Consider the following 69,741-nt stretch of genomic DNA (forward strand, 5'->3'; position numbering starts at 1 on the left):
GGAAAGGCGCCTGGCACGGCCGCAGAGAAAGGCAGAGGCAGAGCGAGGGTGGAATCAGGACCCTGCCGCCTGTTCCCCCACTGTTCCTGACGCACAGACAGCCTGGGGGGCTCGTCTGCCTTTTGTTTTTCTAGCACCGTAAATGAAGTGAGTTTCACTTCGCTCCTCCTTTGGGGGAGACAGCGGCAAGAGGGAAATGAAGGGAAATGGGTTTGGGCTGTTGGAGGTCCCCCCCTTCCGACTCCTGAGGGTGAACTGATTACCATTTTTTTAGATTTTAATTTTACTTGTTCTCCTTAGCTGTACCTGACAGTAGAATGCATTTGTACATTTGATAATTCAGACATAAATGGAGGATCATCTCTTTTTTTCTGATTACACGTGTTGCAGGATCGCACGGGTCATGCAGTGACGCGTGTACATGAGGTCATAATTTAATGTGCCTCATTGGAGCTTCTGCCGTATGGACGATCCAGGCACCTGTGCTGGGCCTACAGGCAGGGGAGAGGAGGGAAGAGGGGGCCTCTGGGCCGCCATGGGTGGGACACCTGAGCTTCACACTGAGGGCAGTTGACAGGGGAGAGGAAGCAGCCGGGTTGGCTGGGAGGACCAGGCACGGCAGCCATTGCCTGCACTTCCCCAGCCACCTGGGGCTAACTGGAGCTGGAGGAGGAATGGGGGCATTTGCCACTCACAGTGGGGCGTGACCAGCAGGCTGCGCCCGCTCTGAGTGTGGGAAGAGGGGCCCCAGCCCGCCCGCCGGGCTTGTGTGCTGCCGCTGCTCGCTGAGGTCCCCTTCCTCTCGCCTCGCAGACCCCACCCACTGTGGTCCCAGGAAGGACCGCCGGCCCTCCCCTCCTGAGCACAGAGGGCCACCCTCTGTCCTGCACAAACCCCGGGCTATTCTTTCCATATGGAGACTCTCCTAGAGCAAACAGAGCAGCAGCCCCACGTCCTGTTGGAAACACGGGGGTGTCGACCAGCCTGCCAGGTAGGCAGGGCTCTTCCCAGGCCCCGGGCAAGAGCGTCTGCTTAAGAAGCTTATGGAGTGCAGTGGTCTGGGAGGTGGCCCCAAAGCAGATCCCACCCCAGCGCCCGAACGTGGGAATGCTGCCTTCTGTGACCACGGACTGGAGATCACCTAGTTCGAAGACGCGACCAAGTCAAGGACCGGAGCACTGCTGTGGCTTGGATAAGTGTCCCCAAAGGCCATGTGCTAGAGGCTTGGTCCCCAGCCCTGGTGTCCTAGGAGCTGGTGGAACCTGCGGGAGGGGGACCCAGTGAGGGAAGGTGGGTCACTGGGGTGTACCCTGGAAGGGGATGTTGGGACTCAGCCCCTTCCTCTCTCTGCTTCCTGGTCACCAGGAAGGGAGCCCCTCCTGCCATGTGTCCCCCCATGGTGCTTTGCCTCAGCACAGACCCAAAGGCAATGGGCAGCTGACCACAGACCAACTCTCCAAGTCCGTGAGCCCCTGGACCTTCCCTCCTCGAAGCTCCTGTGTCCCGGGCATTTCCTCACAGGATTGGAAACTGACTAACAAGGAACTCATCCTGGATTATGCAGCTGGGCCCCAATGCCATCAGGCACAGCTTTAAAAGAGGTGGACAGAGGGGCATTGGGACAGAGTGCACAGGAGAGGACGTGAAGCTGCAGGGACCGGGAGGAGTGCGCGGCCTGAGGAGCAGGCTTCCGCTGTTGAGGCCCCGCTCTGGGGCCTGGGGCACAGCACAGCTCCACAGAGACCGGCAGGAAGGAGAGGTGGAGGGGCTGTGCTTGGGGCAGAGGGAACCTTCCGGCAGGGGGAGGACAGTGACAAGCGCTCCGCGTGGAGCCGGGCTGTTGCAGGAGCCCAGCCAGCCCGAGTCTCCTGAGCCTCGCTGGGGCCTTGGGCTTCGTCCTCAGGGCTCAGGCACCCTGAGGCTTCAGAAGTGAGGGGTGTGCTTCACACGGCGAGCCCGAAAGCCGTCATCCTGGCTGCCTGGCTGCCTGTGAAGAGGAGACTCTGGGCCCAGGGACAGGTTGGGGGTGCCGCTGCAGGATCCAGGACCCTGTAGAGCTGTCCCCGTCGCAAGGGTGGGCGTGGAAGGCTGTGAGCTCAGAGATAACGTGAGGGCAGAGAACCAGGGAACTGGGTGATGGTGGATGGGGGCGGGGGGAGAACTGAAATGGCTCTGAGTTTGGGGTCAGACTCACTGAGATGTGGGAGGTCAGCAAAGGACAATCTGAGTAGGACAGAGACAGGTTCTCCATTTGGACAGTGGACCTTGAGATCTTGGTGGCAATTTGAAGTGGAGCAAGCAGGGCGTGTGAGTCCAGAGCCCTGGAGTAGACATGGATCACCACCAGGGGCCATTTAAAGTCAGGGGGCACTCTCAGGGGGACTGGGGACGTTCCGTCCCACGGCCTGGGCTCAGAAATCAGAGACAGCACAGGAGCTGGGCAGGAGTGGGTCCTGCAGTAGGAAGTGACCTGGGGAAGGTGGGAAGCGCAGGAGAGAAGTTCCCAGGAGCAAGGGGGGGCCTTCCCTGCTCAAGCTGGGGTGCGAGGAGGCCAGGTGCGACTCTCCCATGGACGTCCTGGGCGACTTTGAGAAGGCTGGTGTTTAGCAATGAGGGTGGACTTGACCGTGTGCCAGCCAGGTTGCTGCTGCTGAGAATCAGAAACAATTCCTGGAATCCATTTAACCCACAGCTTGGCATGTCCTCCGTGGCCCCCGTCACATCCACCACGCTTCCTGAGAGCAAGTGATGATTAGGTCACGCTTGAGATGCTAGCCTTGAGGCCTGTCCAAAGTACCAGCATACACGACATGCAAGGAACATCTTCCCCCAGTGTACAAGTCCCCAGCTGCAAATTCCATCAGTAAATTCTCCGGGTGACACGGGAGCTACATGATTAACTTGCTATTCCCGCTGGGCTCCAAGCAGAGGCTATTTAAGAACTTTGATAACCTGAGGTCACCGTTTTCCAATCTTAGAGTCTCGGGTGGTGGAGGGGCCTGGACCCCATTTTCTGTGTTGCAAACTCCAGGCCACATCTGCAAGCTCCAGAGTTCCAAAGTCCCCTTGTAGGGCATGCCTGAGGTCAGTACAGTCCCAAGGTAGACCCAGCCGGCTCAGAGGCTCCTCCACCTTCATGGATATAGTTATTAAATTTATATACATTGTGTTACTATCATTGTGTGCATATTAATTCAGAGATTTTAAATTATATCCATGTGTAGTCACTAACTTCCAAGCCAAAGCTGCCTCTCTCTCTCCCGAGGGAAGACTCTGAACTTGGAAACGTCCCCAAACACCCACCGAAGGGATACCCGCAAGTAGAGCTGGATGTGAACAGTGAGTTCTGACGCCTTCCTGTTTACTGCAGAGGGGTGAACTTTCCAAAGCATGAAGGCTGGTCCTGCCAGAGGTGCTGCTGACTAGTCCTGAGTGGGTGCCTGGGCGGCGGCTGGTCCCGCCCCTCGGCCTTTGCTGCTCCGGAGTTGTCCTGGGTCCAGGGCCTCACGCACACAGCTGGCTCCAGCCAGGCAGGGCAGAACCCTCACTGCGCCTAGCAGGATGTTGGCCTGGTGGGCCTTGTCCAGGAAACAGATCCCCCGACCCTGCCCACGGGCAGTGAGCCCTGCTGTCCCGCGAGGCCCTGCAGGCTCTGCCTTGGCCAGCACACCCCGCCCAGGCCTCTTCTGCACAGCTCCACCATGTGGAGGTCCTGGGGTCCTCGCTGAGGCCTCCCTCGGACACACGCCCCGTCCCTGCCACGTTCCCCCTTGTCCTGGTGGCAGGGTGACAGGCATCCCCTCGCCCGCGGCACTCCTTGTGTCCAGCTTTGTTCAGAGGCTCCCAGGCAAGAGGCCCTTGGCAAACCACCCTTAGATGACTCACCTCTTGAAACGAAATTTGCTAGGGCTGCAGATCTGGCCAGCTGTCAGAGGCGGGTGCCCTGGGAGACCAAGCGGGCTTCTTGGCGGGACGGGTCAGGGCTCAGGTTCTCCTCCAGCCTCTGTGGCCGTGTTGGGTCACGACGCCTGTCATCGCGCAGCCCTCTCTCTGCGGTTGGTGTGCCTGGCTCTCTGCTGGGCCCTGCCATGAGCCCCCCGGGGAAGCTTAGTCCTGGCGTCCTAGGAGGGGTCCCGCTGGGCGCAGTTCTTCCCCTTCAAACACAAGATGGCCAAAAACCCATGGGAGACCGACCAGGCTGACGAGCTCAAACCCAATCCAGCAGAGAGGCGGTGTCCGTGGGGGGATGGAGTGTCCACCATGGGATGGGCCTGGGTGGGGCCCAGCTCCTCCCAGGGACGGGAAGTGGGCCCTCTCCAGAGCGTTCCCTCACCAGGCCTAGGCTGGGAAAGCCACCCTTGGTGGCCCATCAAAGGTAGGGCCTTTGTCCCTAAGAAACCCCAGCCTTGGGGAATTAAGGTCAAGACTGAAGTGCGTCCCTGTGCTGTGGGGACTTAGCCTCTGAACACCTGGTGCTCCTAGGAGGCTGTGCTCATCCAGGGGCGGGGGCTCAGGGTGCACCCACCCCACGGGGAAGGTCAGGCTGCCACCAAGGCCTCCTCTCTTCTGGGCAGGGTTCCAATAGGAGCCCAAGACACAAGAAAGCCCCCAGGAGGAACCCAGGAGGGGACCCCCAACCTCGTGCTCACCCAGGGCTGCTCAGCTCTCACGGAGACACTCGGATGGCCCGGTGTGATGGCGGGGACGGGGCTGCTCCCACAAACACCTGCCAACCCTCTCCTGCAGCTGGTCACATCCAGAGAGGACTGCCCCGGTTGGGCATTGCCCCCAGGCGTGCTTCATCAGCCACCAGCTAACCAGGCAGCGGCAGGACACAGGGGAACGTAAGGGACACAAAATGGTAGATCAGACAAAATGGGAAGGTGGGCAGGGTGAGGGACCCCACAGGGCAGCTGAATCCAGAGAGCACGGGGAGCCCCAGGGTCAGTCCTTTCCATTCAGTGGCCAGGTCAGAGTGAGGCCGCAGGGTCCTCAGGCAGCACGGGGATGGAATGCTGGAGATTGAACAGGGACACTGGCCCTGGGGACACACCTGCCCCCTGATGGCCTGTCCTCCTGCCTTTCTCTCCTTTCCTCTTCCTATTTTAGAAACAGTGGGAGCCCCATGGCTGCCTTGTGGATGGAGGAAAGAGACCATCTGGGCCACAGCAAGGGTGGAGAGAAGCCCGGATGTTGTCTGTCTGTCCTCTCAGTGTGGTTGGGTCGAGTGGGGTGGTCCCTGTGAAAGATCCTTATCCACCAACCCAGTCTCTGAGGAGCCTGGGACTCACCCACCCAGGACAGCAGGCACTAAGCACCTAGCACCCAGCACCCCGCCCCTGGGAGTTCTTGACTGATGTCAGGCTGTTGCAGGGGGAGGGGGGGCCTGTTGTGGTTGAAGTGAGGAGGTGCCCAGGGCCACACAGCAGGGCAAAGAGAAAGCTTCCCGGGCAGGAGGGTCTTGGAGGGCAGAGCCCCTCCCCCCTGCAGAGCAGAGGGAAGGCTCGGAGTTCGGGACCCTGGCTGCTGGGGCCTCAGCGATGGACCCTGTGCCAGGCCAGGCCTAGAAGCAAGCCCACGCTCACCCGCCAGGGAGCAGGCGCACTCTCCGCCCCTCCCACCCCACCTGGGGCAGCTCTGTCGGGGGAGGGGAGCAGGCGGGGGCGGGGCTGGCACCCGTCTCAGGCTCTGCGCACCCCGCTGCGCCTCTGCCGCATGGCACAGGGGGCTCGTTGCAGCTGGCACTGCTCCTGGGCACCGGGCAGTGAGTGGCGAGCACGTGCCCTGCACATGCTGAGTGTCACTGCAGGCTCTCCGGGGCCACCCCAGGCCAGCCCTTCCTGCACCATGACCGCGATCACCCCGTCTCAGCCAGAGACAGTGGGGCCTCTGGCTGCCACCTGGTTGTGTCCCTTTGTGGCTCCCACTCTACAGGTGGGGAAGCAGAGGCTCAGAGAAGTCAAACCCCTGGCCAGGACCCACATTGTGTCCCAAGAGAAGCCCAGCGCAGACGGCTATCTGACTGGCCCTGGTCTCACCTGCCCCTCCATCCCAGGTCACCTCAGCCAAGCCGAGCACCTCACACCCAGAGCCCGACATGGTGGTCCTCCCTCCTTCTGAGGGGCCTCCTGCCGAGGACCCAGTGTTCCTTGGTGTCCAAGCCCCCCTCTGGCTCCAGCCCCACCTGCTGCTGTCCCACTGTCCTGTCCTGGACTCAGGTCACACAGCCTCTCTCCAGGGCACTCTGCCCCCTTCGGAAGGCCTGCCGCCTGGCCAGCCCCAAGCACCCTCAGACCTGGGGCTGTCCACGCAGCCCTGCAGGGACATCTCCTTGGCCCCCTGGGTGGAGCCTGGCAGAGCCAGGGAGATACGGGGAAGAAAAGCCCACCAGCCAGGGCAGGCTCTGGGCCACCCCTGGACCCTTGCTGGGGCTTGGATCTAAGCTGTGGATTGGGGAGGGCCATGGCTGCAGGAGCGAGTCGGACACCTGAGTGGAAGCTCAGCAGCTGCCAGGCGCCAGCGCGGCGGCTCCTGCTCATGACCTCGTGGCCTGCAGCTACTGGGCGACAGGCCCCTCACTAGGGATAGGGAGGTAGGTACTCACTGGACACTAGCTAAACGCCAGGTACTGGATATTTACTCTGAAAGGCTCAGGATCCAAATATAATACCTTGTATGTAAGAAGAAGCCGTTCAGATACCTAGTATTTAATGAGTTAAATACAATGTATAACCATATTTAAATAGTAGGCACCAAAAACCTAGTACTTGACAAATAAATACAGGGCCTGCAGAAACGCGACTCCTGACACGAATTCTGATGCTAATCCGCTGCCCAAGCGCCCATTCCCTGGGGTGGGTCTTCTCCGTGTTTTGTGGCTCATCCTCCAGCCCCTAAGCTGTCCCAGGTGTGACTGGTCTCGCAGGCACCACCGGGCCTAGGAGGAGGAGGACGCTGGCTGCACCACCCTGGCCCGTGCGTGCGGGCGCAGCGGGTTCTCCTGCAGACTCCAGCGTGAAGCTGGGCTTTCCTCCAGGAGCACGAACCTGGAGAACGCCTGGGGTCTGCAGGAGGGGCCGGCCCCGGGGTGCAGCCGGCAGAGGAGGGCCAGCCGTCTTCCCACACTCCTGGGCCAGCTTGCACCGGAGCCTCCCGTGTGGTGGCATCTGCACAGGGGACTGATCCTGCCCACTCTGAGCACCCCGAGAGAGGCGCAGAGCCCGTCCTGGGGCAGAGCCCACATTCAAGGACGGGGACGCCGGGGCAGGCCCTGTGCGGAGGGAGGGCTGCCTCCCCTCGCTGGACGAAGGGCAGATTCGTGAGTCAGGACAACCAGCCCAGCAGCTTGGGAGGCTGGACTTTGCATCGCTGGCGACAGGGGGGCTCCAGCCCACGGTGCCATGCCCTCTCAGAGAGCCTCCGCCCACGAAGCGCCTTGTCCCGCACCCAGACCCTCCCGCCCCACTCACGGTGGCTTGATGACAGCAGTGGACCTCACTCGTGAGTCAGAGGCTTTTGAATAACTTTTTGTGATGACAATTTGGGCTGTAAAATAAGATAGCATCAAATAGAGAAGCCCGTGTGAGGTCGCCCGCGGATTTTGAGATGTGAAGGATGACAGGTGATGTTTTCAAATCAAATTTCAAGAACCGTGTCCCAGTCATTCAACGTAACCATAAATCTCAGTTCAAAGGAAGGACTGTCCTACCAGGACCTAAATTTGGAATCTGAAACCAAATCACTCTATAATTTAAGTTCAAATCTTCCTGTGGCCTCGCCTCAGCCTGGTCCTCTGAGGCTGGGATGCTGACCCCATGGCCGGCCTGGCTCGCTCAGCCTGTGGCGTGTGACCTTGACATCCACGGTCTCTGGGTGAGACTTATCACTTGTGTCAAGATGGCAGGAGGTCCAGGCCCCTGCTCCAGGCAGTGGGGAGCCCTAGGTTAGCAATGGCCGCTGCAGGCCGGGTTTTAACACAGGCCTCCCACGCCCCAGGGATCTGGGGACCAGCCTGTCCCCGGACACACACCCAGCGCCCACGCTCCCAGAACTCGAGTGGCCCCTGTGCCTCACTCCTCTCTGCAGCCACTGGTGCTGCCCGGCCGCCGAGGCACCCGGGGAGCGAGGACAGCCTCTGGAGCCAGCAGGACGAGGTTCCCCAGCCGCAACCTGGAACTCTTAACAACTCAGCAACGTTTTATAAACTCCAACAAGCTCCGGGTGGCAGAAGGGAGCAGAGGCCCACAGGAAGAGGGGCCCGAGCCCTGGGGACGGGTAGCAGCACTCAGACTCAGCCCTGAATGCCTGCCCAGGCATTGGTGCCGAGGTGTGGGCGCTGGGACTCGGAGGGTCATGAGCCCCTGTCTCCTCCAACTGCCAGGGCAGGTCGGCTCTGGGGTTGGGAAAGGGCCTAGGTTCTGCCCCTGCCCGGGTCTGGGCCCCTGGAGGAACCAGGCACAGGGGCCGGCCTGAGGAGCAGGGCGAGCAGATGGCTAGGAGGGGCGCGTGTGTCTGACTCCCATGTCACCGTTTCCACTAGAGGGCTCAGGCTCCCAGGAGCACCCCAGCTCTGCAGGAGGGCCAGGTGACCTGGCCAGCACGGCTCTGCCGAGCAAGGGGCCTGCCCAGAGCAGCCTCGGGGGCCCGCGGAGGCCTGGGCCTGTTTCCAGAGGGACGTGGGCCTCCCCAGAGGCCTCCCTTAGGAGGCCCCACGGCATCACTGGACTTCCTTTGGAGCCTCCTGCCCATCATCACCCTCTTCAGCTGCCTGAGGCTGCTCGCGATGCCCGAGCTGCCAGGAGCTGTGTGCCCGGCCCCCTCGGGAGGGGCGATGCTGAGCGCAGGGGGATGGAGGGCTAATCCACTTGGGATTAGTTCCTGGAAGCAGGTGTCCTTCTGCTTCCTGGCAGTGCCGGGTTTCCAGGAAGTGGGGAAGTGCTGCTGGACAGGCCCCAGTGGCCCTGGAACAGCGACCCCCCCCAACTCTGTTTTTAGAGAAAAAAGCTCAGACTCATTTACTGGGTTCTTCTGGGACAGCTGGGGGCGGGGCAGGCTCTGCTGCGTTCTCTGCCGAGATCCTGGGCACACTGTGGTCAGCTGCTGGACAGAGCCAGGTGGAGGAACAGGTGGGACCTAGGCTGGCCCACCCACCAGACAGACCGTGTGCGTGGATTCTGGAACAGAGGGGTGGGGTGCCAGGAGGCTGGATCCAGAGGAGGCATAAGGGCCTCAGGGACCAGAAACCTGCTCAGTCCTTCAGCAGACCTGTGTTGGGCTGCGGCCACGGACCACAGACCACGTGCAGACTCTGGTCTAGCAGCAAGGACAATGGGAACCTGCCTCAGGAGCTCGCGTGCCAGGGGCAGAGCAGCCAGGCAGGAAGTAGAACCAAGTCAACATAGCGCATGTCAGAGGGAATAAGCACAGTGGGAAGCCGCCACGGGGAGAGACGGACAGACGGTGGAGGGGGCACAGGGCTGAGGTCTCCCTTCCATCCAGGGAGGAGCGGGAGCTGCAGAGGACGTGGGCCACAGGGCGGTCTGGGTGACAGGGTACTGGGCATAAGAATCAGTCCATGCAAAGGCCCTGTGGTGAGAGGCTGAGTGTTCAACAAACATCCAGAGGGTCGGGGCTAGGGGAGAAGTGGAGTTTGGGGTGCCAGAGCTGCCCCATGGGGCCATGGTGAGACTGGAGGGTGGAACCACGAGCTGTCATGAAAACCCACTTGCGGGGCAGCTCCCTGGTCCAGCAGACGAGGGAGGGGTGCAGGCCCTGCCAGCGGGAGGTCACAGCTCAGGACTGGTGGTCTGCACAGGACCCTCAGCATGGCCGTGCTGCAGAGGCAAGCCCAGCGCCAACCAGAGAGCTTTCCCGGGCGAGAGCAGAGTCAGAGCATCGAGGGGGTTCGCTCCAAGCCTCCTGGCGCCCACGGGCAGCAGGGCCATGGACCTTGGTCAGCCGTTACACAGGAGCATTCCCAGGGCTGCAGCCCAGATGGCTCCTCCAGCGCATGGCCATGCCGTATGGAGGAGGCCCGGGTGAGCCTGCCCCCCACGTGACTCCACACTGAGGTGTGGGTGCGGCCTGGGGACAGGCTCCGGCTGCGCCCTGCTCCGTCCTCGGTGAAGCTCTAGTGTCCCTGCTGGGGCCACGCTGGCGAGCCTCAGGACTTCAAGGGAAATGCATCTGTCCTTGTCCCCAGGGCACTTCTTGGTCCCGCAGCTCCGTTCTGACCACTAGGTCCAGTCTGGGGCTCAACTAGTGATGCTCTTCTGGGCTCAGCTAAGCTGCCGAGGTCGGGGCAGGAAGGTGAGCCCAGCCGGGACCTGGTGTTGGACGTTTCTGAGAAGCAGAACTCAGCCTGAAGCTGCACCGCTTCCGTCCCGCCTGTCTTGCTGGCCCGCGCAGCCTGTCCAGTTGCCTGTTGGTCACTGGAGGATAAGGAAAGGAGGGGAGGAAAGGCCAGATCATTGCTGGTTCTCCTTTCCAGCCGCAGGGTCAGGAGCCCCCTGACTGGTGTTGACCTGGTGGACATGGCTGGTGTCCTCCTGGCAGGTTTGGGCTCTGAGCTGGTGCCACACACCCTGTTCATTTTCCCCAGCCCAGTTCCTCCCCAGGGCAACACGGACCCCTCTCTCCTGGGTGGACATCCTGAGCTGGCCCGAAAGAGGGTGCAGACAGCCAAGGTCCCCCTGGAACGTCTAGAACACACAAAGCCAATCCACACAGTTTGGTGTCTGCACAAAGTGGCCGGCGTGCCCTCAGGGTCCTGGAGGTGACGGCCAGCGGAACCTGAGGCCTGAGGGGCACCTCCAGCCACTGCACCCGGCAGGACAGGAGTGGGCCCGGGGGCTGCAGCCAGGGTCCTGCTGATGGCCTTGGCCCTCTTGACGGGGCAGTGGACAGACCACCTCTGCACGTGCTGCCTCTCTCCCCCCATTGCTCACTTCCTGGAGGTGCCCAGACTCTTGCTGGCCTCAGGGAAGAGCTGGGCTTCCTGGATGGCCCCCCACTGAGGAGCAGGTGGAGGGGACAGACTGGAGGGCAGAGGCCCTTCTCCTGTCCCCAGAGCCCCTGTGGCCAGGTGACTGGACTCAGGGGCAGCAGTCCTTCTAGGTCAACATTGGAGCCTTCACTCTGTGATTTTAGAAAACCTTATGTGGTGTTCATGCCCAAATGGGAAAGTCTATCTCAGGTTTTCCCCAGAAAAAGAAATTCCTGATTGTAATGTCTTTAAACGGCTCGCAGACGCACCTCCACCATGGCCCAGCGTCTCAGCCCGGCCAGCCCCACTCCTGTCTGCCAGCGTCCCCTGTGGCCAGGGTCTCCCCGGCCTTCCCACGGGAGATGGAGGAAGGACATGATGCCCCTGGCCGCAGGCTGCAGAGGCAGAGGCGGGAGGTCGAGGAGCCCGGGGGCCCAAGGCCAGGCGCTCTGCAGACCCTGCTGGGAAGCTGGGCCCGGGAGCCTCCCTGCAGGGGTCTCCTGGCCGCTGTTCCTGCGGGGCGGGCCCTTCCCGGTCACCCCCATGACGTCCTCCTTCCCACCACCCCCGGGCGCCTCCTCCCAGGACCCCTGAAAGTCTGGGAGCTCGTCCTTCTTCCCCTGAAACGACGGGGTGTCTCCAGCTCACGCTTCTTCAACAGCAATAGATCGCATTTCCAGTTCGTCTCCATCATCCACCTTCACGCAGGTTTCCAAAGACGGGTTCGGAAGGGCCGGGGAGGCCCGAGGGCCCAGCGGAGGGAGAGTTGGTGGAAGCACGGTGTTCACCTTCTTCATACCCCGCGTGCGTTTCCTGTTTTCCCTCAGAACGAGAGGTCAGAGCCCTCGAGAGTGAGCAGATTGTTGACTTCCGAGTCTGAAAACCCCAGAATATCTCCCATTAAGGCCCCTGTTCCATTCCCTTTGTTCTGCCTGGGCGGATGAAGCCCACTGTGTTCCGAAACAGGATTTCAAATTAGATTCTTTGAATGGACGTGGCAGTTGTTGATTCAGAGGACACGAGGGCCCTGAGCAAGGGGAGACCTAGGAGAACATCCAGAGTCCTCCCTGTGAGCCACGGGGGCCAGGCTGGATCCAGGGGTGCAGATGGGCGTCTCCTACGAGGGCCCCGGGGACCCGATGCCCCCCGTGCTCAGGCCACTCACGGCAGGCTGGCCATTAGAGCAGCGTTTGCCTCTGCTGAGCCCGGGCGGGCAGGAAGCAGCTTTCAGGGACTCTTGTGGGGGTGCAGAGAGAGTTCCTCCTCATTCCTGGAAATAACTTGGGAGTTGCAGCCACGTATTAGCACAGAGCCCCATTAGCGAGTGCAGGGCTTCCAGGGCTTCTCAGAGGTGTTGACAGTTAGGATTTCCAGTGCAGACTGGCTCGCACCATGTGTCAACTTGGCTGGGCCACGTGCTCAGATACTGTCCAACATTATTCTGAAGGTGGCTGTGAGGCTGTGTTTGTATCAACATTAATGTAGGCGAATGAGAGAGTGAGGCAGGGGTCTTCCATCATGTGGGTGGGCCTCATCCAATCAGCTGAAGGTTAAAGAGATGACCATCAATACCTGGTAGGATATAAGGCTATGCAAATAGTCCCTGCTGTATTGTTCCGAGAATAACGATAAGAGAGAAAGGTTTGCACACGTGCAGTGCAAATACAATTTTCTTTCCAGTATTTTCAGTCTGAGTTTGGCTGAGTCCGTGAGGGGGAGTCTGTGGATATGAGGGGCCGACTGTATATTAATTAGTGATTTTAAAACACAGTAAAAATTGGAAGAAGAGTAAGCGATTGATAATCACAGATTAGGGACAGAGATTCTATCTGGGGATGGGGCGTCGTCCAAGCAGAGAGCAGCGTCAGGCAGGCTGGTTACTTTCCCGACCTGGCTGTAGGTGGCAGAGATGGGATCGCAGGGTCCCAGGTCAAGCTTCTGAAAATCCTCTGCGTACTTGCTGAGTCAGTTGAACAGAGCTGGACCCCACGGTTCAGCAGAGCTACTAGTGAAGCCAGATGCCAGCCGCCTTCTGACAGCTGCGGGGAAAAGGGGCCCAGAGGAGAATGTTTGCACACGGCACACTTGCCACGCACCCCTGGCCACAGGAGAGCACAGAGGGTTTGTGACCATGGCATCCCAGGGATAGAGGACACTGCAGCTGCTGGGGCGCCCTGTCTCAGCAGGAGTCCCGGGGTCCCGGGAGGTGGGGCCCGGGCAGCCTGTCCCATCAGGCACGGTGCGCGGTTTCTTCCTCTGCTGTGGGAGCTCCGCCCTGCAGGTGTCGCTGGGGAGGTCACTGGCGTTGGAGCCCTTGGGCCACAGTAGACAGCAGCTCTGAAGATCCTAGGGGGCTGGTGTGGGCCTGGGCAGGGAGCCCGACCCACCCGGGGACCCTGCAAATGGCCAGCCCTCGTCAGATCCCAGACCCGAGGCTCGTGGACGCCGGGAGCCGGGCGCACCCTTGAGGACGGACCTGGGAGTGGCCTGGACACTGTGAACTCTCATCCTAGTTTCCTCCAAGAGCAGCACAGCCTGTGGGCAAGTCGGCTCTACGCTGGGCAAAGGGCGCGCTCGGATCACAGGTCTAGAGAGGATGGGTCCGGCCCCAGTGCCTCCGGCTCAGGGGAGAGGAGGACCCTGGGGATCAGGGGACAGACTACACCACCTCCCGCTCTGGGGTGCCCAGGGAACCTCGTGCCCACCTGGTTCCCAAGTGCTTCTCTAATCAGAAGGAATGCACCAGAAGAGGGCAGACGCTGCATGGTCCCACCATCCTTGAGGTGAGAGCAGCAGAGGTCAGAAGTGTCCCTTCAGCTGGAGAAGGCCTCAGACACTCCCACCCCCGGTGCTGCCCTGCAGGCCCCAGGCCATCTCCCCAGACCTGGTTGGCTCTCCCAGTTGTCCACATCTGGTCACCTGAGACAAGCTTGTTATGAACGAATTCTTTTGAATAAAACAATTTTCAAATAGAAAATGTCATAAAGAAAATCTTAGGTACAGAAAATTCTGGGGGAATAAAAGAAAAAAACCAACAACCCAGTTTGAAGGCATGTGAGTCCAAACAGGGAAGTAGGGACGTGAGGGGCCAGGTCCCAGGGGAAGGCCCTGCTCGGGAAGGATGGCCATGCAGATTCGGAGAGAGGGGCAGGGGGCCCTGCGGCTGTGCAGAGCTTCGGCAGTCCTGGGGCCGGTGGGCGGAGGGGGCTGTGGGCTGGTGGGAGGAGGCATCGCCGCAGCCAAAGGCCGGAAGACACCCAGGACCCAGGAAAGGCTGGGATTGAGGAATAGAGCAGTCTGAGTGGCCAGCCTGCCTGACCCCAGCAGGGAGACCGAAAACCAGAGGACGGAACCTCCCGTGCAGCAGCGCTTTCACAGACGGGCTGAGGCCGTCCCCGCCCAGCTCCAGAGAGCAGAGCAGCGGAGCTGGGGCCGGATCAGCGCCGCCGTCGGGGAAGGGTTGCTGCCGGGTCCTGAGCAGGAGTCCAGGAGCCAGAAGACCAGGGAGGAAACCCAGGCGGGGATGTTGGGTAGCTCTGGGGAGGTAAACCGGAGCTCAGGACCCCTCCGTAGGACCCAGCTGTCCACGTCCTGTGCCTTTTAAAGATGCAAGAATGAAGAGAAAAGCACACGTAAGAAAGAAACCCACAGCGACTCACAGGTGATGAAGTTCAGACGCAGACTTTAAGGTAACTGATTAACACATTCAGGACATTTAAGAACAAGATACGGGATTTTGGCAGAGAACTGGAACCCATAAAAGTAAATAAAAAAATCTTCTAGAACTTATAAATGAACATCCACAGATGGAGCACTTAAAAAGACAGGCAAACGCAGTGAAAGCCAGCCACAGTCTCAGAGCACGCTCGTGGTCAAGGAGAATCCTCAGACTGATGCTCACCCCGTCCACCACCAAGGGAAGGAAATCCAATCACCTGTGGAGACGGCTCCAGACTGACCGCAGAGGGCAAGGTCAGCACCTCAGGGCTGAGCAGGGGGAAGCCGCAGCCCTCCCTGGTGGGGGAGAGCGCACGGCCACCCAGGAGCAGCGACCGCCCCGTGACGTTGGACAGGCCAGCCCTGAGCCCCTGGTGGGCTGCATGTGTGACTCATGGTGACCAGGGCAGGGACTGCAGCGCGGGGGCACGGTAGTCAGCGCAGTTCTGCGCGGCCCCCTGTGGACCGCTGCGCGGGAGCCCCTGGACAGGCCTTCTCCAGGCTGAGTGTCCACAGCACCTGGGGGCACACCCCACGTGTCCTCTGTGGTCTACACCAGCCACCTGCTCTGCAACGTCAGGACTCAGGACAGCGGCCGCCCTGGGCAAGAGGACAGCGGGGCTGGGGCACTGGAGGCCCAGGGCGGTAATGACGTGCTCTGGCCTGGCCGTGTCCTCGTGGAGTGACCGCGTCCGTGAACCAGCATGCCGTAGAGAGTGAACAAGACAGTGAACCCCTGAGTCTAGAAAGGACCCTGCTATCACCTCCACCTTCGTCCTGTCCCCAGCTCTGCCATCTCCCAGCTGGACTGTGCAGCGGCTGCCCGGTCCGGCCCTGTTCTGGAGATGTCCTCCCAACGCCTGGATCCGGCCTGCGCTATCTGCCCCTCAGACGCCATGCGCACCCACAGAGCGTGGCTCCGCTGCTCCTGCTGCTGCCTGGGGTTCCTCGTCCTGGTTTCGCGTTGGCGGCTCCCTGTCACGCGCCCTCGCTCGGGTCTCCTTGGAGGCCTGCCTGGTGGTGGTGGCCAGCGGACACTCTGCAGGCGCTTCCCCCGCGGTCATTTTCTCCTCCCCGTCTTGCCCTGGAGGAGGAGCCTGCAGAGAGCTCCCTGAGTGTCCGGCGCCGTCCTGCTTACAGGGAACCTAACTAAGTGGATACAACAAGTTTGGAAAAGGCGGCCCACTCTCTCGGAGAGCCCTGACTCGATTTGGTCATGTCCACGTTCTGAGGAGTCCTGCTCTGGAGCAGAAACCTCTGTTCCCAGCCTCTTCGGGACCCAAGATGCCATTTTTGCACCAACCTACTGATGCCCACGTTAGGCAACGGGCCCGTGGGTTTGCACCAACAGCACCAGAGGTTCCACGTGGTGCGGCCCTGGCCGAGGGCCACGCCCACATCATGCCCTCCTCCATGAGAGGCCACGAGGCCAGACTCCTCACCCCGGTGCTGAAGAGCAGGGAGCCGAGGCACACGGGGCCAGGTGGCTCCCATGAGACGGGGAGGCTGTGGAGAGGCCAGGCTGCGACCACCCCACGGAGGGGCCCAGGCCAGGCACACCGACGCCCCACGCCGCCCTACCCGAGCCTGGGGGCTGTGCGAGGACTGTGGAGTGGGCTGGCTGCCCAGCCTGGAGACAGGGCCCACTTCACCCTGCCGTTCTGGGTCCTGGCCACCTGCTCCAAGTCACGGCACCGGACACACCTCCGCGCAGCTCCTTAGCCACAGATGGCATCTTGTGAAACTCTCAGCCAAGCAGACAGGAACCACGGCCAGGAGCAATGAGCTCCCATCTACGTGAGGGGCCAGTCTGCGAAGCCAGGGACAGGCCCAGGAGTCCACTCCTTGGCACTGAGCGGGAGCCATTCCAGAACTTTCTCTGGCTCAGGCCTGAATCCTTGCATGGCACCAGCCCTGTCCGGCTTGTGCTGTGCCCCAGTGTGCGTCCAGAGCAGCAGTTCCTCCTGTCCTCTGGTACTTCCTTCTCCAGGGTCACACAGGAGATGCCGCGCTGGACACAGGAATCCACCTCGGGAAGGCTGTGCCTGCCCTGCCCCTCTCAGCCATCCACCCACCTGTGGCCGTGAAGAGTCGGTGTCCTCTGGCTCTACTGTCCTGGGTCCACCTGAGTCTGAGGTGATGGACAGGAATGTCCAAGGGCTTCAAGAGCCACAGTGAAAACCACAGACATCCCAAGAGGGCCTCAGGCCACCAGGCGCCCGTCCTGTCCTCCCTGGAGAGCTGAGGAGGCCCTAGCAGGGCTTCTCACCCCCGCAGGGGTCCTGGGGGCCAGAGGATGCCTCCCTGCAGGAGCCGTCCCCCGTGAGGCTGGACGTCCAGCGGCTGTGGAGTGCTACAGCCCTGGTCTTCTCCACTGGACACCAGTGTCCCCCCGACCTGTGACGAGCAGAAGCCTCTGAAGATATAGCCAAACGTGTCCTGGGCAGTTGCGCTCCCACTGAGAACCGCTAATGTGGATCAGGAAAGAGGCCAAGGCCGCACGTTTTAAAAGAAGTGGCGAGCGCCGGTCAGGAGGCACGTTGAATCACCAGAATTAAGTGCTTCCCTCGAGAGCTTATTTTGATTAAAAAAATTTTAAAAACACTCATTTCTTCAATCAGCCAATAACTCTGAGCTGTAAGCGCCGCGCTTGTCCCGGCCGCCGTGAGACCCTGCCTTACAGTATGGAGGAAACGAGATAAGACAGATTGGTAATTGGCAAATCAATTATGGATGATGTGAAGGGTGGGCGCCTCCAGCCCGGACGCGGGCTGCTAACGGAGGGCCGCCTCCACCAGCTGCTCTGCACCGGGGATTTGTTCCTGAGCCTCCTCTCCCGGCTGGACCCTCTGAATCCGCATGCAATTCAGATTCACGGTGTGCGTACAAATGCGTGGCAGCCGGCTCCCTGGCCAAGCAAGCGCGAGGGGCTTTGAGCCTCAGGGGCCACCTGGCACCCACCAGGGCCCCCGGGAAGGGGAAGGAGGCTGGTGCTGCCTCCATCTGAAGTTCAGGTGGCGAAGGGGCCGTGCCTCACACCCGGGCCGTGCCCCCTCCGGCTCTGCCTCGCTGCGAGGCAGGAAGCCCTGCCTTTCACGTGATTTCAAAAGGGACTCGCGGTTGTGTATTGCGGGAGAACTTGAAAGGGCCAGAGGGGTCACCGTGCTCTCCAAAAAGGATCTGTCCAGGGAGGGAAGGGCGATTTTGTCATGTGCTAAAAACCAAAGAGCAAAGAAAGTACAGTCAGCGGGGCTGAGCTGGCAGCCGCGGGGTGGAGGGAAGTCCTGGTCCGAGGCCAGCTGGCTGCCGTTGGGAGGAGGCCTGGCTGACCTCTCAGTCCGCTGAGCTCGGTCCCCAGGGCAGCCTAGGCCAGTGTGGCCGAGCCTCTCCTGCCCGCCGGGCCTCCTCGCTGGCTTGCTTCCTCAGCGAGGCCCACCTCCCGTCCCCACTGGAATTTCTCCAGCAGCGGGTCAGACCCAGAGCATCGCACAGCAGCCTGACCAGGCAGGCGGGAGGCAGGCGGGGAGGCGCTGTGTTCCCACATGTGAGCAGGTCTATCTGTGCAAACCTGTCACTGCTCGGGAAATGTCCTCAAGATGCCCTTCGCCAGAAAGAATGGACATCCAATTATGGAAGATTAGCAAAGGTGTTGGGAGAACATTCTGGAATCCTGCTCCAGGAAGGCAGGGCCCAGCTCCTGAAGGCCCTGCTGGAGGACACATGTGTCCAGGTGTGTCGTGGTGAGGGCCATCGCCCCTGAGGGCAGCAGGGCAGGGCACATGTGTCCGAGTCTCCCAGTCCTGCGCTCCCCTCAGGCCCAGGGCTCACGTCTGCCCACAGGAGGGCTGGCGGAGGCAGGGTGGCCGCTGGGTCTGCCCTCCTAGAGCTCCTAGGCTTCTCCCCTCTCCAGCGCTATGACCCCGCGCTTGTTCCCCTTGTGCACGAGAGAGCCTTTCAACATTAGCAGGAAATGAAGAATAAGAACTGAAAGTCTTTACAAACCCAAAGCATTGACACCTGGGGCGGCGGCAGCAGGAGGGGCTGTTTCTGATCGGTGAGCGGAGTGAGCGCCTGGCACACCACGTGTCATGCGGAGGCTCTGGGGGGAACTTCCCAAGCCTGTGGGGCCGCTAGGCGAGCCCGTTGCCCAGTCCATGGGGAGAGCCCACCTCCACGGAGGGGAGAAGGGAAAGGGGAGTCCTGGGGCAGGTGGGCTGTCCAGTGTGGATCCGATTGGGAGCTGGTGATGTGGTCTAGGGGCTGCAGCCAGCAGGAGAGTCCGCCTCCGGATGTGGCTGAGGTTGATGATCCCGTGATTTACTCATTGGCAGCCCCACATCTCACTGCTGAAGAAAGCACCGGCACAGAGAGGTTATGTGATCTGCCCAAAGTCACACAGCAAAGAAGCTTCAGAGCCGGGGTTTGAACCAGGACTACTGGCTCCAGGGTTTGTGCTCTGACCCCTGCATTACATGGTTGTTCCCCAAACCAAACACAAACTCTGTCCCTGAGAAACAGAAGCTGGAGAACTCTGAAGAGAAAGCCATGGAGCCAGTGGTTACATTATCACTCAATGAGTCGGATGGTGGGGCACCGTTCCTTTCTATGCCAGCATTAGTCTCCCTACCCCAGAGGTCACAGCAGAGAGAGGGCACAACTGTCTCAAAGTACTTTTGTGTAAGGTAACTGAGCTGAGTCACAGAAGCAGAGCCTGCAGATTAAAGTGCTTGGGGCTTTAGATAAATAAGTAATGTCTATTTCAAAGCCACGATTGGTAAGGTAGAAAATAATCCTGTGGCCCGAAAAGACTCCTGTCCTGCCTAAGCCCAAGCCCCAGTGGCTGCTCGGAGGATGCGGCCACTTCCTCACTCCCTGCCTTTTGCAGCTGCAGAGACGCATGCCTAGAGGAAAGTCACCACCTTCCGACTCCCCGGAGGCTGCAGTCGGGAACCGAGAGGCAGGGAGCCGGAAGGAGCTTGGAGAAGGTGGGACACTGCATTCCTGGGGACGCAGGGGGTGCGGGCAGGGAGTAGCTGTGCTGTCAGAGGAGCAAGTGCCATTTGCAGGCAGGAGGGGAAAGCATGGTCCCTGCAGAAGGGCAGGCAATGGGGAGCCACAGAAGGTTCTTGGCAAGGGAGATGCTCGGCAAGGCAGGCTAAGACGTGCAACTCAGAGGAGCGGAGAAGGAAATGAGTTTTGAAAGTGCTGGTGGGTCCTATTTATGTGACTGGCAAATGGTTTCGTTGAGGGGCAGCAGATCCCCGGTCAATGACCAGGGAAATAAAATTTTGGCTTGGACCCACGGGGGCGGTGATGGGGCATGTGCCAGGCATGCTGTCCGCTGCTGGGGGCAGGCGCAGGGCGCCGACAGGGCCTGTCTACTCGTCACGCCGCGGGGTGGAGAGGAAGCTGCCTGCTAACCGGCAGGTGTCACCGGCCCGTCCTGCTCCCCCAGGCCCGGCCCTTCGCCTTCTGCGGGGCCCAGCTGAGCGGCAGCACAACTAGGCACTGACGGCGTCCCCTGACCTCACAAGCTGAAGTCCCACTCCAGGACCCCGGAGGGGGGCTGCACTGCGTCAGGAGAGGTGGTATCCTAACTGGCCATTAGGGTGGCCCTGACCCAACGCTGCTGCAGTCCTGGTAGGAAGAGATCAGGATGGGCAGGGAGGGCGGCCATGGGGAAATCGGGTACCCAGGGAGGCCGTGGGGGACTTGGGCACATAGGGACGGTCATCAAGGACACAGAGAGAAGACCCCCTATAAACCAAGGAGAGGCTTCGGGACGCAGCCGGGCCTCACCTGGATCTTGGACTTAGGCCCCAACCCCTGTGGGAAAGGAGTCCATCAGCCCTCGGCGAGCGAGGGCTGCCAAGCCCAGCACTGCTGGTGCGGCTTCCCATAAACCCGCGTCCCGGCCTAGGCTGCCCAGGTCCCTGGGAGGTGGCACCACAGGTACCAATTAGCCCCGGGCAGCATCAGCTGGACAGAACCTAACATCGCCACACACCAGTTCTTCGGGGAAGGGTGGGGCGCTGCAAGCCCAGGCCCGTCGGTCCCTGGGGACACCTGCTGGACTTTCAGAACATCGGCGAGCAGCCTTCTGCTCCACAATGCCAGCCGGTCCTCCCGACGCGCTTTAGCGTCCGAGCAGAGGCAGCCGAGGGACTCGCACCCGCCAGGGGCCCCAAGACACCGCCCGCAGCCGGGCCTGCTCCCAGCTCCTGCTCCAGCGATCTGCGTGCCACACCCGAGCGCGCCCGCTGCCAGCGGGAAATCGAGGGGTTCTGCTCGGGTGAAGGTCCCTCCAGAGCCCGTCCCAGCCTGAAGGGTGGGCTGCCCTGGGGGGAGTGGGCCGCTTGTGCCTCTGTGGACACACAGCCCTCCGATGTCCTGCTGGGCTCCCAGAGTCCCCTCACCTCCTGGCTGGTCTTCGCCCTTCAGCAATGGTGGGCAGGAAGGGGCTCTCACGGGCAGAGGAAGCTGAGGAGGTGCAGGTGGGGATACTCACCTGGCAGGCGGGAGGGGTTAACTGGCCGACCGATGGGCTGCAGCAACAGACCTGCCCCTGGCTCACTGGGCAGCTGCCCATAACCCCAATTACCCAGGAAAAATACACTCTGCAGCGCCTTGGAGATGGGGGTGAGGTTGGCACCTGCTCAGCGTTTTCCTCTGATGCCAGCTCTTTGTATCCACGGCAGCCTCGCAGGCCTGGCTGGAGCCGAAGGAGCTGGGCGTCCTCCTTAGCAGGGTCTCTGACCACGCTGGCTTTATGACCCTGGCGTTAAGCCTCTGGAGAAAAAGGGGCCTTCCACGCGCACCAGAGGAGTCGGGCAGGGGGAGCGACCCTGGCGTGGCCGTCAGTGCCCTCCGGCTGACCTTGAGAGCCAGAGCACAGGCGACAGGGACAGCTGTGTGACCCATTCCCTGGGGTCACCGTCGCAGCTCCCCACCTGGTGGAGCTCAGTCGCCCACTCCCGCAGGAGCCCGAGCCCGTGAAGAAAGGAGCCCGTAATCAGCACCAGCGCTGAGACAGGCGCGCCTTTGCTTGCAGACGCCCCTGGTGTTCCCAGCTGCAGCAGGTGGAGACCAGCCATCTCTCCCCACAGCCTCGGTACCCAGGTTCCCCAGCGTGTGGCCAGCTGGAGGCGGGCTGGACACGGGGCCTCTGGTGCTGGTGACACAGCTTCCGTTACCAGAGACCTCAGGAAGGACACCGGCAGAGGAGCAGGCAGTTCCCAAGAGCCGGCGTCAGGGCCAGGGGTGCCTGACCTCTCTCCCTCACTGGCACGTGGAGGACGGGTGAAGCAGCCCCGAAGTGCCCTGCCACTCCTGCAGGAGCCGGCGGAGGCCCGGCCCCCCTGCTGGGCTCTGGGTGGGCTCTCTGTCCAGCTGGCGGGAGGCTGTGGCAGGAGCCTTGGCTCTCCCTGGGGTCCAGCGCCTGCAGACACTGCTGGCTCCCCTCGTTGCCTTTGATTGCATCTGGGAAAGCCTTGTCCACGAAAGAAACCAACCGCCATGAGACAGCCCGGCCGCGAGGCAGGCGCCAGGGGAGAGGCGGGGCCAGCCCAGGCCATGGGGCCATCCCCGCGTGGGGCCCAGGGAAGAGGCTGGGCATCCACGCCACCACCCTCTGCTGAGCAGTCGATCCGCCAGACCACAGGACAGCATTAAACTGCTGCTAAGCCTCTAAGTTTGGGGCGGCTTGTGACACGGCAAAGGATCACAACAGCGCCCATCCATCCTGGTCGGCTCACAGAGAAAGTGAAGCTCAGGATGCCGCCCACCTGAGGCCTGGAGGTTGCTAAAAGGTTGAGGTTGAGACTGGAATCTGCCTGACTTCAAAGTCAGCTTCCCCCAGCGAATCCCATCAAGCTCCACAGGACGGGCCGCAGAAGGGGTCCCCTGCCTACCAGGGCCCCCAGGCCCCATGCCCTCAGCCCAGCCCTCTGCACCTGCCCCCGGAAACCCCGCCCCCCGGAGCGGGACCTCAGCCCTCAGAGAACCCAGCCGCCTGCACCGCGCAGGCGCTGACGGCCGCACACCCACCGCCGGCCGGGCGTTGATGAGGCGCATACATCAAGCTGCCCGCGCCACGACTGCTGCCGCCTGAGCCGCACTCGGCTCAGCAAGGCCATTACGCCGAGATGAGCACACAGCAGCGACAACTCCACAGCCTGCCCAGCTGCCGCCAGCGCCTTTATGGCTTCTCTGCGAAGATAAAAACACCCAGAAAGTTCCTGAAGCTGAGCTTGAGCTATGCTTTACTAGAAAGCAATCTGGCTTCTGCTGCCGGCTGACGAAGCTCTGAAGGTCACTTTCACTGGGGAACAGAGCAGCCAGGGTGGGCGGCCAGGGGCCCAGCGCTTTCCTGCTCTGACAGGAGCTGAGGGCCACTGGCCACACAGCCAGGCTCTGGCCTCCCAGACGCAGGCGACTCTGCCTACACTGCCCACCCCAGGCCAGAGCCCATGCCTAACGCCCCGGACAGGGTGGCTTGGTTCCCTCCTGTGCTGTCAGGGCTCTCAGACTGCAGGACACCAGAAACATCAACAAGTCGAAAAAGCAGGCTCGGGAGGTGGGGTCCTGCCCTCCAAGCCCACCCCACCCTGGGTCAGGATGGAGATGGGCTGGCCCGTTGGCTGTGGAGCCTCAGCGGGTGAAAGGAAGGCACCTGAGACCTGGGGACAACTCCTTTGACCCGCAGGAGCCATGCTTGTTGAGGGTACCGACGGGGCCTGTCTACGCCACAGTCACTGCAGCCGGCCGCACGCTGCCTCCCCGGAGAGGGGCTGAGCTTGCAGGGCCTGCGGCCTCCAGCAGCCATCAGTTGGGAGGGGCTCTGCCACAGCACCAGGATAGCGTCCATCCTGGAGGCCCGGGTCTTTCTGCAGGCTCCTGGTTCTGCTCCAATTTGCCTTCCAAGGTTCCACGAGGCTCCAGCTTGGCCAAATCTGGGGTAAAGCCCCAGATCCGCATTTTGTCTGTCCCGGGGTTGACAGGATTCGTCTTCACGGCTTGGAGGGTTGCCATGTATCCCAGAAAACAGGAAGGGCTTCCCCAGTGCAGGCCCAACGGGTGACCTGGGGCACAACCACACACCCTGCCCATTTTTATGAAGCCCCTGCTGTGTGGGGGAGACCACCAAGCTGTCCATGGGAACGCGCCCAATGTCACCCAACGGGCACAAAGACATTTACCCACAAATTACAGAAGATGCATTATTAACATATTGTTAAATACACAGCATGATTATAGAAAAATGATTTTTAGCCACATGTGAAATTATTGTATTATTATGTGCATATATTAGAAGATTAAGTAGTCAAATAACCAAACAGCAACAATAACATGAGATGCTCTTCCCCATGATTTTTCTTATGATATGTTGATTAAACTCAAGTTCATTATTCCACACGATATCGACCTACTTTGCTCCACTTAATATCTCCCACGTATCCTCACAGCCTTCAGAGCCGTCCTGCCCTTGATACGAGTGTCTCCTCACCGAGCTGCAGCTTGAGGCCGGCCGCGGGGCAGCAGGGATGGGGCTGCCAATCCGCCAGGCCGGGAAGTCAGGCGTCCACCTGGGACCGTGCCTGTGCTCACACCGCGTCTGGCTCAGCTCTGTTCTCTGATCTGGGGAACTCAGGAGGAGATGGAAGGGAAGACTTGGCACTCGGGGTGTTGGTCGGGAAACCACGGAGGTGGGAGGGTTCAACTCACCCCTCCCGCTGTTCCCCATCCTACTGCACCCGTTCAGAGAGGTGACCAAAGCAACAGAGTCACTGAGGTGGCCATCTGCCAAAGTGGACACCAAGCTCCAGCCTCGCAGTGTCCTTGAGCGAGGAGCCTCGGCTCTCCTCTCGCTCCCCTGCTGCAGAGCTGCCTGCCCGCCCACCTGGGCTCATCTCCTGCTCCCCGGGACCCTCCCTCCCTGCTACCCACGCTCCAGGCCCACCGGACAGCACTGCCTATGCAGCACCTTCCTGAGGCTGGATCGGCTCTTCCCCAGCTCTGGTCCCTCAGCACACAGTCCACTAAATTGCTGGTGGCTGTCCCAACAGGACACTGAGCCCTGAGTTTGGGGACCTCCCATCTAGCACAGGGTCCAGCATGCTGGAGATGCCAGTAAATACAACTGAATGAAGTGGATTCAGGGCAGAATGTTCTGGAATTCACCACGTGAGAGTCTTACATTGATGCCAATCTCCTGTGCCCTCAGCCAGTGGGTGAAAATCCTGAGGACCATCCACTCTGTTCCATAAGTTTCAAAAATTGATGGGACTTGGTGGAGGGGCATCTGCTCGACCGTGAAGGGAAAACATCTCTAGGACGGACCAGACGCCACTGCGGTGTTCATTAAGAGACCAGGTGTTTCCATGACCCCATCCTGTGCTGCCCGAACATGCAGCTCCCAACCCATCATTGAGTTGGGTGTGTCTACGTTACTCCACCTGATCCTTCAGTAACTGTGGGCGTGTACTGAGGAGTGGCAGGGTGCTGAGAAGTCCACACCAGGCATTGGGAGACCCAACCAGAGACCGTCCCAGGCCAAGAAGAGAACCGGGGAGCAAACAAGTAAACTGGATTCGGGGTCAGCATGCTGGGGTGGGCAGCGGACCAGGCGAAGAGCGCAGTGTGTGTGTGCAGAGAGCTGGCCTTTCAGGGATCACACCAGACCCTCCTGTCAGGTGGCAGGCACCTGCAGGGCCCCAGGAAGCCAGCGCAGGTGGCATGCACCTGCAGGGCCCCAGGAAGCCAGCGCAGGTGGCAGGCACCTGCAGGGCCCCAGGAAGCAGCCCATGCAGGCTTCATGTTCATGTGAATGCAGTGGGGACCTGGGCTGGGTGCTCTACCCTGATTATTGCCCAGTGAGATGAGGGTTTGGACAAAGCCCAAACCAAGTCTCCATCCAGCTCTGTCACTGGTGCTTCAAGTCACAAAACTTAGGAGGCCAGCCAGTCACAGGACTCCTACCATCAAATGTCATGGGTAGTATAACTGTAGACTCCCCACAGACCCCTGAGGGACAAGGGTCACCAAGTGGCTGTGACCTCCCTCAAGGTCAACCATGAGCCACCAAGGTCCTCCCTTAGTCCTCAGGCCACCATGGCCTTTGTTCCAAAAGTGCCGGTCTCCCCAGAAGCCTCCCACATTGAGACGATTCTTTCAGGCCTAAGTGAGCGGAGCAATATCTGAGTCCCGTGTCGCAACTTGCCAGATACAAGGAGAGCAGAGAGTCAGTCCCCCAAGTGTGTTTCCAACCATGCTGGAGTTTTCTGGTTGGGGGCCGGGTCCTCACAAGGGTTCACAGTCTTTTCTGTAAAAAGTGGGAAAGGATTTCCTGAGTGCTCAGGAGAGTCCCATGGCAAGGAAAGGCAGGGCTCCCCTCCGCCTTCCTCAGGGGAGACAGCAGAGGCACGGGAGGGACCACCGGCCGTGACCCCTCGACTGAGGGTCTGTGCGATGGATCTCTTGAGGTCATTTTGTTTTTAAAGAAACATTGAGGATTTGGGGCTGCCCTCATTGGTGCTGCTGGGCCACTTAATCCCATAAAAATATTTCCGATGGCCCTTGAGGATGCAAGTGCACACGCTCCCACACCCTGTGCCCACCTCAAGTCCACACATGCAAAATGCCTTCCAAAGCTTCTATGATCTAGGCTGACATCGGCGGGCTTAGTGGTAAGGGATTAAGCATACATCGAAATTCAGGTTTTTAATAACCAATTCCAGGGTGGAAAATGGATGTCAGTCAACCATTGCACCAAGCAACGCAGGTCCCTGCTAGAACAGGTGGGGTCTCCCCAGGATGAGAGATTTGAGAATACTCGCCTCCTGCTCAGCCATTCTCTGGTTGATTGAAGTGTGTGGCCCGTCATTCACACGAGGGCCACAGGGGCTCTGCAGCAAGAGGGGAGCTGTCACTGGCTCAGTGCCCACCCTCCCAGGACTCCGCCCAGGACCCAGGTCCCGGGGCTGCACCCCCAGGCTGCTGGAGTTCATAGGCCTTATTTGCAGACCTCGGCTTATGCTGAGATGAAGCTCCAAATTCATTGCTAGCTCAGCGGTGGAGGAACTTGAATTTCTTCATCAGGCAGTGCTCTCCCTGGGCTGCTGTTCTGTCTGACCGCTTGACCTCCTCCTTCCTGGCTGGAGCATCTCTCCCAGGGCCACTTTGTCATTGCTTAGGAGCTATGTTCCCTGGTCCAGGCCACAGGGTGCCAGGTTCCCAAGACTGGGGGCATGAACAGCACCCTCATTATTGACTGTCCCCAGAGCCCAGCAAGGGCTGACATGATTAGATTCACTTAATGAATTGGAGTCAATTAACTTCCAGTTTATGGCCAAGGAATCATTTTGCCATGTGGTCAGACTGTTTGAGGAGGAGACTCGCGTTGCTTGGATCCCAGGAGTGGAAAAGGTTACCTGCTCATGCTTGTGGGCTCCCCCAAACCCAGTGCCGTCCTCCCTGTTCAGAGCACGGCTGACCCAAACCAGCCTGGGGCCACCTGAACTTTCCAGCCCCAGGAATGGCCATCCCTCATAGACCAATCCAGAAAACATTTCCACAGGGACCCTTCTCCTAGGCCACCACCCGGGAGAGAAGCCTGGTGGGTGTCCAGCCCACCTGGAAGAGGAGGGAAGCCAGGGCTGTTGTCTATTGGACAGAGTGGACCACGGGCTCCTGGAGAACTTGGAGGCAGGGAGGCCAAGGCATCTGTGACTTTGACACCCCTGCGACCTTCCTGTGGTTCAGTCTCTGCACTCCCCTCTCTATGTGCCAGGAACTGCTTTCCAGGAGTCTTGCTCCTGCCTGGTAGTGAAATGCGTTTGTCCTGTTAGGGGTTTTTGCAGGTTGTCACGTGATCCCTGGTGACATGGAACCCAGTGGTGCTCCAGAGTAAGTCCTGACAGTAAAATCTTACGGCATTAAGATGAGGGCCCCAAACCCAGCCCGACACCCTTCCAATCCTGCAAGAGACAGTGCAGTCACTGGGCCCTTCTCCCAGAAATGTCACCTCCCTTGACGTTCTGCCGAACAAGGCAGCTGGCCAGGCGCCCGCCTCCAAGGTGTCTCCTGATTCTGGCCCTTGCCCAGAGTTGCCCATCGCTCACGTAAAGGCATGGGCCAGGGATCAGCCGTTCTGGGAGGGAGGAGTCCAGAGGCGCAGGGCAAGGTCTTCTCAAGAAACGGGGTGGGTGGAGGCGGGCTCCGGAGTAGCAGAAGGAACGTGCCACCTAGGGGGGCGAGGATGGCTGAGCGGGAGGCACCGTTGTGGGGGAGAAGCAGGGGAGGCTGCAGGGAGGAGGCTCCACTGTGGAGGTTGTTGGATGACTGGGCGGGACAGACAGGCAAAGATGGAGGGCTCACATGCCAGGCAAAGAGAGCAGAAATAGTCGTTTCAGCAACAGTCCAGTGGGGATCAGATGAAAGAAATCAAGGAGGTGAAGTTCACGTCCTCTGTGAGTGGGTGAAGTGGGAGGGAGCGGGGCAACTCTCTGGCCTGGGCAGCTGGGAAACCGGGGCAGTGCCTCCAGCAGCGGCCGAGTCCAGTTTGGGGCGTTCAGTTGGAGAAGCAGGTGAGGATGCCCATGCAGATGTCTTGGAAACCCTTCTGAATCTGAGAGGACGGTTGAGGCAGAGACCGACGCTGAGTCGTGGCACGGAGTTGGCCACACAGTGAGATGGCAGCTCAGCGGCAAAGGGTCTCGGCCACCTGCATAGCATGGAGTCCAGGACCAGAGACAGAAGCCATGGGGTGTTGGCCCAGAAGAGGTGCATGCTGGGAAGAACGGCTGGGGCAGCCAGTGGAGGCCAGTGTGGCGGGTGGTTAACACGGGTCTCCTCTGTCCTGGCTTTGGCTCAGTCCTCTGTCCTGGCAGCCACTCACAGTGGTAGAACATGGTAGGTTCTCCGTAGATGTTTGTAGTTGAGCTATAGGAGGGAAAGGGGTTGCCGTGGACTAGGGCCTTGGAAACGTGGAGCCACCAGGAGCCAGGGCTTGGGTCTGGCTGGCAATCCTCTCTCAGGACATGATCCATGGGACACTCACACAGGGGCCTGATGCTGAGGCGGGCTCTGCCTCCAGGGAAGAGGAAGTCCTGACCGCCCCCTCTCGGGGTTTGCTCCTGGGCAGGACCCGAACCACGAGCCACCGTGGGAGCCGAGGAATCACATGGGATCAGCCCACCACAGCAGAGCTGGAGCCTTGGGGAGCCACAGAGTCCCCGGAGCTTGTCAGCCTGAGATGCAGCCCACTCCAGAGTTGCCCATGGGGTCATCTTTCTGTTCCAAGGTGACACTTACAATTAAGATGCAAACTCCCACAGGAAAAGTTTACTTTCATTCTCACCTTGTATCCATTACTTACACCTTGATGAACAGGGAGCCCAGGAACAAACCTAAGATCAGAGCGAGCCCAGGAGGCACTGGGTTCCTTACAGCAGGAAGGGAAGGGCGCAGGAGGAAGCAGCAAAGGACAGGAGCGGGTACAGCCTTCGCCTGCCCCAGGATTTGGGTAGAAAACCCATTTGAGAACGCGTGGGTGTCAGACGCATTTCCAATCGCCGGAGTCTCACCATCACGCCCGAGCGCCGGTGCTGCCGAGAAGGCTGTCCCACACAGTTTAGGGTCCTGATTGTATTTCTCTGACCTCTAAACAGTAATTGAATCCCCAGATACTTAGTCGAATCTGACCACACACAGTGAAATTATTTCTTAGTCATAAACTGAAAAGTTAATTGGCTTCATTTCTTTAAATAGATTCAATTATTTAAGCAACAATGAATCTTCCAGTGGTACTTACAAGCCAGGGATGCCTGTAGGAGATGAAGGTTGAAAGCCAGCTACCCAGAGGTCTTTGCAAACTGCCGCCAGGGGCGGGCGGGTAGGGAAGGGATTTATTTGTGCTTATAAAATATAAAAACTGCCCTCAGTTGCATGATTAGATTGGATGCAACCAGCTTATTAAAAATTAATGCAGCCCAGAAATGGTGCGTATCTACGATGGAGCTCGGTGCTCTTGAGAACAGCGGGAGTTCCTGAGCTGGAGCTCAGGGGCACCAACCACCGGTCCCCAGCCTCCCAGAGAAGGCGGAAAAACCAGTACTGGGCTGCCTTTGGTTCCTCTTGTTGCTCCATGGCTTTCCTCCCCTTCCCAGGGGCTCAGCCTGGGCTCTAAGTGAAAAGCTCGCAGAGGAAGTGGCCGTTTGCTGCTTCCATCCCAGCGCACGGCTCCCTTCCACGCCACGACCATCTGAGGCTTGGTTCAAGTACCTGTTCCCACTGTGTCCTTTCTCCCCAACAGTTGTGGCCCTGGCTCTGAAGGTTCATCAATCCCAGAACAGTGTCTGTGGTTAGCAGAGGTTCTGAGCCTCCATCCCTCCCTGCTGCCTCAGTCAGAGTTGCTTCCGTGTCCTGCCCGCGCCGGGCACGCTGCGCCTTGTGCGTCCTCTCCCAAGCCTGGGTTACCTTCTGAAAGAACACGCTCAGAGGCAGAGTTGAATCATTAACCTCAACTCAGACTCTCACTAAAGCAAAGCTATTTGAAACTGCAGGGCTAATTAGGAGCCAACATCTATCCTTTCCTAAAACAAACGAAGACAAGAGACAAGATCAAGGCTGACGGCTGCTGTGCACTTAGCGCTCCGGTGGGAGAGAGGCGTGTGGCCCCCAGGTGAGCATGTTGTGTCCAGGACCTGGAGAAGGAAGACAGCACTGGGTCAGCAGAGACTCGCTCAGGACACGGGAGGAGACTCAGAAGCAACTAGGGGCAGAGCATCTTCTACGTCCAGAGCAGAGGCCAGAGCTCCATGCCCTGCTAGTGCAGGGGAGGTGACTCCAGGGACGTCCAGGGATACAGCTCAAGGGCCATTTCCAGTGTTCAGCATGTCTAGGACACAGACGTGTGGAAAGGCACCAGGTGACGTTTTATGGCCTGCTACCTTGAACTTCTGATGTGCTGAGGTGACAGGAAGACCATCCCATCAAGACTGCTCTGCCAGAGGGGGCCCAGCCCTTCCCAAAGGGACCTGCCATCTCTGCGACTCGCGTCTTCCTTTGGCCTCGCCCGTCAGTGAGTGCCCGCCCCACACGGGCAGGAGGGTGCTGGCAACTCTCCTCCTCTGGAACGTGCCTAGACGCTCCTTGGCTTCGCAGAAAATCATTTGAAGTTAAAAGCACAAAAACTAGTGTAAATATGGAATTAATTACATCTGTCTCCGCTTAAGTCTTTTCAGAATTAACTTATGAAATGTTTGCCAGTTAAATTATTAACATGTAACTCTGAAGATAATGAGTCAGTTTAAGGTTATTTAATTACCGGCAGAATCGCAATGCTCACCAGGTCTCTCGCGCGTCTGTCCTCAGGAGTGAGAAGTCGCTGGGCGCTTTCCCTCGGCCGACGCTGCAGCTGACAGGTTTCACCTGAAATGATAGTGCGTCTCACAAACAGGGTGCTGGCTCTGAGTTGGCAGGTGTCTCAGTCCGCACTGACAGAGAAGTCACCAACCAGGGCTAATTGATCCGGTCCCTGGGCGTGTGCAGCCTATCAGGACCGTGTCACGCCTGGGAAACAGCCCCTGCCTCCCACCAATGGAGACCCACCAGGGTGGGATTCTCGGGGTCACTGCTCAGCACTGAACACCCCCAGCTTGGTCCCAGATGAGTCCTACCAGGGCTACAGCAGTGTGCCCAGAGCCCAGCCTGTCACTCTGTCATCAAATGACTTCACGTCGAACATGGCAGCCGCCCTGGTCCACTGGCCCTTGGACAGCACTTCTTCTCCGGCTGATTCTCAATAGCTGAACTTCGCCTAAACAAAGAGCAAGACAGAAAACTGGCATTGATGGCAGCGGGAAGCGCAGAGGTTCCGGGAAAGGCACAGGTCCGAAGAGTCTTGGTGGCCGCCCCGCGTGTGTCCAGCTAGGGCACCAGAAGTAACAGCAGCAAGGGCCAGCAGTGTGTGTCCAGAGAAAGCCATCCTCCCCCCACGGCCCTGTCACAGGGGCACAGAAAAGGCTCCAGGGCCCGGGTGGGAGGGAAGCCGTCAGCCAGACCGCAGCGTTCTGGAGAAGGGCTCAGTTCCAGTTGCAGCAATGTGCATGGGCAGCGGAGAGCCCCTCAGCCATGGACGGTCACCTCAGATGACTGGTGCAGGGTGACCCTTCAGTTGCCTCTGGACAGTGCCATTGGATAAAGATCTGAGGACACACATCCTGGCCCGTTCTGAGCTTCCAACATCCTCCCAGAGGACCTCTGGTCCTGTCCCTCTTCTGGTGGCCAATCTATGCTGCACAGTGACCACTCCCTGCCATGACAGGCTTCCCATCTGGCAGCAGAGCTGCGTGTGCAGCCTTAGGGAGAAGCCCTGGATGCCATGCCGCCAGTTCCCGACTATCCCAGAAGTGGGGTGGCCGTGGGGTCCCTTGGTACCTGCAGGACTCAATGTAACCAAACGCAGGTGTAGATGACGCCGGAGCCCTCAGAATGCTGGGTGGGCTAGAAAGTGGACCAGGTCCTTTCTATGTCCTTCTCCCTCTTTCCTGTCTTGGCTGCAGCCAACCCCGGGTCTCGCAGAGAGACCCCTGGTTCTCAGGATCCCCTCCACCATGGCGGAGGCAAGGGGCCAGAGCAGCAGCCGGTGGTGGTCTCACCGGGGCCTTGGCCTGAGGGAAGACTGCCTGCCTCTGGTGTCACCATTTCCATCAGGTGCCCGGAGAGGCTCCCAAGTAGCCAAGCAAGAGGAGGAGATGCAGAGCTCTGGAACAGGAAGACTGTCCATCACCACGATCGTGACCCTGAGGAGCACACCAGCCTCACGCCCTCGAGGGACAGACCGGGGGCTCTCAGATCTAATGTGGAAGGCTGAGGTTTGAAATGCAGCTGAGTTTTCTCAGGATGGTCTATAGCTCTTCATGCTCAGAAGCAAGGAAGCTAATTTCATGCTTCAGGGAATTGGTGGACCATCTGTGGGATCAGGAAGGGGTTCCTTCCTTGGAGGGGCCCGGCTCCCGCAGGTGAGGTACATGAGGAGCTGCAAACTCAAAATCTCCAGAGACACACGCAGCCCCCCGAGATCATGGGGACTCAGGGAGACGCCAGGATCGAAACAAAATCCAGCGATGCGGGGGGGGGGGGGGGGGCGATGGTGACCATTAATAACAATGTCGCTTCTGCAGCGTGAGCTCCCTCTGTTCCCACCCGGCCACGTGCCTTGGTCCTTCCTGGCTTGTGGTAATTTTCAGTTTAATTAGCGCGGTTCTGTGAGATGGCAACAGGTCCTGGTCTATCTTCCCGGCTAATCCTGCTAATTGTTTATCCAGCCTTCGGTAATATCTCATTAACTTCATAGGCCATCATTTCCACATCATCTACGGGGATTAATTTTCTGCAAATCTAGAGACGTGGGTGCTTGTGAACATTTTCTTTCAGAAACAAAACAGAACCAAACAGATTTAACCAAAAAAAAAGAAAAGAAAGAAAAACAATCCCAGTCACCTGGCAGAGATGGAGAAGCCATCACCGTCTCGCGCTGTGGTGTCCCTAAAGGAAGTAACATCGGTGATCTTCCCTTTGATTTTTTTAAAAGCCACCTAAGCAGTTCATCATTTTTATGGTAGCCATTATCCATCAGGCATTTACGGCCGTGCAGATAAAGACAAGACGCACATGCAAAATATTTGGAGGTGACGCAACCGGGCCTGCAATTATTCGCTTTAATATAATGAAGTGTCATCCTCGGCTTTTATGGCCCCCATCTGATTTCTCAGAATGTTAGTAGGCACCCGCCTCCCCCCCCAAGAAGACAGGAAATGCAGAAAACGAGGCGCCAGCCCCTCATCGCGCCAGCCGGGGACAGGCCTGGGCTCTGCCCCTCCCACGCTCACTGCGCCTCCCAGAAACTCCCCACCCAGAGCAGAGCTGACCCCTGCGCCCCATCAGGCCCCACCCGGCCCTCTCCGCACGCCTCACCAGCCTGCACCCTGAGGACTGGCAGCTCCCCTTTCCCGGGCGGCAGACAAATGACTCCGCCCTTGGGCACAAGTCTGAGAGCCCTGCTGTGGCACGCCCTGCACATGGGGCACGCCCAGCGCCCCAGGGGCCCTTCCTGGGCCACCTGTCCCACCGCTGGCGCCTCCCTCCTCAGCACCGTGGCTCACGCTTCTGCTGTGTCCGTCCCCAGGGGCCAGGCCCAGCCTCCACTCTTTGGAGGACAGTGTGGGCTTCTCCACGGCCTGCCTGCCAGGAATGTGCTTCCGGGTGGCCACACAGCAGTTCCTGCAGGACTGGGAGCTGCTGCCCATCATCCACAGACTGCAACGGGCGGGGCGTGGTCACCAGCCAGCAAGGTGACGGCAGGAGGCTGGAACAACTGTCCTCGCCTGTGTCCACCAGGTCCAGAGACAGCCTGAGGATCACTCATGGTGCCCTGCTTCGAGTGGGAGGGTCGGTCCCACAGGAGTCCTGAGAGGCGAGAGGGAGGACTCTAGGACGGGTAGCGGGCTCCAGCTTCCCTGGAGGGCCGAGTCCATCCCACCTGGCGCAGGGCTGACAGGGTCCAGGAGGGACCCAGAGGACTGGGCCATGCTCTGAGTCCTGCTCCTCTTCCCCCAGGCCCCGGTGCCCAGTGGCAACACTCCCTCAATGCTCCACACTTGGCAGAGTTCCAGACCCTTCACCACCGTGAGGAAAGGCAGGACAGGAAGCAGGACTTGGGGCCTAACTCGCCACGGCACCCTGTTCCAGAGGTGGGAAGTCCCAAGAGGCCAGGAGCCAGCAAGCATCTCCCAGACACCCTGGAGACCAAGACAAGATGTTTACGAGTGGCATCTGAAAATGGCCAGGAAAACGGCCCGGTGGAGCAGCTGGAGGAGTCTTCCTGTCTTAGGAAACAGTGAAGGCGGGTCCACTCCGGGGTTTTCGAGTGGTGACTGTGGTCCGGGGGGAAGCTCCTCTGGACTGAGCGCTTTCAGACGAACGTAAGGAACCCACTAGGGAGAGCTGAAGCCCACCATGGACCCTCCCTCTGTGGCCAGGCGGTGCGAGGGTGGAGCTGGCCGTGGGCTGGGCGGCGAGCCCTCTTCCAAATGTTTCTCCGTGTGTTGCAGTCGCCCCTCTTGGGAATCGCAGCCCTGGTTCACTGACACTCGCGGACGTAGTTTCCTGTGGTGATGAACTTGTTTCCTGTGGTTGGTCATTTTATTTCTGATTTTTTGTTGCAAGAAAATCTGCTACGGAGCCTTTGACCTGCCTCCTTTGAAGGCTCAGGATCGTTTCTCAGGCAGCCCAGCTGGAGCAGACGTGCAGGCCACAAGACGTGCTCCTGCGGCCTCCCTGGGACTGTCACTTTGTCCCCGTGGTGCCAGAGCTACATCCTGGCTGCGGGTGAGAGTTGCTGTGTCCTATCAGTTTCCCGTGTTTTATATCAGGAGTTTCCTGGGTTGGTTTTCTTTTTACTAAAAGGCCACGTGTCTGTTTTGTCCATTGCTACTTCTGCCCATGCAGCAACTTCATGTAAGCACCTTCTGTGGCTGGCATCTTTGAGTGGGTTCTCTCCAGGGGTGGAAACTTGGTCCCCAGTGTGGCAGGGACCTGACCCTGGGACCTGATGGGAGGAGGCAAGACAGGCCCCTCCCTGCTCTTTGGCTTCCTGTCTGATGGTGGGATCTCCTCCTCTCACGCCTACTCCACCATTGTAGTGCCGTCTGCCACGTAGTCCTCACCAGAGCAGAGCTGTTCCCTCAGCTCTCTAGAACTGTGAGCTAGATGTGCCTCTTTTCTTTATAAAGAGTACAGCTTCAGTTATTCCATCATAGTAACAGAAAACGGGCTAATCCAGAATTTGAAATACTGCTCCTTTATTTTTACCTCTGCAACAAATATCATTTTTTTAAGTTTGTGACATATACATTCACACACCAGTGGTACATATATTCACTCTTTCAAGACACAAAATTCAGCAGCACCTAGCACATCGCAGAGGTGCAAACTTCACCACCATCTATTTCCAGGACATTTCATCACCCCAGGATTAAACTCACACCCATTAGCAGCTGATCCCCGTTCTTCCTCCCCCAGGACCTGCAAGTCTCTAGTCTTTCCCCCCATGGAGCGTGGCTGCGCAGGACACCTCGTGTGAGAGGACCATGCAGTGTGAGGCTCCCTGACTCCCTTCACTGCTGAAGCATTTTCTAGAATCACCCCACTGTAGCCTGTATCTGTACTCCTCTCCTTGCTTTGGCTACACAATAATCTGTTGTGCGGACACACCCCCTTTCGTCCACTTGTGAGTGTATAGCTGTTCAGCCCGTCTTGCTATCAAGAAGGCCGCTGTTTTCTACATCCACACACGTTCATGCCAACGTCTTGCTTCCACTTCTCTTGGGCACGCGCCTCGGAGTCCATGGGAGTGTTAGTTTCTTATTGCTGCTGTAACAAACGATCACAAATTGAGTGGTGTCAACAACACAAATTTATTGGTCTACATTCTAGAGATCTGGAGTTCAAACTCCATCTCCCTGGACTGAAGTAAAGGTCCATGCTGGTTGCGCTCCTTCCAGAGGCTCCAGGGAGAATCTGCTCCTGGCCTTTCCCAGCTGCTGGGGGCCACCACGTTCCTTGGCATGTGGCTGCTTCCTCATCCTCTGGGCCAGCAGTGGGCTATCTTCTTTCCTCTCTGACCTCTGCGTCCTTGTCACTTCCCCCCTACCTAAATCTTCTCCTAGGACAGTACAGCCACATCCGTGGTCTCCTTTGCATAGTCACAAGTGGCAAGAATCTGTGCATAGGTGTCTAGAGGGGCCCCTCTGTGCCTGCTGTGCCGGCTCACCTGGCAAGTCCATGCTTACATTTTGAAGGACTGAAGACTCTTTCCAACATGGCTGCACAATTTTAAATTGCTGCCGATGGTGGATGAAGGGTGCGGTTTCCCCATGGCCTTGCCCACAGGTGTCAGTGTGTGCCCTGTGATTTGGTTTGACTGGATTATAGTCATCTTGGTGGGTAGGAGGCAGCATCTCATGGGACTCTGGAGTCTCATTCCCCTAAACACTAGTGATACTGAGCACTTCCTCATGTGTTATTGGCCCTTTCTATTTCTTCTTTGTAGAAATGTCTTCATCCATTTTTAATTGGGTCATCTGTCTTTTTCTTGTTGAGCCATAAGAGTTATTTATATATGCTGGGTACGAGAATCTTATCAGATACATGATTTGAGTTTTTTCACAATCTCTGAGCATCTTTTCACAGTATTATATTGATGTTTTTCTCTCAGAGTTTTATACTTGTTTTCTTTAGATCTCTGCACCATTTTGTGTTAATATTTCACATCTGGCATGGTGTAGACATCCAATTTCATTCTTTTGTATGTGGGTATCCAGTTGTGCCAGGACTATTTCTTAAAAGGAGTATTATGTCCCCAAATGAATTGCCCTGTCATGCTTGTTGAAAATAAGTTCACCATAAATGTGTGAGTTTACCTGACTCTCAGTGCTGTTCAATTGCTCTATTTGTCTATCCTAATGCCAGTTCTACATAATCTTAATTCCCATAGTTCTGTACTGTTTTGAAATCAGTAAGGTTTATAATAAGTTTAAAAACTTTCCTAGGTTATTGTTACTATCCTGGGTTCCTTGAACTTCTATATGAATTTTAGTATATTTTAGTATTACTTTGTCAATCTGAGCCAAAAAAAAAAAAAAAGCCACCTACCGTTTTGGTAGAGATTTGGGGGTTTCATTGAATCTGCCATTTACCATCTCAACTATGTGAGTCTTCCAATCCATGAACATGGGACAGATTTCCATGTGTTTAGGTCTTTATTCTCTTTCAGAGATGTTTATAGATTCAATGTACAACACTTATACTTTTCTTGTTAGATTTATTCCTAAGTCATTTATCCTTTTATGTTACTGGAAATGTAATTATTTTATTAGTTTCATTTTTGAATTGTTTGTTGCTAATGTACATGAATAGAATTGATTTTTGTATATTGATCTTGTATCCTGCAACATTGCTAAACTCATTTATTAGCTGTAATCATTTTTTGTGAATCCCGTATAATATTCTATGAACAAGATTGTATTATCTGCAAACAGGGATAATTTACTTCTCCTTTCCAATATGGCTGCTTCTTATTTCTTTTTCTTGACAAATTGCCCTTACTTTTGGTTCTTTATGCATTGCCAAATAGCATCACCTGATTACAAATTTTTTTTTGTAATTTAACATAAACTTAGCAATTATCATGTCCTCTTTTCAACCTTCCTTAAGAAATACATTTCTATTCTGAAACTCTGAAGATTGTCCCATAATTATTTTCTGCAGTGAAATTATTTTGCTTTTCTCATTAGATAGTTCTACAACTGAAACTGAATATTGGATGTGTCAAGAGATAATGAGATAGGGATCTAATTTTATTTTATTTCCCATGTGAGTAATCAATTGTTCCAAGAACCATTGATTGATTGTTTATTGTTTTACCACTGGTCTACAATAACACCTTTCTCATATTTTAATTTCTCTTGCATGCATGACTCTCCTTTGGGAGCTGTGTGCAGTTCCTTTGTATGTTACTGACGCCTTGTCTGTTACCATACCTATATGGCTTTGTAATGTGCTCTGATAGCTGACATCAGATATCAGCACATTCCACACCACCTCTTAAACTTACTCAAAACCATCTGTCCACCTTTATCCTTTTCCTTTTACATTTAAATTTTAGTTCAGCTCATCAACTTTCTATTTCTAAAGGACAAGAATTTTGTGACATTACAGATTAATGCAACATTACAGATTAATTTGAAAATAGGTTTGTTTTTAGATAACATGACACATTAATCATGTTTCCTATGGTATTTTTAAAGGAATATTTTTGTAATTTTCTCTATAAAGTTCCTGAACAACTTCTATTAGAAACATTTTTGTTTGTAATCTTTCTTTTGTTTCCATTTTACGAAAGCAACAAAAGTATAAATTATATTTTATTTTCATGGCTGATATATGAAATTGAAAATTTTGTTCTACAGTATTCTTATAGTTGTTGCTTTGTTCAAGAAATGTGTAATGAGTATGTCAGGCACAATCCAGAGACCAAGACTACACAAGGATCCAAAACAGACTTAGCCCTGCACCTCCTGGAGCTGATGTTCTACTGGCAAAAGGGGAAAAATAAACAAACAAAAGTACCATATGTAAATATCTGTGGAGAATACTGTGGAGAAAATTAAGCTGGTCATGGGTGGGATGGATGGATGGATGGCAAGATAGATAGACACTGTAAGGTAAAATAGGTGTTGTACTGTTTTCACTAATTGCATTTTTGGTAGCAGTGCTACGTTTCTGGAATGTTCATATGCCCATGATGAGATAAGGGGAGCAGGCAGTATGTTGATATGTACAGTGAGAAGAAGGGTGTACGTGTAAGATTGATGATGTGTAGTAAATAGCGAATAGTTCTGACTTTGAATTTAAAATCTTCACTTAAACTTTTATGGTCCAGATCTGGAGTGTCCTTCAAGGCTCCTGTGTTGAAGACTTGGCCCCCAGTGCAGCAGGGTTCAGAGGCAGGGATTTGGGGAAATGATCAGATCGGGAGGACTCTGACCTCATGGTCACCAGGGGGTCCATTCACTGACGGATTTGTAATTCGAATGGACTATTGGGAGGAAGTGTCCCTGTAGGAGGTGGGTCCTAGTTGAAGGAAGGAGGCCCCTGGAGGCAAGCTCTTGGTGACAATATGGCTCCCCAGTACACACGCCTCCCCCCATATCTCATCTCTTCTCCCTCTCTCCCCCCATCTCAACACACCTCCCCCCAGACCTCCTCTCTCTCTACCACTAGGAAGAAAAGTGGTGATCAGCTGAAGTTTCCAAAGGTGTTTGAATTTATGAATCTATGGGATATAAAAACAAACAAACATTGAAATAAACCAAGCTAAAACTCATTGCCATCTTTGGAAAAAGCTGGGGAACCAAATCATTATTTTTAAATGCAAGAGAAAGAAACAGACTTTTTTTTTTTTTTTTTTTTGACTATACTTTGATAAAGGGAAGTTTCTTTTTATGCAAACATTTCAGCTAAGAAATAAAGAAGGAAGGAGAAAAAATGCAGAGTGTTGTTTTAATCAGCTTTCCATCACCGTGACAAAATAGCTGGGGGAGAATAGCTTAAAAGGAGAAAGATTGACGTGGGTTCGTGGTTTCAGAGCTTTCTGTCCGTGGTTAATTCTTGCCATTTTTAGGCCTGTGGCAAGCAGAACTTGTCGGCAGAAGGGTGTGGTGGAGCAATACTGCTCAGATCATGGCCGTGGGAAGCACAGAGAAGAGAGAGAGGAAAGGGCTGAGTATGAATAGCTACCTTCAAGGCCACCCCCCAATGACCTGCTTCCTCCAAGGAGGCTCCGCCTCCTAAAGTTTCCACCACCTTAAGATTCCCTAAAGTTATGCATGAATAAATAGATCAGCCCCCTTCATCGGGCCAGAGCCTTCCTGGTCCAGCAACACCCAAAGGCCTCACCTCTGAACGCTGCTGTACCGGGGACCCAGACTTCAACACATGAGATTCTGGGGACATTTAAGATGCAAACGAAAACAAACACCAGCATATTCTCAACCCCCTCCTGAGATAAGGAGCTACTTGATGATCACCGATTCTTCTGATGTCACAAAAGAAAAGAGGACAGACACCTCTAGCCAGAAACATAAAACACTACTAATGAAAAGTCCAAAGGGTCAAAAGTGGATACACGGAGGGCAGGAAGGCTGAGAGGCCTGAGGCCAGCTTTGGAAGCCAACAATACGGGAAGAGTGCAAATAAGCCCTCTGCTTCAAATGGGGCTCGACTGGATCTAATCAGCAAGGTGGACCGGTAGATAAAGTGTTTAAGCCCTTAAACTCCTTGGGCGTCTGCAAACGGGAGTGAAGAGTCTCATGAAGTCCGCGCCTGTGGCCCAGTGGCAGTGACCGGTGCCTCCCCGGATCACTCTGAAGTAAATTTCAGGCATCATCTCATCCCTCCTGGAAGCACCGTGGCTTGGATCTCTGCCGAGAAGCCCTCGTTTCTACAAGTGACCACGGTGTCATCATATGTAAAACGGAAGGCTCATTCCGCACTATGGTCAAATGTCCGGTCATTATTCAGATTACCCAGGGGTCTCACTTTTCCCCCTTTTAACCGTTTGTTTGAACAGAACCCGAGATCCCTAATCCCGATTGGTTGGTGTGACTCCAAGCGTCTCTGGAGCCAGAGGTCCCGCCCTCCTGTCTCCCTCATCTCCTGAGGTGTTCTGTTGGGTTCCCCAGTCTGGACGTTGCTGGCCTCCTGCACGGCGAGCTTTGACATGTCCTTCAGCATGCTGGCACTCAGTTCCCAGCGCAGCAGTGCCAGGCGGAGGTACCCGAGGGGACGTGCTTGGGTCCTGAGGCCCTGCGTGGCTCAGTGCCCCGGGTCAGGGGCTGGCAGGACTGGGCTCCCTCCTCTGTTCCTCATCTTGCCTTCTGCCAGGAGAGTGCAGCGCGGAAGCCCTTGCCAGGAAGCCTCAGCTGCCAGTGCCCTGACCTTGGCTTTCCGGCTTCCAGAACTGAGGGGAAAAGTCTTCTGTTCTTTACAAATGGCCCAGCGTGTGGCGCTCTGTGTCACACTGTGGTGCTCTGTGGCACCGTGTGGTGTCCTGTGGCACCCTGTGGCACCCTGTGGCGCTCTGTGGCCCCAGCTCTGACTAAGACGCACTGCTCTGCTCTTCCCCAGCAGCATGTCCAGCCAAAGGGCAACGGTGCCTCTCCAGCATCGTCCACCTCTGCTGCTCTGTGGGAGAAGCAGGCCCCTGAGACGGAAGGCAGGAGCTCTTGGGGCTGCAGTTGAGGGTGGGGAGCCTCCACTCTCCTCTCCCCAGAGTGATCCCTGCATACGCCTCACTGAGGCCAGGAGCCGGGCGGGACCACCGGGAGCCACGGACAGACGGTCCGTGGGTGTGGGTGAAGCAGCCACAGCCGCCTTCTCCCCAGGACGCATCCCTGCCAGGAAACCATGCGCTGGGCACAGACGATGCAGCTCCTCCCCTGGCTCCCCACACAGTCCTCACAACCACCTCATGAGCTAGGTCGCCGTGGCCACTTTTACAGAAGAGGAACTGAGGCTCGGAGAGGCTCCAACGTGCTCTGTGCCAATAACACACCAGGACTCGACCTGGGGTTCTGACTCCTGGGAACTTTTTTCTTCTGCTGACAGATGAGGGCAGAAGCAGGTGCCCTTGCGTGGGACGCTGCCTCCAGGACTAGGAACCCGCTGCCGTGCACGCGCAGCGCCATGCGTCTCCTGCCCCGCTGGCCTCTGACCTCACTAGCTCTGCTGCCTCCACGCTGCCTCCTCCCCAGCTGCACCCTGTGCAGCCAGGTCCCGGGTCAGTGGAGCAGAAGGAAGAGGCGTGATGCCCCCACCCTGTCTCCATGCTGCGCAGCAAGGGAGTAGCCGGAGACGGCGGGAGGGTGCCAGCCCTGCCCTGCTCCGCTGGTGCTTTTGCTCTCACAGGCGAGACTTGCCCGGTTCAGGAAGCAGCCACGACCTTTCCCAGCAACCTCTGTGGGCCTCTTTCCCCCAGCAAGAATGATGGCTGCGTCCCGGGCGTGCTGAGGCGGAGCACCACGGCGTGATTTTGCAGTTGAAGATGGACAGCTCCTAATTGCCTCTCGGCTTTTCTTTCTCACAGTCATTTCACTTTCCAGTTGGGTTTCTCCTGCAGGTGCCTCTGGCATCTCTGCGTCCTGAGAAGCTGACTGAAGAGGTTGTTTTAGAGCGCCTTTCTAGGGTGGTCTCTGCACTACTGAGCTGCTTTTCCAAGGGGAAGGGCCCAAGGGTGAGGCCTGCTGAGGACCCGGTGCCCAGGCAGAAACCCTGGCCCTTCCTATAGCCATGCTGCCAATCGGCGACATCAGGCTGCCTGCAGATATACACAGGAGATCCCACAGGGGTTGGGCTCATGTGAGCCGAGAGCTGAGCCAGAACCGCAGATCTGTCCAAGTGTGAAGGCCCCAGATCGAGGGAGCAGATAGTGTGACTGCTCAAGTAGGAGGCTGGGGCCCAGGAGGGATGTGAGTCCTGGGTCCAAAGCCAGACAGCCTGGAGTTCAGGAGCGCGTCGGGTCCTGCGGAAGAGACCCCTCGCCCTCTGTACTTGTTCTCTCTGGCCCCAGGAGAATGGATGGTGCTGCCCACGTTGCGGGCTGGTCTTCCCTGCCCAGTCCAGACCCGCTTACTGAGCTCCTCCCGAAACACCTCCACAGACACACCCCACGTCATGCTTTTCTGGGGCTCTAGGAATTCCTTGATGCGGTCAAGTCGACACCTAAAATTAACTACCAGGAGGGGCCTTTCATTTTAAATGAGAAAACTCTGGAATGTTCCACTGCAACCAACTCACTTAGACCTCATGCCTCCGTCCTGCAGTTGGGGAGACCGAGTCCCTGAGTTCGGCAGCTCGCCAAGGACCCTGGGCCAGCAAGGTTGGCTGCTGTCCTGCCCGTCTGATCACAGGCAAGCACAATGTCAAAACCCCGATGCTGCCCAGCCATGGGGCCACAGGTGGGATCGCTCCTCCTGCTCACCAGGTCACCAGAGAGGCCCCGTCAGTTTTCAAACCGGGTGGAAACTGTCACTTGCACACAGTCCCCAGGAAGATGGCTCTAGTCAGAAAAAAAAGTTATTGTAAGAAATCAGCTCCTGTGATTGTGGAGATGGGCAAGTCCACGATCCACAGGGCAGGCTGGCGGGCTGGAGGCCCTGCGGTGGCCACCGTCCCTGCTCCCCCACCACAGGGTACAGACAGGGAGGCGGAAGCCCTCGGGACCGGAGGGGGTTCTCAGGGGTGCTTTGAAGGCATCCCAATTCCTGCGCCCTCTGTTCCTGGGGCACAGATCCATACGGAGCGTTCGTGGGAACCGCCAGTGAGTGCGACCTTTCACCCCGACTTACCCGAACAGAGTGAGAAAGTCGACTCCGCGAGGAGAGCACTTTACAAACTTCCCACAAGCTGGTTTCATCACAACCTTTGGACCCAAGCAAATGTGTGAGCCCGAGGGCGATTTTTAAAAATAGCTCTCAGAGATGCAGTGGGCTAATAAAAGCCTCGCAGGGCGGGTGGAAGCGGGTGGTTAGACTCTGTCATGCTGCGGCCCCATCTGGGAGGCACTCCGCAGATGCCCCAGAGCATCTGGGTAGTGTCCTGCCCAGCGCTTTGATCCTGCACCTCTCGCTGCCTGCACGGCTCTCCTGAGCACAACGCTCCCCAGGGCCACTCTGGGGTGGAGAGATCAATAGCAGAAGCGACTGCTGGAGGATCGCTACCGCACCGGAGCTCCGGCTGGCTCACCGCCCTTCTGGAATCTCTTCAGGAGTGGCGTCTTCCCTAAAAACCTAACGAGAGTGAAATTAGGAGTTCAGCAGATGTTCCCTCTGCTCTCCTCTGAGCTCCGAGTGTGCCCTTGAGGAGCTGGGCATGCCGAGCCTCAGGGTCCGAAGCTGCCAGCTGCCCGCCGAGCTGTGACAGGTGAGCTGTCCTGCAGGGCGGAGGAGCGACTGGGCCTCGTCACTCGTGCAGACCACGTGGCTCTGGTTTCCCTGCATCCCTAGCTTCAAGGCTGCACTCGCCTTGGTGACCTTGTGGGACCACCTGCTTCTGTACACCTGAGCCCACTGCAGCGCGTGGGAGCCTGGCCAGGTGGGAGGGGCTGACCGCGAGGCGGCAAGCCAGCCCTGCCTCCCAGCTCCCCGGGCACCTGAGCTGCCCGCGGGCGCCTTTCCCCAGCCTGACATTTGCTAGGGTTCTTTTCCCTGCATTCTTGCCCTTCTGGCTCCTCTGCTCCGCAGTCTGGGTCCCTCCTTCACTCAGGAATCCTGTCCTGTCCTCAGATTTGGAGACAGTCATTCAGGCCAGGAAGTGTGAACCCAGGGAGGGGACAGGCCAGGCTCAGGGACTCCAGGCACAGTGGGCCAGACGCATGTGCCTGGCTGGGGCGGGCTGTGTGGCCAAGGCAGCACCCACCCCGGGCATGGCCGTCTGCAGCCTGACCCGGAGGAGCAGATCAGAGCAGCCCCGTCCCGTCACTGTGCCCTCTGGTAGGAACGTCCCCCCCGTGGAGCAGCTCATGAGGTCCATGGTCCCCCAAGCCTCCCGAGACTCCCCCGGGAAAGCTGACTCCCGTTCTGCCCCTCTGGCAGCGTCCCCTCGTCCCTGAGAACCTGTCATCCGTCACCTTCCAGGCTGCGGATCCCTGGATGTTGCCGGGCAGAGACGCCTGCTTTATTGCTCGCCTGAAGGCTGCTCTGGTGGGGCCTGACGAGCCAAGGTGACTTTGGTTGGCAGCAACTTAATCATAGTCCTCAGCTGCCCGATGACCTTGTCTGTCTGAAGGAAGGAAGAGGACGCCCACCTGTGCTCTGGGGCCCTCCCTCCCCTGGCTCCCCTTCCAGCCCTCCACCCAGAAGAGCCTAAGAACCATTTCGTCCAGTCGGCGACAACCTTAGAGAAGGAAAGAAAGCAGCAGGTGCGGCCTTGGCCTCTGACCTCCCTCTGGCCTCGGGTCGTTTCTGCTCAGTGCTTCAGGCAGACTCAGGGCAGCCTTCCAGCCTGTGCCCACCTGTGTGTTCAAGCCCTCACCCAGAGAACCAGGCCAGGTGTGCAGCCAGGGTCTAAGGCTGTGGCACCCCCGGGAGGGAAGACCCCTGGGACTCTGGGTGGGCTGCGGGTGGCGGAGGAGCTGGCCCCAGCCTCTCATGGCTGCTCTGGGAGGAAGGCCTGGCAGGCCCTGCCCAGCTCCCCACAGGCTCAGTTGCTCCCTTAGTGACGCACAGCTGACTGGGGTCTGCAGCTTCACGCCCTGTCCAGCATCCGAGAGGACCGGGCTGCACTGCGGCAGCCAGGGGAAGAGCCGGCGTCCACACCCGGAGCACAGCTCTGCTGAGGGCGTTGTTCCTTCTCGGCGTCATGCACACGAGAAACCCCAGATGGGTACGGTAAGCCGCACCCCTGAGTGGGCCAGGAGGCCCTGCGGCCCTGCCGCGGTCAGATCCCAAGCACTCACTTTCTATACCATTCGATAGTCGAACGCAAGCAGGGTGCCTGGGGCGACAGGGAAGCCCGGCCTCCGCGGACTCTTGGGACAGAAGACACCTGTCCAACTCACGCTCTGGGGTCAACCCCCAGCAAACTGGCCCTAATATCCACTCCCAGGTGGAGGTGGGCCAGGCCAGGTGGGGCAGGCAGCCTGAGAGCCCCGCAGAGACTGTTCTTCCTGGGGGCAGGACGGTCACCTCTGGGCACTGCTGAATGTGTCCCTGGGGCCAACCTCCCTGCTGGGCATGAGAGGTGCACGCCACAGGGGTCCTTGGTGCGCCGCTTCCTTCCTGCTGAGCAACAGATCCCGGAAATCTCTCCACTGGGTCCACAGGAAGCTCCCTGGCCCTCTCAGCTGGGGTGGCCGGGTGCTGTGGATGGGCCACGGTTTGCCATCCCTGCGAGGGAGCGTTCAGTGTCCCTCACTGTTGGCCACTGTCAGCCGTCCTAGAATTCGGACTTGTACATATTTGTCTGTCCGTTGCTGCAGGGCGTCTTCAGGGTGCATTTCCAGAAGCCGGGTCCTGGCTCCGTGCTACCTTTGTGCGCAGCCCCGCCTCCGTCGCCAGAGTGCCCTGTGGAGGGCCAGGGCGGCTTTGGGAGCTGCCCTGTCTCTGCCCTGGAGCTGTGGCCCGCGGCAGACTTGGAGCTGGAATCTGGGCAGCACTTAACACTGAATCACATGAAAATTGGAGCAAGTGCCAACATTTCACAACGGCTTTTCTGAAACCCGGGGGTTTGGCAAACTTCCAGGTCCTCCGAGGGACAGCAGCGCTCAGTGTGGAGTGATGGACAGCAACCTTTACTCCACATAACTGCTTCTTTATTCATTGTTTCTAAAAATTCTGTCACCGGTAGGTAAGCGGGAGCCCCAGGAATGCAGCCTCGGCCCCGTCCGCGGTGAGACCCGTGCCGCGACCTGCGCCGCAACCCGCGCCGCAACCCACGCCGCAACCCGCCTGCTGCGAGCCTGCAGACCTCCCGAGTCTCCACTGCTTGTCATCCATCCTCACGAGGATTCCTCACTTCTTTGTGATTTGAACACTCGAGATCCTCTTCCCCCCATGTTGATTAATGCACTGTAGCTGTGACCGCCGCCCTTCCGTGTGGCAGAGGGTCAGAGCTGGTCCCTGGGTCTGGGTCTTTGCTCGGCTCCACCCATTCCTCCCCACCCGTCCCGCCTGCCCTGCCTGGTCTCTGTGGCCCACGCTCTCTGTGCCTCTGTGTGCTCAGCAAGCTGAGGTCTCACCATCATCTTTCTGTGACTGGATCCCAGGCCCGTCCGCATTGCTGCAAGACTCAGGACTTGATCCTTCCTCAGTCTGCACAGCATTCGATCCCACGTAGCGAAATCGGCACGGCAGACATGCCTGCAGTCCAGGTTGAACGCGGCGCCGCCCACGACAGCCAAGACTCGGCTCGAGCCAGGTGCGCACCAACCGAGGCTCGGAACCCCCGCAGGGCCCGTGACGCCCTCGGCTGTGACCTCACAGGGATTCTGTATTGCCACCTGCAATCAGGAAGTGCGGGACCACAGGAAGGTGGGGTTTCTCGTTACGACGCCTCTTCTGATGCTCTGAAGAAGGCGGCCGGGCCTCCTTGCTGGCGGGCTTCTTGTTTGCACACCTGCCTGCACACCATGGCCTACTGTGGCCACCAGGGCGGCACCGAGGCCCACCATGGTCATCCACAGTGCACTGGAAGCCCAGTTCCGCCCAGGCCCTGCCCGCGGCTGCCTCCCGCCCGGCTGGCAGGCAGGGCCCCTCTCTCGGCCTGTTTGCTGCCACACGTCCTGCATCCTGTGCCTGGGTTTCTGCTGGTGGTTCTGCTGGTGACAATGACCCATGTGCTGAAGGGCCATCCAGCCCCTGCACACCAGAGGCTGTGTTGCACCTCACGGAGGAGACGTGTCAGGCAAGCTCTGTCCAGACAGGGGTCAGGGCTAGCATGTGACCGTGAGCTCCGTGTTCATGAGCCCACGGCCTCAGCTAGAGCAGGAGTCTAAACAGACGCACGGACGACCCGGCTGTGCGTGGATTCAGGGTGGAAATGTCGTGACCAGGGTGGAGCACAGCCTGCCGGCGATTCCCACGGCAGCAGGGCCAGCACTACTGCTCAGGGTCCATGACCTGCAGGTGGACCTACGGGGCAGCAAGCTTCCACCATAAGATGCAGACTTTGCTCATCTGTGGCTCCCTTGCCAATCTTTAAGGCACGCGTGTGGGACTCCTAGTGACAGCCTCACAGGCTCTTAAGGGACAGGCTCCCGTCCACCCCGGCCCTGGCCATCGCCTGCTTCAAGGCAATGCCGCCCTCAGATCCCAGAGCCAGAGGTGGCCAAATCCTCAGGCGGTGGCTGTGTTCCTGGGCCAGCACTGTCCCCACCTGCGCGCAGCCCTCGGTCGCATCCGGCCACGCACCAGGGAGAGGACGGAGGTGCCGTGAGACCCACTGGAGCCCACGTGGCTTCAGCAGCAGTGAGGAAGGCCTCTTGGATGCCCAGCACAGCTCGGAGATAAAGGGACAACCAAGAAGGCTCCCGTGCCGAGGGACAGCAAGGCCGCGACCAGCAGGATGCTCCGGGGAGTCAGCAATCACGGCGGCCCGGACGTGTGGACAGGCCTGTCGGGGCCGGGTGATGACCTCTGTGTAGAGGGCCCACGCTAGTGTTTTCCTCTTCGTCGGCCAGGGGCCATTGTCACCGTCCCTCAGCCCTGCTGTCACGTGGAAGACCACAGACAGGGGTCCCCATAAGACTTGGTCCACTTCACAGCTCTGCCAGAGTCTGCCCCCGGCCAGCAATGGCCCTGCTCGCTGATTCCCTGCCTCTTTTCCCTGAGGCTCCAAGACGCCTCAGGTCCCTGGTCAGCAGTTGCCTGACTCTGGGCAACAGGTCAGTACTTGAACAAAACCAGTCAATTACTCTCAGGCCTTGGTCCAGCTGACTCAGCTGAGGCCCAGTCCAGCCCCTGCTTCTACCCCAGAGTGTCTCACCTGGAGACTTGCCCAGGACCCTGCCCTGGGGACCTGGGATGGCCTGAGAGGCTGCCTTCCCAAGGATCTCCCGGGCAGCCTTGATGCTGCTGGGCCAGGCCACACTGGGGGGTAGCGGCCATGGCCAGGGCTGAATGCCCCCCAGGGGCCTTCCCACGCCCTCTCTTCATCACCCTGCCCTCACGCCTGCCCAGCCTCGGGAGGCCTCGCAGCGCTGTCCTCTGGAGGCCCCGTCTGTTTCTCATGGAGCTTCTGTGGCAGGGTGGAGAGCGCAGAGCAGAGCCCACCCTGGGTGGAGGGCAGGTTCTCAGGGTGGCACGGCCTAGCCTGGGCACACAGGAAGTAGATTTGGGCAGATGTCGCAGCTCCCTCTGCCTCCCAGGGCCTGCGAAGAGCCCCCAGGAGGGCGGAGCCCCCTCAAATGGCTCATGTCTGAGCCAAGCTTCCTCCTGGCACAGGGGCGCCCCTTGAAGCCACAGAGCTCCTGGTCCACACAATCCTGAGTCCACCGGGCCGGCCTGTGGAGCGGAGGGGCCGGGAGCTCATCTTGAACTTCATCATTTTCTCTGTAAGAATATTTGGCCAACATCTGCCCCTCGGGTGCAGGACCAGTGGGAATAAATGTCTTGCCCAGCACCTAGAGCCCCTTGCCTGCACCAGTCCACTTAATTTGTCACAGACATCAGCGGCGGCAAGGCCTGAACTTCAACCCGCAGTGGGTGGCATTTGGCGCCTGCTCTTCCCTCCGTCCTCCACCCACCAGGACAAGGCCTGCCCCCTCCCCGCGTGTCCCCAGACTTGCCCGGCCCCCGCCAGCTGTTCTGCATGGGAGTGCATTTTCTAGAAGTTGGCAGGGGTGGGGTGGGGACTGGAGCAGGGAGGGGGGGATGGCTTGGGGGATTGGCGAATGGACACTCTGTTTCCATTTCAATGGGAGACAGTGCCGAGGGTCACCGACTGGCTTCTCTGAATATGCAGAGGACAGCAAGAGAGGAGAATGCAGAGGGAGTTTGGAAGCTCGGTTGACAGGTTCTAAAATCTCTATCGCCCCTGCCTGTGAAGTCCCTGCAGACGCCTGGCCAGGGCTTGTTGGGATGATCCATTCATGACCCTTGCTTCAGCAATGGCTGAAGGACACGTGGTCCTCAGGGTAGGGCTGGGGCCAGCAGCGGCAGCATGGCCTGGAGGCTTGCTACAGTGCCCATGGCCAGGCCCCACCCAGCTGCTGGCCCATCAGGGGTGGCCCTGCCTGCTCTTAGCTCTGGTGCACCCTCAAGTTCCAGAGCCCCTCTCCAGGCTGAGCAGGGAGCCCCTTCCCCTCCGTGCCACTACCCGAGACAGGCGAGCAGCCCACGTGCGGAAGCCTCAGTCACGGAGATGCTGTGCGTCCGGTTCAGCTGGAGCTCACCTCTTCATTATCTGTGAACAAAGGGCTTTGAAGGTAATGAGTCAAGTGAAGGAAATTACAGGGAACTATTCACGGGGAAGAATTGTTTCTGGATACCTTATTACATTAATTGTCTCTATGCAAATCATTTCCCCTAATTACGATCGAGTCTGTCATTAGAGCAGATACCCTGAAACACAGGCTGAATGCTCAGGTCGGCTCCTGGCTCAACCTGAAAGTGATCCGACATGAATAGGCTCTAGTTTGCACCCCTGTAAAATTCAGGACACCAGCAATTTGCCTCCCAGGGCAAGCACCCAAGAACAGAAATCTTCATTTTTACAGACAGATCGGTAAACCCGCAGCATCCACTACCGCCTCCAGCTTTGGATGAATAGTAGCAAAGGTACATGAATAAAAAGAAATGAATGAAGGAAGACCTTCGATAAAGCGCCTCCCAGCTGGTTTTCTCATCAGACAGTGGCCGGTCTCAGGAGATGGGGACACGCAGATGGGCGTGTTTCCCTAACCCGTATTGACTTTGGCTTCTAAAATCAATTTTCTTTATTAGCTGATGAATTTCTTCAAAAGACAGGCTGTGTGGAACCTGGATAAATTATTTAAGCAGTAAATTGTTTCCATTCTAACTGGTAATAGCGGGCAGATGTAATAGGATATGGTGAGGGCTGCGAGCTTGGGGAAGGTCACCCTGGAAGAAGGGAACAAGATCCTTCTGAACCCACAAAGGTGAAGAGCTTCGAGCTCACAACCGGACAAGGCATCCACCCAGGTCAACTGCAGGGCGGCTCCTCCAAGAGTAGCCTGAGTGTGCTGGAAGCTCTGTCCCGGGAGGCCTAAACGTGGCCCTGCGACCAAGCCTTCAGGACTCACGAGGCCCATGTGACAAAGTGTTTCTTCATAACTGTCCTCCGGTGGGGTCTATTAGTCAGGGTTCTCCAGAGGGACTGACCCACGTGGGGAGGCAGAGAAAGAGGTTGATTTCTGTTAAGGAACTGGTGCTCGAGATTGTGGGAGCTGGCATCCAACAGGGTAAAGACACGCACAAGAGTTGACGTGCAGTTCATCATGATGGCTGAGTAGGAGCAGAAGACCCTCCTCTTTGGAAAACCTCAGTCTTTCTCTGAAGGTCTTCGTCCAATTGAATGAGGCCCACACACCTTATGGAAGATCATCTGAGTTACTCCAAGTGCTCTGATTTAACCGTTCATCTGAAAAACACCTTCACAGCAACATCCCGAGAGTGTGTTGAGAGACCGGGAACCCTAACCTTGCCAAATGGGTAATAAAATGAACCATTCTAAGGGGAGTTCAGTTGATTTTATCTACCAGTATCCACTTCTGCTTTTGCTGGGAACGGGAGCCACATAGTCCTTGAAAACCTACCAGCCCCAAGTTCAGTCCTTGGAACCATGGGTTTGCTGCAGACTGAGCCTTGGGTTTCAGACGTGGCCAACGGAGTCAGGTTGACCCACCAGCTCATTCCTTTGGCACCCCGAACCTCACCCTCTTAGAAGCCATGGGGTGATTTCCAGGAGGAAACACCGCCCAGGTTGCCCACCACAGGACCCTGCTCCCTGGTGTTGTGTGACCCTTTGGGAGCAGAGCACCTGAGAGGCTGGCGTCGGAGAGAAGCCTTCAGAGTCCTCCAGCACCAATGGGACCCGACCAGTATGTCTGGACGTGCGATCAGAGGACTGCGAGTTCGCATGTGCGTCCTAGGCTGAGAGGTGGGCGTACCCACGTCTCCGTCTGCAGGGCTCAGACATGCCACGAGAGCAGGGGCTGAGTGCATGCTGATGAAGGCAGGGACGAGCCACCGATGCCCATTCTCAGCCAAGCCAGCTGAGCGTCTGTCACCTGCAGACAAACACAGGATGGCAGGAGCCACAAACAACTCCAACAGTGGACCTCGGCATCCACCAAGACCGGTGGTGTCTTCAGAACACACGTAGCTCCACTTTTCCATCCAGTTCATAGTTTAGATCAATGACAAGCAAGCTGATTGGCAGAAACAAGTCTGAAGCCCATTCCTCCTCTAAGTGACACTGATATACTCCTGAAGCTTGTCCTTCCAAAAATCTGCCAATGCTTCAATGCAAATCAGTTGTTAACAAAGAGGCTGAGAGAACACTGCTTCCAAATAAGGTCCCTCTGCTGGCGCATCCAGGAGTATCGATGCAAAGCCGGCTGGTGTTTGGGTTTCATCAAAAGACTCACAGTGAGTTGAAAGTTCTTGGCTACAAATGGGTTTCCAGGTTCTTTTCTGTTGTGATTGCACAAAGAACAAACGAGTTCCCTCGTTTCACATAAACTGCAAAATGCATCAACAGAAGTTGGCATGAGATAGCTTCAGAGTTGAGTCACAAACCACAATAGTGACGAGGGAAAAGAGCTAGTTGTACATGTGGTGGAGATGGAGGGGCCATGTGGAGATGGAGGGGTGATGGTGGTGGAGAAGGAGGACCATGTGGTGGAGATGCAGGGGACATGTGGTGGAGAATGGAGGGGCCATGGTGGTGGAGATGGAGGGGCCATGGTGGTGGAGAATGGAGGGGCAATAGTGGTGGAGATGGAGGGGCAATGGTGGTGGAGATGGAGGGGTCATGGTGGTGGAGATGCAGGGGCCATGTGGTGGAGAATGGAGGGGCAATGGTGGTGGAGATGGAGGGGTCATGGTGGTGGAGATGGCGGGGCCATGTGGTGGAGAATGGAGGGGCAATGGTGGTGGAGATGGAGGGGTCATGGTGGTGGAGATGCAGGGGCCATGTAGTGGAGATGGAGGGGCCATGGTGGTGGAGAATGGAGGGGCAATAGTGGTGGAGATGGAGGGGCAATGGTGGTGGAGATGGAGGGGTCATGGTGGTGGAGATGGAGGGGCCATGTGGTGGAGAATGGAGGGGCAATGGTGGTGGAGATGGAGGGGTCATGGTGGTGGAGATGGAGGGGCCATGGTGGTGGAGATGGAGGGGCAATAGTGGTGGAGATGGAGGGGTCATGGTGGTGGAGATGGAGGGGTCATGGTGATGGAGATGCAGGGGCCATGTGGTGGAGATGGAGGGGCCATGGTGGTGGAGATGGAGGGGCAATAGTGGTGGAGATGGAGGGGCAATGGTGGTGGAGATGGAGGGGTCATGGTGGTGGAGATGGAGGGGTCATGGTGGTGGAGATGGAGGGGTCATGGTGGTGGAGATGGAGGGGCAATAGTGGTGGAGATGGAGGGGCCATGGTGGTGGAGATGGAGGGGTCGTGGTGGTAGAGATGGAGGGGCCGTGGTGGTGGAGATGGAGGGGTCATGGTGGTGGAGATGGAGGGACCATGGTGGTGGAGATGGAGGGGTCATGGTGGTGGAGATGGAGGGACCATGGTGGTGGAGATGGAGGGGTCATGGTGGTAGAGATGGAGGGGCCGTGGTGGTGGAGAAGGAGGTGTCGTGTGGTGGAGATGGAGGGGCCATGAGTGGCGGGATCCTCCGCTAGGGAACTGGCCTCCCCTCTGGGCGCACATCTATGGGTTGCCTGCAGTGAGGACTCTCAGTGCTAAATGCGGGGCAGCCTGGAGCCCCCAGACTGGCTGCTGAGGGCTCTCAGAGGAGGCGAGAGCCACCCTCCGCTGCTCTCCCCAGCACGGTTGGCCCCCCCTGCCTCCCTCTGCTCCAGCGCTGGGAAACCATTGTTATCATCATCTGATGAAAGCTGTCTTAATAGGAAATGGCGACCTTTCTAAAAACGGCCTGCCCTGGCCATCTGACTGAACTCACCCCTGGAACATGCTTTGTGAGGGCAGGGCTGGGGGAGGCTGCAGTGCCAGATGTAAATTTACCCCGGGCGGTGACCTCATTCTCCCGTGACTTACAACCAGTCTGACTGGGGCCTCCTCCGCTCTAGTCCTGGCACCCACACTCTGGGTGAGGGGTGCGGGTCCAGCCTGCTCTTCCTCTGAAGGTTCTGCCCTCACAAGTCTCTGGATTATACTGGAGGTGAACAGCAAGGCCCAGCGGAGGCTGCGTGTGGCGGCCAAGGCCTGCCCAGGTTTCCGGAGGCCCCACACAGCTCACAGGGCCCGGGCCGTCTCCCAGGGCTGTGGGAGCAGATGTGACGGCCAGCCTGGCCAGCTGGAGGGGCCCTGCTCTGCACGCCCACCCCAGCGTCCCCTCTTCCTCAGAGCTGTCCCTCTCGGTTGTCCCTGGAGTCCCTTTGTCATTGTCACGGTCTCCTCCCGGGCTGTGTGCAGCTTCCTGGGTTTTCACCTGGATCTGGGAGAGGCTGTTTGTTTGGGACCAGAGTCTGACCAACCCTCTGCCCGATCCCTGTGAGCACCCTGCAGCTGCCGTTGCAAGTCACCACCAAGTGGGCAGCTTAATGCCTTAGACGCCTGCTGTCCTGCAGTTCTGGAGGGCCCAAGTCTGGGCCGGGCCTCTGCGTGACCTCGCTCTCCCTGAGGACTCCAGGAGGATCTACTCTTGGCCCTTCCTGCTCCAGGCGGGTGCCAGCTGTTCTCGTGCCCCTTGGCTGCAGGTGAGATGCCTCTGAAGTCTCCCGGCAGCTTCCCATGGGACTCCACCCTACCTGACCTGTGTCCAAACTGCCCCTTCACCTGACGACACCAGTTAGGCTGGGTTAGGCCATAACCCAGCCTATACATATCGTGTTTCCAAACAGGGACTCATCCTGAGGCCCCGGGGCTGGGACGTGCGTGCATCTTCCTGGGGACACAGTTCAGCTTGTGACCCCTTCTTCCCAGTTGGCGTATTCTGCCCATCGGGCACCTGCCAGCAGCCTCCCTGTGTTCCTGTGCAGGGATGTCCAGGGTGGTGGAGACCCTGGCTGACTGTCTCTGTGTCCTGCATTTCCCCACCACTCAGACCTATGTCCTTCCTGGGGAACCCTGGGCAGGGCAGGCCCTGCCTGGCCACCAAGCCGGCACGTCGGTAGATCCAACTGCAGCTCTGGATAGTGGCCGCCGACCCAGCCCAGAGCTCAGTGTGCCAGTCCGAGGGCCTCTCCCTGGTACGTCTGGGCGACCCCACGGTGGCTGGGGCAGAGGGTGCCTCGCTCCTGCGTCCCTTGATTGAATCTTCCGCCCCAGTGATTGCCAGCTCTTCCTGAAAACCCTTCTTCTCCCCAGAAAGGACACTTGGCCTTTCCCCAGGATCTGTTGTTTCTCCAGCTCCTGTGACTCTCACTCTCTCTCAACTCAAACTGGCCCTTCGCATCGTCCAGAAAGGACCATCCAGGAGAAGAGCTGCCCTCACTCCTGCGGAAGAGTTGACCAAGGAGATGTGGTCACTGACCACCCCCAGCTACGGTCTCCTGAGGGGAAGTTGTCCTGATGTGTTCAGAACCGCAAGCCACTGGCCGTGTCCACGAGGCTAACGGCCCCTGACGGGTCACAGAGGCCTCAGGCAGGGACCTGCTCGTGCGGTGGATCCGAGGCAATCCCCCGGCAACCCTGGCATCGGGCAGGGACAGTGCTTTGAAGCCCTCGGGAGTCCTGGGAGACAAGGTGGGACGGAGGGGCGGTCATTTACGAAGCTCTCAGAGACCTGGGCTGGGACAGACTGGGGAACCGGGGGACCAGGTGAGAGACGATGGCAGCCAGCACAGTGGCTGAGAGAGAGGGGCAGCCCAGACCCCAGGAAGCTGGCCGAGGTGGCCACCCTGACCTGGGTGAGGTGTCCCGGGCTCCCCATCCCTCCTGCTGCTGTTCCTGGAGGATCCTGAGAAGCCTCCACTCAGGGTCCAGTGACGGTGGCCTCAGAGCCATCTGTGTGAGGAACCCACCAGGTGCGTCTCTCAGGGTGACTCCTCCCGGGTCAGGAAGCCCTGGCCTAGCGGGGACCGGCCGCCTATTTCCCAGGGGAGCCTGGCCCTGTCTGGCGCTGGCCTCTGAGGAGCTGCAGCAACCATGGTTAGCATCCAGGTTGCGCTCTACACAGTGGACGCTGGTGGGGCACAGTGGCAGCAGCTTGGTAAACCTGCCTGTGTCTGGGACGTGACATGGTGACGGAGTGGCCCCTGGGTGGGATCGGGGTCCGAGCCCTGGACTCTAATGAGGGACCCCAGGCATTGGCAGAATGGCCAGATGCGTAAGCGGCCCCTTGTTGGCTGCTAACCCCGCGCTCCGGCCGCTCAGAGGCACTGCCCGGCTAGACAGCCTTGCTGGGCCTTGGCCTTCCGAGCCCATCTTGTTCAGGGCAGCTGAGGGGGATGCTGTGAGGATCACTGGTCTGGAAGGAGCCAGAGTGGTCCGTGCACTTCACAACCAGCTTCTTGCAAAGGGGAGCCTCTGTGGAGGCCACTCTGCTCCTGCTGGCCGTGGGCTTCGCTGGAGAGCGGCACCATTAGACAGGATGTCTCCGTCCAGCTACCTCCCCCAGCACCCAGCCCAGGCCCTGGGCCCCCATGGCCCTTGGCCAGCACCCCACTGAGGACAAACCCTTCTAGGGCACCTCCCTTCTGCCTGCACCCAGGTCAGGCTGGGCGCCCGCTCCCTGCCTCCCACCCACCTGCTGAGCCCCTGCCCTCCCTGTCCCCACAAACCTGTGCCCTGGAGCTGACAGGTGCACAGATGGACGGCACAGGAGCCCGATGCCAGAGCAGCTGGCCACACCCAGCTCCCAGCCTCAGACGGAGGAGCCCCGGGCAGGCACTTCACACCCCACCCAGCCAGGCTTCTGCATGTCGGAGGAAAAGGCGGCAGCTCCCCAGAGGTGGCAGCTGATGGGCCCACGTTTTCCACTCAATGCTGTTTCAGATCTGTCTCAAATTGACTTTTGTTAAGCTCTTTAACATTAAAAATGTTCCATATTTAAAGTCAAGGAAAGGGGCGGGGCTGAGTGGACCGGGCCACCCACTGGGTGCACTGGGCTCTTAGGGGGAGGCTCACTGGCCCCAGGCGGGTAGAGTCCCTGCACTGAGCCTGAGGTGACATCTGAGCCCCGGCCTCGGCCCTCGGGAGCCCACGACCACAGCGACGTCTGCTTCCTACACTCCTCTGCTCTCGGCACACCTGGCTCAGAGGTCGCCACCTTGACTGCCACCAAGCCCAGCCCCCCGCCTCTTGTTGGACAGGCTGCCAGCTGAAAATAGCTTTCACATTTTCAAAAGGTTGAAAAAGACATCCAAAGAAGGATAATATTTTACGACATGTGAAATGACATGAGCATCAAATTTCAGCGTCCACAGCGTGTCCTTGGGTCTGCAGCTGTGCCCGCACACGCGTGCATGGCCTGCGGCTGGACTTCAGAACCAAGGCAGACGTGTGTGAGGCTATGGCAGCTGCACAGCACCAAGCCCGGTTCGCCTCTCAGCCGCTCACAGGACGCGCCCCATGCAGCCCAGCGAAGGGTCGTGGGCGGGAGGAGGGGCAAGGGAGAAGGAGCCACAGCCTGGTTGGAAGACGGGCTGGGGCCTTGATAAATCTTCTCGCCCGGGGCCAAGTCGTGGAGTCTGCAGGGCCACGTTCCCTCCAAAGTCTCCAGGGACCTCCAGCCTCTTCCGGCTTCTGACAGCTACAGGTGTCCTTGGCTGGTGGCTGCTTTGCTCCGGTCTTCTTCTCCTTGGTCACAGGGCTCTCTCCTCTGTGTCTCCATGTTCTGCTCTCTTCTCCTAGGGTAAGGAATCCGTGGGGGATGGGCTCCAGGACCCCGTGGATACCAAAATCCAAGGATGCCCGGGCCCTGCATGCAGTGGCGCAGCGTGTGTGCATCACCTGCAGACAGCCCCATGTTCTCCGCACCTCCAGGTGACTTCAATACCCAGCCCAGGGCACATGCTGTGCGAATAGCTGTTACGCCGCGTGCTGGGGAATAATGACCAGAGACGCATCTGAAGCTGCTCAGCACAGTTGGGGCTTTCCCAGCGCCTTTTCCACCTGCGGTCGGTCGGTTGGGTCTGCAGATGTGGGAGGCCGCTGCACTGCCGTGGGATTGAGGATCCGCCCTCCATCCAGGATGATCACACTTCAAGATCTTTACTGCAAAAACTTCATTTCCAACTGAAGCCCCTTCACGGTCCTGGGTGGAGGGTGTGGGCCTCTTTCGTTGGGGCCGCGTGGCCCAGGGTGATGGACAGTCCCGGGCAGCTCTTGGGAGACCTTCCTTCAAGTCGGTGGTGCAGGCAGGTTCTCCCAGGCCAGTCCTTCCGCTGTGACAGTCATGACCCTCCATCATTTCTGTTCCCAAGGACCACGCTCCATCCTGGACACTAGTCCCCACAAGGCTGGAGACCTCCGGACCAAGTCCCTCCCACGCTTCCTGTCTGAGTCTGGTGCACACGGCACTCCCCAACACTTCCTGTCTGAGTCTGGTGCACACGGCACTCCCGTGTTTTCCAGGCCCAGAATGTCCCTGGACTTCCTGGTCCCAGGGACAGGAGCCATCTGCATCGTCTCCTACCTGCGCCGGTGGTGCAGCAGAGACACCCAGGTAGGAAGGGCAGCTCTTTGAAGGCCAATGCCATCTGCCCACTACGCTCCTTGCCATAGCTCTTTTGGAGCCAGGGAAGCTGACAATGGGGACACACGACCTGGGAACTGTCCTGGAGGAAGCCAGGCAGACCCGAGGCCTGAGCCGCCCTCCAGTCTGTAGCACCGTGTGCGCGCGCGGACACACATACACACTCTCACACTCACACACACACACACACACACACCTCTCACACTTCCAAGCATGCGGACACACCCAAGGCCTTGGGAAATCCCACGACCCCTCATTTGGAGACCGGAGGTCTGACCTTGACCATCACAGAGGTTCCAGCTTTAGACCCTTCCCCAAGGCATTGCCCACCCAGGACAGACACCCATGCTCTTCGGCCTGGTCACCCACAGAGCGCACGGGCAGCAGGAACACAGCCCTGCCTTGCTTGGGGGTGGAGGGGCAGGTCCTGTCCACCCTTCCAGAAGGAGCCACCCGCCCGCCCACAAGGCCAGTCCCAAGCCAGGTGCAGCCTGTGCAGAGCGCCCTCCCGTGTCTTGCTGGAGCCCGGCCGCCTCCCCCACGTGGGCCCTGGATCCCTCCAGAAAGCCATTTGCAGGAAGGCGCTCGTTATTGGCTGGGTAATAGAAAGTCTGCCTGCTTCGCCTCATAGCTTTATATGCAAATTGCAGTTAGATCGTTAAACCTCTCATCCTCCGGCAGGAATAGAAACCGGTTCAATCAACACACCAAACAAAGCGAGGGGCATCTTCTGCATCTTTTGGTTCCTGGGCTTCTGTGCCTGGATCCTTGAGGAGGGCATGCTGGTGCCTCCCACACAAGCCCAGTCGGCGGGGGACTGTGGGAGGGGGATCAGCAGTGCCCCGGCCCCTCGAGAGTCAAGGCGGGCAAGACGCTGCCAGAGCCCAGCCGGGTGGGCCCGCTCTGCCCTGTGGGAAAGGGGGCTGGGGCGGGTGGTTCTGCTCCAGGCCCCCCTGCACCTGGTTGCTAGCCTGCTTGGCCTGGGCCAGTCAACCGGCAGGACAGGAAGGAGCAAGACTGCGGGAGGCAATGGAGGAGACTCGGCGACCAGCGCTCTAAGAGCCCAGGGTCTTCACCGCCCCCTGCATGGCTGGAAGGGAAGCAGGAGGCCCGGCACCCTCCCTTTCTCTCCAGCATCAGCTTCCGGCTCTTTCTCAGGGGATGAAGCAGAGGCCCCAGGACAGAGGCAGAGGCGGGTGCAGGTGGGTGGAGGAGGGGCTCCTAGGAGACTGTGGGGACACGCAGGCTCCCCCAGAGCCCTGCCCAGCAGCTCCAGTGGGGCCCTGGGCTCGGTTGTCTTCCTCCCGAGGGATCCAGGCAGCCAGCAGGCTGGAGACCAGCAGGGCCTACTGGGCCGCGTGAGGTAGGCAGCAGGTGGGCCCTCGTCCTCCTGGATCAGCCCCTCGCGCTCAGGCCCTGGAACCCACTCCCTCTTCACAACAGCTGCTGCTGGAAGGGCAGCCGGGTGAGGAGGGAACGGTGTGGGCGGGTAGTCATGGCGCGGGGCGGTGGGGAGGTCCTTGACTCACAGAGCCGGGGACCATGGGGCTCCCGCAGAACAGGCTCAGGTGGGCCACGCCCTCCTGCCCTCTTTCCCGCCATCTCCCGCCCTCCCCTCCCCTCTTCTCTGCCATTCCCTCTGCATCTGGCCCCGTGAGCTGAGCAGGTGCAGGTGCCCGAAGTGGAGTCCCTGTGGGCCCAGGCCCTACCTGGAAGCAGGCCAGTGGCCACCCCGGGGGGGCTCACCGCCATGCTCTTCCCATTTTCCTCCCTCCCCTCCAGGCCACCCTCCCTCTGGTCCCAGCCGTTCGCCCTAAACCTAGGGTCAGCAACCTGCCTCTGCGGAGTCCAGGGTGGTAGGCCTCAGGCTGCAGGCCAGAGGGCTCTGCTCTGATGGCCACCAGCAGTGCGCAGATGGGCAGCCACCACCCAGCCCCAGCAGGACTCAGTCACGGGCACCAGGGCTGGAAAGTCGAGAACTGCCCGCGCCGTGAGCGTTTCTCTCTGGTGCTTTCCGGTCATCTCAAAGTGCAGAGTCCACTCTTAGTTTGCAGGTTCTACAACAACAGGCAGGAGCTGCCTTTGGCTGCGGCTTGGGGACCCACCTAAGATGGTTCCCTGTGTGGCCCCGCTTTCCACTGTCCACGTCCAGTGCCTCGCCACCCTCTTTCCGTCCACTTCCAGTTCCTGGGCCACTTGACCAGGTGCACCCTCTGCACCCGTGTCATCCTGAAGCTGGTCTCCTGCCTCCTCCTGACTGTGGTGCCCTGGCTCCTCATGTCAGCCTGTCCTGGTCACGTCCCAGGGGAGCAGCGCTCACATGGCCATGCACCTGCCCCGTCTCACCTGCCTGAGGATGTGGGGTTCACCGTGTGGCCTTGGGGCCCAGCCCTTTTAACTCGGGTGGCACTGAGCCGGTAGAGGGATGAGAGACAAGGAGAATGTGACTGGGAAGCTGAGAGGCTGCCCTTTTCACCAGAAGGACAGACTCAGACTCAGGAAGCCAGTGATTCCCACTAACAGGCTGGGGTCTCTCTGGACCACAGGCTTTTCTTCCCAGCTGGGGCAGATCCTGAAAGGATTGTCTGAGTCAGGATGTCTCATTCACTCATTCCATCACTCACCACGGGGCTCTTTGGACTGGTTGAGGATATGCCCTGTAATAATCCAGGAAGCTTCTACATTGGTAAGCATTTGACTAGAGAGGAAGTTGCTTGTTTGCCTCTAGGTCTGTTCTGGATGAGACTTGCTGGGTCTACAGCTGTAGTTCTTGACTAGGGACATTTCTGCCCCACAGGGATATTTTTCAGAGTCTGCAGATGGTCTTGGTTATCACAACAGGGAGGAGACCAGAGATGCTGCTCCACGTCCTGCAGTGGACAGGATGAACCCCGTGACCCTCAGTACCCCACATGCCAACAGTGGCCAGGTAGCAAAACCCTGGCCCCACAGCCCACTGAGCTTGGAAGACCTTGGATTAGTTGTGGCTCCCAGCTGGTCTTGTGGGGACCTGGACCAGAACCCAGCAGGTCTGCTCACATGGTGACAGGCCGCCCGCGAGCGAGAGACCTGCTTCAGTCAGCTATTTCTCTGCTGTGACTAAATGACCCGACCAGCACAATTGTAGAGGAGGAAGAGTTTATCTGAATGTTCACAGATTCCACAGTCTTAGTCCACGGGAGGCCAGCTCCATTCCTGGGGGCTCGAGGTGAGGTTGAACCTCATGGAGGGAGAGTGTGGCAGAGGGAAGCAGCTCACATCCTCGTGATCAGGAAGCAGAGAGACTCCACTAACCAGATTCAAATATATACCCCAAGCCATTCCCCAATTCCCCTCCTCCAGCCACACCCCACCACTGCCGTTAGCACCCAGCTGCTCCCAGTCAGGGGGTTCAATCCCTGATGGGTTAGGACTCTCCCAACCCAACCACTTCTCCTCTGAACCTTCTTGCACCGTCTGACGCGTGAGCTTTTGGGGACACCTCACCTCCCAACCATAACAAGGTCTGCAAGTCCCTGTGGAAGTCACGCGCGCTCTGCCCTCCCCACAGCAAGGGTGCTCTGGGGGCCATCCGCGGGTGCCGAAGCTCGGCTGCCTGCCTGGTGGGTTTTCTCACACCTCTCTCAGCCCGGCCACGGGAATGTTGGCTCGGTGACGTAATCGCCACCCTCCTCCCGAGAGCTGCACAGGGGGTGTTCTGGGATCCCAGGGTGGGGCTCCTGGAGATCAGCACCCCTGCAAAGCTGGGCAAGCCCACCCCCACACTCTACCAAAGCCTGGTTCCAAGTTCAAGATCCACAAACGTATTCCAGATGTTTTCTAAGTTCCTCTGTGTGTGAGCCAGTATCATCTCTCAACCTGACAAGCTCCAAATCTTTGCTTTCCTGGAGGGCGAAGCCAGGCGGCCCAGCCAGGGAGGTTCCTGATGGTGGTCTTCTGTGCTTGAATTGAGGGATTTTGCCCAATGAGACCCCAAGGATGAGCGAAGATGGCCTAGGAAGGATGGGCGGAGGCCGAGCTCCCACTGAGGCACCTGGCCATCCCCACCCACCCTCTCTGAGCCCTGCTTCCTACAAGCATCTCTCCACCCAGGGCTCAGCAGGGGTGGTGTGGTGCTCTGTACCCATCCTGCCCCCCAGGTTCGGGCAGCCAGAGGAGGTGGCCGACCCCAGTCCAGCTGCCCAGTTGACTGGTTAGAAGTCAGCAAGCTTCGGTCTTCAGTCTCTCGAGTCCGAGCGAACAGCAGCTGGTTAGCCGCTGGGAAATGTGGACCAGGACCTGTTTCCCGGCTGTGAGCAGAAGAACAGGCAGGATGAAGAGAGGAGGGGGAGAAGCAGAGAGGAGATGGGGCCTGGGGGAGAGCCAGCTGGCCCACAGGTAAGCAAAGAGGAAGCTCCAGGCAGCTCCGTGTGCCTGGCTTCCGGTCCCACTCCAGCCCCCTGGCTCTGGGACGTGACCTCCAGGCCCTGGCGGTGACCTCCCAGTCTGAGCCGGTCTGCACGAGTGATCCTGCCTTACAACCCAAAGGCCCATCTGAAGAGCAGCGTCCTGAGCCGAGTGGATTCTCTGGCCTGAGCACAGGCGGGCGGGCTGCCGCTCACACACGCCCCTGAGTGGTGAGACGGTGGCACTGGGGCCATGCCTTGGCCTCTCTGAGCTCCTGATGGCCTCCCCAGGCCCCACTGCGGGAAGCCAATGAGGTAAGATGCTAAGCGTGGTGTCTGGCACTCCAGGAGGCTCGCTGCCCTCCTTCACACCTAGCCTCTGGCAAGGGAGCACACGAAGAGTGAAATGATTCACCTACTTCCTGGGACTTGGGCCAGAAGGATGGTACACTGTAGGGCAGAAGGGAGCAGGTCCTAGGGGCCCAGCTGCCTGACCCTTCTGCTGCACCTTGACTTTCCTGAGCTCTCCTCGCACCGGGATTCTGCCTGAAACCCTCCATCCTGACCTGAGCTACTGTGTGTTGGGTTTTAGTCTCTTGCAGCCTGACTCAGGCAATACCTTTGGTGCAATGCAATTTCAAAGCCTTTGACCCCAGAGTGGCAGGCCACATGGTGGCTTTGAGATTTAGGAGAGCTAAGCCGTGGTCCTAAGAGTGACTTTAGTAAGGAATCTGGGACTCGGCGGCTGTGGTGTGAAATGGGTGATAATTCACATTCCACTCCCTGCAGCGTTAGGAGGCGCCCGAGGTGAAGGTCGTGAAATCGTCTTGAGCTAATACAAGTTTCTAAAAGAAAAGGATTCTTATCACCGCAAGTCCAGTCCGCGTCCCCGTTGAAGATCAGCCTCTAATCAATTCGCCACCCCTTGCTCGTGTGCGGCATCTGCATTCAGAGCTGGAAGCGGTCTGCTGAGTGATGGCTCTCTCCCTTTTTTCTTCGGCTGGGGGAAATGTCCTGACACCACGGTTTACAGTGCCTGGCTTTCATTTCAGCCTCGTCACCGAAAAGAGCCCCATGTGCTAGCATAGCCTGGAGGAGTCAGCATCCTGCCTCCCACCAGGAGCGAAGCAGCCCCGGCTCCTTGTCCACCTCCCCAGGAAGACTGCTTGCCATTGCCCCCTTGAGGCCGCAAGGAAATAATGCGAAGCTCAGGGGGCTCCTTCCAGGTGCCCCAGAGTCCAGTGAAGGTGTGCGCAGGCAGGAGCGATGCTTGAGCTGCTTGAAACACAGCAGCAGAGGGTGCCTGGCTGGTTGGACACGGGGAAAGGATTCCCAGCCACTCTGGGCGAGCAGTGTGCTGGATCTCCTCTCAGAAGAGTTTGAAGTCAGTGTGCATCTCTATACTCCGGGCCTGCCAGGGACGGGCCTTAAGACTCCTGAGATGCCCTCGGGGGGCATCTTTCCTATGGTCCCTGGTGTAAAGCACCTGGCTTCCTTTTAACACTAGCAACTGCATCTTCACCCTCCCAGCCTGTAATTTTACATATGCTTCTTTTCTGACTGTAAGATTCCCAGCATTTTCTGCTCTGCTCCTCTTTGCTCCTGGTTCTCAGGTAAATTTGGCTACACCCTGCCTACAATGCCCGTGCTGCTGTCTGAGTGCTGCGCCACCTTGAAATTTCTCCTGCCAGAGAAGCTAGCCCTTCATCTTTAAACTCAGCCTCACACAAAGTCTCAGGGCAAGGACAAAAAAGGAGTCAACTTTTTTGCTACAGCAACAAGGATGGCCTCTTGTTCGATTTCCGTCTGAGTCCTTGTCTCCATCTGAACTTTGTCAATCTGGCCTTTACTGTGCACAAATTCCTACCAGCCTTCTGGTCTTGTGAGCACCCACCAGAACCACTGGCGAAGCCCTCCTGACAGCAGTCGAGGTGTGCTCCAGCCCGCCTTTCCAAATATTTCCATGTGCCTCCTGAAACCCGTCCAGAAGGTTTTTCCACATCGTCAGGCGTTCACACCAGTCACTCACTCCTCCATCCCAGGGTCCCGTCAGTCAGCTTCCCGTGACTGTAACCGCCCCCAGACAGTCAGCTGGCAAAGAGAAGAGGGCTTTCTGGCTCCCATTTTGGAGGTGACAGTCCAGTCTTGACTGGTGGGCCCAGGCAAGGCAGCACCTCGTGGCTGCGCTGCACGCAGAAGGTCTTCACCTCCGGGCCAGGACGCGAGAGAGAGGAGAGGCCTGCAGCCCAGGAGCCCCGCTGCCCACCCTTCCTACCCATTGTTTTTTAACTGGGCATCACACACAGGCACGACGTGGACGGCAGCGTGGCGTGGTCACGCCTGCCCGCAGTGTGGCCGGGCCACCCGCTGCACAGGTCCTCTCCTCTCCTGCCGCCCCCGCCATCCCCTTCTCCTATGCCACTGACCGCTGTCCGTCTTTTCCCCTTACTTCACGCTAGCCTCCACAGATGAGAGGAAGCTTTGGTCCCTTGGCGTCCTGAGACTGTGTCACTTAGATGATCATCTCCAGGTCCATCCGTTGCCTGGCAAATGCCGGAATTTCATTCTCCGCGGCTGAGTGGAACTCCATCATGCGTGATTCTCCTTTTCCACTCACCCGTCCACAGGCACCTGGGCTGGCTCCATATCTTGGCTACTGTGAATTGTGCTGCTACTAAACAGTGAAGCGTGGGATCACTGTAGTGTGCTGGTTTCAGTTCTTTGGGATGAACACAGAGGAGGGCAGAGCTGGGTCACATGGAGGTCCCATTCCTAGTCTTTTCAGGAATCTCCATGCTGCTTTCAAAGTGGCGGTACTAATGTGCTGTCCCAGAGATAATGTATGAGTGTGCCTTTTCCAAACACCCTTGCCAGCACTTGTTATTTATGTTGCCATTCTAACTGGAGTGAGAAGAAATCTCAGTGTAGTTTTGATTTGCATTTCCCTGATTTCTAGAGATGTCGAACATTCTTTATGCATTTATCGTTCATTTTTATCACTTCTTTTGAGAAACATCTGTTTTGAGAAAGATTTGTCTAATTATTTTTTTAGTTTTGTTTTTGTCTTTTGGCATTGAATTTTTTGAGTTCTTTATATATTTTGGATATTAATCCCCTGTTGGAGGAGCAGCTGGTCAAGATCTCCCTTTCTGTAGGCTCTCTCTTCACACTCTTTCTTTCTGTGCAGAAGTTTTTAATTTGGTGTCATTTCACTTATTGATTCTTGGTTTTATTTCTTGCGCTGGAGGGGTCTTGTTAAGGAAGCCGCAGCCTGAACCAATATGTTGAGTGTTGATTCTGTGTTTTCTTCTAGCAATTGCAAAGTTTCTGGTCTAATTCCTAGATACAGACATCTGATACTCGACAACGGTGCCAAAAACATATATTGGAGAAAAGATAACCTTAAATAAATGGTGCTGGGAAAACTGGATATCCATATGTTCAGTTTTCTAGATTCTTCTTTCACCCTACACGAAAATGAACTCAAAGTGGATCGAGAAATTCTTAAAATTATTGAGCAAGAGCCTGCACCTTCGCCCTGTGCGGACCCTTTTCTCCATCCTCTCAGGCTACTGTAGCAAAAACTGTAGGTGGGGGCCTTACGCACACCAGAAGCACGGTGCCCACAGGATCAGGGCACCAGCAGATCTGGCACCTGGTGAGGCCCCTCCGCATGGAGGGCTCTGCCAGCTGCCTCCTCCCATGGCAGAAGGCCCGACACGCTGCCTTGGACCTCTCACCAAGGCACCAGTGCCACCTGTCACCCCCAGGCCCTCCTGCTAGCAGCCCCACACCGAGGGTTGAGGGTTGCACAGGAAGGGGGCATAGGAACGTGGCCCTGGAAGCCTGCAGGTCTGGGGTCTGGATCACAACCCTTGAAGGTGATCAGAAAGCTTCCCCTGCTTCAGGGGGAAGCAGTCCCCTGGTGCAGAGGCCAAGGGTGTGAATCGGGCCTCTGAGGGGCTGCCTTTGGCTCTGAAGCCCCTAAGGAGCAACTGCGGAATGGGTGGGCAAGAGGGGCCATCATGAACCCCTGACGTCAGCCCTCCTGTCTGCCCCTCCCGTCCGCCCCTCCTGGCCTGTGCACCTTGTGACTTACCGAGAAGTTAGTGGGAAATAAACAGCAGGATTCTCACCTCTGTGCTGCGGGTGGCTTGAACCCAAATAAACAGGCCAGTCGTTCACACATACGCAGCTCAGTGCTCAGAGGGCCGGGGCTGCGGAGGGGCTCGGGTCCACCCTGGACTGCTCTGGCTTTCATTTGTCACTGTCATCTTTTCATTAGTGTAATAACATCGATCTTGCGGATGAGTCTGAATTCATGCCCCGTAATGTCCTGTGTAGCCCACTTTAGGAATCCAGGGTCTGTCAAGGACTTGGGCTGCACTGGGCCAAAGCCTCTCTGTCTACTTTAATCCAGACTCGCTCCCTGGCTTGGTTTCCTACATACTCATGTTCTGTGGTCGGACATTTGTTTGGTAGAAGCCTCCGTGATTGGGATGCGTCTGACTGTTTCCTTACAATTAAATTCAAAGATGGTGTTTTGTCCAGATCCTGAATTCTTAGGACATCAGGTTGCCTCATTATTGGTCAGAATGGTGTCCCTGGTCTCTCCTTCAAGAGGACCCTTCTGTGGGTGATCAGAATCCCTGGAAGGGAGCATTCCATGTGTGCAAATATTTTCTGTGAACCACTGAGGGCAGATAGCAAACCCCACAGACCAACAGCCCCAGGGTGTCTGAGACCATAGAGAGGCTACTCATGCCCTGGAGGCCAAGTCCAAGGTCAAGGCATGGGCAGGGTCAGTTCTTTTCAGGCCTCCTTGGCTGGGACCTTCTTTCCCTGTGAGTCTGTGTCCTAACCTCTCCTTCTAAGGACACAGGTGGGATGGGTCTAAGCCCCCTGTCCATCCTTGGTTTGCCAGGACAAGTGGAAAGGCCCTTTCCTCCTGCACGGAGCCACATTCCGAGTTTCAGCACATGACCTGGGGAACCCAGACCAGACCTAGTGACCAGCAACCCGCTCAAAGTTCCGACATGGGGATGGCCACGGCTACACTGATCCCTGCAAGGGTGGCCGCAGAGTGGTGTGTCCTATCGCCCTTCTAACACCGAGCCATCTGCAGTCCACAGAGGGATCCCTCTACCACCCCACCTGGGCGCTTTTGAGAGCCGCCCTTGGACATCCGGTTCTCGGGGTGCAAGGCCGTCACCTTCACCAGCACTGTTCCTCCTGACACCTGCCTACCTGGGCCAGCGGATCCCCAGACCTGCCCCAGTGCCTCCCAGCTGCCTCCGTCCCGACCCTGGCAAAGCAAGCTAAGGCGGGGCCCCTCTTTGCCCTCCCTGCCCTGGTCCTGGGATCCACCCTCCCTCCAAGAAGCCTGGAGCTGCTAGTGAGAAACAGGACTCGGAGATGTCCCCCCGGGAGCGGCTTCTGTTGGCTTGGATGTGTTTATTTTTGCCTCTGGGGCCGTTCGGGGCCACACGGTTTTGAGAGTTGATGGAGAGAATTCAGACTCGCACAGCTCTTTAACTGGGTTTTATAACAAGACTGTCACAACAGAATTAAACTGTCCTTGAGCGGTATTCTGTCACCGGCAGAGAATCACACTCGAGGAGAAGAGAAGAGGTCTCTGTGAAGAGCCAGGACCGGCCTCCCCGGGCTCCTGCCGGGACTAAGTGGATTCGAAACTTCACATATTTCCCTAAACAGCCGCTACCCGGCAGTTTCTTCCGTTTAGAAGTGACGCCACATTTGTCCTGACGTGGAACCTCCAAGTCTGTTGGATGAAGCAGAGAGGTTTGGCCAGGTGACCTGACAGGGCAGAGAAGGACTTGAGTTTGGGTGTAGAGAAGCCCGAGACCCCAACTCTGGGAAGAAGCAACCCCCAGGGGGCACAGGACAGCACTGGGCGGTTTGTGGAGCAGGGACGGGGCCAGGACAGCGTGGCCGAGGGTCTGGAGGACCCCCAGCACGCAGGTGAGGGCCGGGAGCTGGGGTCAGGCCGGGGTGTGGGTGGGCGGCGTGAGGCCCCCGGAAGGCACTGGTGGCCCTGGGCCTCTGCCTGACTGGAGACCCTGCCTGGAGAAGGGCTGGAGGCTGCCCACCCCTCCCAGCAGCTTGCCCCCCAGTCAGGGCCTCCTCCTGTCCTGGCGTCCACTTCCTGCTCTGAATCTGAAGACACACCTCGCTGCTCAAGGACAGACGGCCTGTGCCAGTGTCCACCTTCGCTTTGGATGCAGCCCCTGGGGCTCGGCCACTGCAACTGACTTAAAAAGGACTTGTTTCCTCCTCTTCCTCTCCCTGCTCCCCCCAGCCCCTCCCCCCCTCGTCTCAGGGGAAACAGGATCACCTTTCTCCCCAACCGGGCGGAGTCCTCTGTCCCTGAGCACACACGCACCCCGGCGGAGTCCTCTGTCCCTGAGCACACACGCACCCCGGCGGAGTCCTCTGTCCCTGAGCACACACGCGCCCGGGCCGAATCCTCTGTCCCTGAGCACACACGCGCCCGGGCAGAGTCCTCTGTCCCTGAGCACACGCTCCAGGAAGGACGTCATCCAGACTGCGAGGAGGCAGCAGATCTCAGAAACAACCCTGGAACATGTGGGCCTGGAGGAATTTTGGCTCACTCCTAGGATTCTGCCTCCTCGTTCAGACCCTAACGGCCTATTCTTGGCTTTCCCTACAC

General features: G+C 58.0%; 2 long non-coding RNA genes across 3 annotated transcripts; one reads left to right on the forward strand and one right to left on the reverse strand.

The window, feature by feature from the left end:
- Positions 1–31,081: 31,081 nt before the first annotated feature.
- LOC124992811 (uncharacterized) lies at positions 31,082–43,910 on the reverse strand. 2 transcript variants are annotated; one of them, XR_007110190.1, is made up of 3 exons: positions 43,669–43,910; positions 43,118–43,379; positions 31,082–31,129 (listed from the first exon to the last, which is right to left on the reverse strand). It is a non-coding gene; the product is annotated as an uncharacterized LOC124992811 (long non-coding RNA). The 2 variants fall into 2 exon arrangements; XR_007110189.1 differs by lacking the exon at positions 31,082–31,129 and adding an exon at positions 40,645–42,842.
- Positions 43,911–63,164: 19,254 nt separating this feature from the next.
- On the forward strand, positions 63,165–65,744 carry LOC124992817 (uncharacterized). The gene is made up of 2 exons (XR_007110192.1): positions 63,165–63,365; positions 63,840–65,744. It is a non-coding gene; the product is annotated as an uncharacterized LOC124992817 (long non-coding RNA).
- The last annotated feature ends 3,997 nt before the right edge of the window (positions 65,745–69,741 follow it).

Source organism: Sciurus carolinensis, chromosome 1 (genome assembly GCF_902686445.1).
Source record: "Sciurus carolinensis chromosome 1, mSciCar1.2, whole genome shotgun sequence".
In the NCBI taxonomy this organism is placed as follows: Eukaryota; Metazoa; Chordata; class Mammalia; order Rodentia; family Sciuridae; genus Sciurus; species Sciurus carolinensis.